General features: G+C 47.9%; 1 protein-coding gene, 19 non-coding genes and 2 pseudogenes across 20 annotated transcripts; 12 read left to right on the plus strand and 10 right to left on the minus strand.

Annotated features, from left to right (window-relative positions):
• The first annotated feature begins 2,230 nt into the window (after positions 1-2,230).
• LOC116951392 (heme oxygenase 2-like) lies at positions 2,231-13,078 on the plus strand. Its single transcript, XM_032969931.2, has 6 exons — positions 2,231-2,459; positions 4,971-5,085; positions 5,638-5,831; positions 6,281-6,578; positions 7,121-7,208; positions 8,190-13,078. The coding sequence occupies exons 1-6, from the start codon at positions 2,389-2,391 to the stop codon at positions 8,315-8,317; spliced, it is 894 nt and encodes a 297-aa protein (XP_032825822.1). The 5' UTR covers positions 2,231-2,388; the 3' UTR covers positions 8,318-13,078.
• A 718-nt stretch (positions 13,079-13,796) lies between these two features.
• On the minus strand, positions 13,797-13,915 carry LOC116951757 (5S ribosomal RNA). The gene has a single exon (XR_004404326.1). It is a non-coding gene; the product is annotated as a 5S ribosomal RNA (ribosomal RNA).
• A 700-nt stretch (positions 13,916-14,615) lies between these two features.
• Positions 14,616-14,724, plus strand: LOC116951710 (5S ribosomal RNA; annotated as a pseudogene).
• A 1,447-nt stretch (positions 14,725-16,171) lies between these two features.
• LOC116951758 (5S ribosomal RNA) lies at positions 16,172-16,290 on the minus strand. The gene has a single exon (XR_004404327.1). It is a non-coding gene; the product is annotated as a 5S ribosomal RNA (ribosomal RNA).
• A 675-nt stretch (positions 16,291-16,965) lies between these two features.
• Positions 16,966-17,084, plus strand: LOC116951706 (5S ribosomal RNA). Its single transcript, XR_004404279.1, has one exon. It is a non-coding gene; the product is annotated as a 5S ribosomal RNA (ribosomal RNA).
• Positions 17,085-18,529: 1,445 nt separating this feature from the next.
• LOC116951759 (5S ribosomal RNA) lies at positions 18,530-18,648 on the minus strand. The gene has a single exon (XR_004404328.1). It is a non-coding gene; the product is annotated as a 5S ribosomal RNA (ribosomal RNA).
• A 667-nt stretch (positions 18,649-19,315) lies between these two features.
• LOC116951739 (5S ribosomal RNA) lies at positions 19,316-19,424 on the plus strand (annotated as a pseudogene).
• A 1,444-nt stretch (positions 19,425-20,868) lies between these two features.
• Positions 20,869-20,987, minus strand: LOC116951760 (5S ribosomal RNA). Its single transcript, XR_004404329.1, has one exon. It is a non-coding gene; the product is annotated as a 5S ribosomal RNA (ribosomal RNA).
• A 677-nt stretch (positions 20,988-21,664) lies between these two features.
• LOC116951750 (5S ribosomal RNA) lies at positions 21,665-21,783 on the plus strand. Its single transcript, XR_004404319.2, has one exon. It is a non-coding gene; the product is annotated as a 5S ribosomal RNA (ribosomal RNA).
• A 1,446-nt stretch (positions 21,784-23,229) lies between these two features.
• LOC116951762 (5S ribosomal RNA) lies at positions 23,230-23,348 on the minus strand. Its single transcript, XR_004404331.1, has one exon. It is a non-coding gene; the product is annotated as a 5S ribosomal RNA (ribosomal RNA).
• Positions 23,349-24,025: 677 nt separating this feature from the next.
• Positions 24,026-24,144, plus strand: LOC116951771 (5S ribosomal RNA). The gene has a single exon (XR_004404340.1). It is a non-coding gene; the product is annotated as a 5S ribosomal RNA (ribosomal RNA).
• A 1,448-nt stretch (positions 24,145-25,592) lies between these two features.
• LOC116951763 (5S ribosomal RNA) lies at positions 25,593-25,711 on the minus strand. The gene has a single exon (XR_004404332.1). It is a non-coding gene; the product is annotated as a 5S ribosomal RNA (ribosomal RNA).
• Positions 25,712-26,375: 664 nt separating this feature from the next.
• LOC116951761 (5S ribosomal RNA) lies at positions 26,376-26,494 on the plus strand. The gene has a single exon (XR_004404330.2). It is a non-coding gene; the product is annotated as a 5S ribosomal RNA (ribosomal RNA).
• Positions 26,495-27,939: 1,445 nt separating this feature from the next.
• On the minus strand, positions 27,940-28,058 carry LOC116951764 (5S ribosomal RNA). The gene has a single exon (XR_004404333.1). It is a non-coding gene; the product is annotated as a 5S ribosomal RNA (ribosomal RNA).
• Positions 28,059-28,735: 677 nt separating this feature from the next.
• LOC116951772 (5S ribosomal RNA) lies at positions 28,736-28,854 on the plus strand. Its single transcript, XR_004404341.1, has one exon. It is a non-coding gene; the product is annotated as a 5S ribosomal RNA (ribosomal RNA).
• A 1,444-nt stretch (positions 28,855-30,298) lies between these two features.
• Positions 30,299-30,417, minus strand: LOC116951765 (5S ribosomal RNA). Its single transcript, XR_004404334.1, has one exon. It is a non-coding gene; the product is annotated as a 5S ribosomal RNA (ribosomal RNA).
• Positions 30,418-31,094: 677 nt separating this feature from the next.
• On the plus strand, positions 31,095-31,213 carry LOC116951712 (5S ribosomal RNA). Its single transcript, XR_004404285.2, has one exon. It is a non-coding gene; the product is annotated as a 5S ribosomal RNA (ribosomal RNA).
• Positions 31,214-32,661: 1,448 nt separating this feature from the next.
• On the minus strand, positions 32,662-32,780 carry LOC116951766 (5S ribosomal RNA). Its single transcript, XR_004404335.1, has one exon. It is a non-coding gene; the product is annotated as a 5S ribosomal RNA (ribosomal RNA).
• A 673-nt stretch (positions 32,781-33,453) lies between these two features.
• Positions 33,454-33,572, plus strand: LOC116951723 (5S ribosomal RNA). Its single transcript, XR_004404293.1, has one exon. It is a non-coding gene; the product is annotated as a 5S ribosomal RNA (ribosomal RNA).
• Positions 33,573-35,020: 1,448 nt separating this feature from the next.
• On the minus strand, positions 35,021-35,139 carry LOC116951767 (5S ribosomal RNA). The gene has a single exon (XR_004404336.2). It is a non-coding gene; the product is annotated as a 5S ribosomal RNA (ribosomal RNA).
• Positions 35,140-35,809: 670 nt separating this feature from the next.
• LOC116951726 (5S ribosomal RNA) lies at positions 35,810-35,928 on the plus strand. Its single transcript, XR_004404295.1, has one exon. It is a non-coding gene; the product is annotated as a 5S ribosomal RNA (ribosomal RNA).
• Positions 35,929-66,461: 30,533 nt separating this feature from the next.
• On the plus strand, positions 66,462-66,581 carry LOC116951717 (5S ribosomal RNA). Its single transcript, XR_004404290.1, has one exon. It is a non-coding gene; the product is annotated as a 5S ribosomal RNA (ribosomal RNA).
• The last annotated feature ends 3,158 nt before the right edge of the window (positions 66,582-69,739 follow it).

The raw sequence follows: 69,739 nt of genomic DNA on the forward strand, positions 1-69,739 counted from the left end.
TCGTGACAGACATTCACCATCATCGCGTCGGCGACGCGTTGTAGAAAGAGGGCCTCATCCTGTGCAAAGGTTATGCCGGTGTCCCCACGAGAGTTCCTTGGACGGGCGCCGGTCGAACTCCACTCTTGACCTGGATGGATGATGGCGCAGTGGAGTGGCGTCCATGATATTCTTGCAAATGTGGCCAAACAGCGAGACAGATGCGTCTCGAGCCGGAGGATGATGTCATCGTCGATGGCAACAAGTATATTGTGCGCTCCCGTAATGCTGCGCATGGGGAAGGAATGCGTGATTCGTGCGGATTGCGACACGCCGTTTAAAATGCGGTTGGGGAAAAGTAAGAAATGCAGACATAGTTAAAGGCTCTGCTTAAAATGTACAGCGTTTGACGGTCTGTTATTGTTCAATACAGCATATACATATCAATCGACTCCAGATCCCGCTGGGCGGCTGCACAATGAACGTAACAATCAATAATTTACACTTCTAAAACGCCTTTCATCCGGAGGTCACAAGGCGCTGTGTACGGATGCCACCATATAAAAAAAAATTAAGTGGCCGTTAAATTTTGATTTAAAGCTTTCGTGACTGCAGTAATTCATATTCTTAGCTCTTTCGTGACTTTACCGAAAGAGCTAAGAATATAAGTGGCCGTTAACGAGGTAGCAATGTAAAAAGTGGCATCAACAACGTCGCATATCCTACCGCCGCCACATTTCCGCCCTGGCCAACAACGACATTGATCACACTCAACTGAAGTTTATGCGTGCACGGTGCAAACCGTAACTTTATATAGATGCTAACATAATCTTTGCTCACATTTGCTCACATCGCCGAACTTTTCACATATCCGCCTACAACAGCGGGGCCTGCCGAGTCGACTATGTGGTCATTAGTCCTCGATTTAAGACCGAAACACACAATGCTGGCTATCGCCTGATGAATCTGGTTGTAATCACCAACGATACGTCGTACGCGAATTTGCAAATGTCGTGGGTTTACCCTCCAACACACCGGTGTGCTGAAGTAGTAACTAATAGGCACGTTCTCTTTACGTGACAAGCCATTTTAATTGGCTATGCCGGGTGGTGGCGGGTTTAACGACACATTCACATTTACGCGATCTAACCCGCCGAAACAACCCTTTTTTTATTATGATATACGTTGGCCTTCGTTGTGCTTTTCCTCGTAGCAGAGAAAACGCGGCCACTGTGAATCGCGGTTCTTTGTTCAGCTGAGTCAGAGTGAGGACGAGCGGGTGGGGGGGGGGGATGGGCGGTCTAGGCTGCTGCCGACTTGACTCGGCACAAATGTGCGAGGGGGGGGTGGTAGGGTGAGGAATGTAGGGGGGGGGGGTTGGAGGTTGGGTGGTGGGGGTCATACAACAAACACGCCATTCCCTTTTTGTGCAGCGTCAGAGAACGACGTGACACAGCGAGGGGGATGGGGGGGCAGAGGCAAAACGATGGAAGAAGAACGGGGAGGGGGTGGCGGTGGTGAGTTCGGCGTCGTCACGTGCCGCTCACGAGACTCACTGGCTGCCCTGCTACAAACTATGACTCCGCACAAAATAGAATAAATAATTAAAATCGCTTCCCCCATTTGTCGTCGTGCGTGTTGAGCGAACGCGCGGATGCGGTTCGAGCCGCCTCCCCACCGCGACTGGGGCTGCGGTGGTTGGGGTACCGGGCCGGTTACGCGCGCACGTGCGCGTGGGTGCGCGCGCGTGCGTGCGTGCGCGTGGGTGGGTGCGCGCGTGTACGTCGGAGATTTTATTGCATCTCTTCTCTGACTGGAGGGGGGGGGGGTGATTGAGCAGGAGAGAAATATGGGAGGGAGGGGCGAGGGAGTGTGGGGACTTCAGGGGAAGGAGTGCGAGGGTAATGGGAGTGAGTAAGTGGAGCGAAGGATGGAGTGAAGGAGTGAGCGAGAGATGGGAACGAGTGAAGGGATTCAGGGGAGGGAGGGAGTGTGACAGCGAGTAAAGGGAGCGGAGCGAGGAAGAGTAGAGAGTGGAGGGCGAGGGAGTGGAGGGAGTCGAGGAGGGAGGGTGAAAGTGCGAGGGAGGGAAGGAGCGAGAGAGGGGAGGGAGCAGAGGGAGGGGGATGACGAAGGGGGTGAGAGGGGAAGAAGGGAGGGGGTGGATGAGGGGAGGGGGTAGGGAGAAAAAAACCACGCCGTGGTAGTGGGGCGTGGACGGGAGGGAAGGGGGGGTGGCAGGGTATATATATACTCGTCAAGACTCCAGTCCTGTTGTTGAGGCCGAGTCTGGTGTAAGAGCAGCTGAGACCGCACGCTACAACTCTCACGCCGTCTCTCCGTGACCCCGCGACTACTACAACTACATCATCATCATCACTTACACAATCCAGCAACAGCATCGTCATCATGCCTGCCAACGATAGCCAAGACGTGTCCGTGCAGCACGCTGCCCAGCACGGGAAGACGCTCGGACTCGGGTGAGGATACTCCCTCCCTCTCCTCTCTTTCCTCTCTCTCTCTCCTCTCTCTTTTTTTTGTGCAAAACAAATTATGGCATTTTAATCCCACGTAAGTTGGCAATCATCAAAAAAAAGTTAACTTTTAAACGAACGTTCACCCTTTCCTCTCTCTCTCGCGTTAGCAGCGCGTGGGTGTGGAGCGGTGGCGCAACGGTGAGCGCACTGCTCCTCGTGACCAGGCCATCTGTCGATCTCTTTGCTGTGAATGAAAGAAAGAAGGGCCATTGCCCGAAACGTCGCGCATTATAAGTTGTTTGTGTTGCAGGGCAGTGCTGTTGAGCAGTGTGTTGAGTTGTTTCCCCTCTGTTATTTGTGCCGGCGATCTGAGTTTGATTTCCGACCACGGCTAACGTCAGTGGCGAGTGATAACAGAACCATTTCAGACCCCCCGCCCTCCCTGCCCCCATTTGTTCCCCACGCACTGACCACACCAGCTTCTATGTATGTATGTTGAACTTCTTTCGCACCGTACGTAGCCAACCGTACTGATCGAAGGTTCCCGGGGGATGGACAACAAACTGAAAACACAAAAGCAGTTCTAAAGAAATGTGTTTTAGTCTAGATTTAAAAGTGCACGGCTTCAGCGACTTCCGAATATCGGAAGGAAAACAAAAAGAGCTGCACTTGCTTGATGAAGAATGGTGAAAAGAAAAAAAGATCCCTCGTCTAGCCTTAACAGAATGTTGGGGGCAAGTGTACGCACAAAATAACCTGCATGGCGTCGGGGAGGGCCTTTTATCCATTCGTGGATCGAGAATGGTTGGAACGTATGTTTTGAAAGTATCAGTGATGAAATACCGATAGTTTTTGTTGTATGCTGGACTGCAGTCATAACACAAGCTGTGATTGTACAATAATACACGTTCATTTATATCTCGCCTGTTACGTAACAGATGTCCCCAAATGCAGTTCCGTATTTAGAGCTTTGGTGGGGAGAGGGGGGGGGCTGAGTGGTTGGGTGGGTGGGGGGACCCTAATGGGAACAGTCCCTGTGCGGCGACACGAGGTGAAAGTTGGGCAGGAATAAGTCTGCCACTAGGGGGCGACGTTGCCATTCATTGTTGGTTTTACAATGACCCCCACTCCCCATTGAGCGTAAACAAAAAAACACGGCGCGCAATTTCATGCTTCAAAAGATGTCTTGGACAATGGCTCTCCCCCACCTGGCCGGCAACGCATGGCATCTCCTCCTTTTAATCATTTGGCTGCTGTAAAACAAAAAAAAATGGACGTGATGAGCCACTTTTATTGAGCTATCGTCTGTGGCCAGGTCGCTTCTGAAAAAAAAAGAGCTACAGTATATAGGCTCCAGTGGGTCTAACCTGGCGAAATAAGCAATAGAAAACATAATTGTAATGTACGCAGCGAAGCAGACGACTAGTTTAACGGTTAATAATAAGCGAAAGTTAATAACGTGTACAACCGTGACACGCTGGACTGTGGAACAGCCGTTTCAGATGGTGCGTTTTGTAAGGTAGCTGGGACCGGGTGAGGTTTGCGTGGAACGTTTGTGTTGTTTGCTGCTAAAAAATAGGCTGCTTAAATCATTATGCGACACGGTGCAACAAAAAAATATAAAACCTCTCTTGGCTTCTGCTTCGAAGGTAAATTGGCCAAACACGTGGCAGTTGATATTCTTGGTTCTTTCGGTAAAGTCACGTTGAAGGGAAACAATAAAATAATAATATATAAAACAATAAAATTATTTACCGAAAGAACCAAGAATATGAATCACTGCAGTCACGAAAGCTTGAATTCAAAACGTGGCGGTTGTTTTTTTTAAATCTGTGCGTGCCCTTTAATGCCACCGTGTTTATTTTTCCGAACCCGTTCCGTTGAATTTTCAGCTACATTGTGTATTTTTTGTAGCTTAAGGAGGAAGCCAGGGAACCCGGAGGAAACTCAAATATATCAGAGGGGGGGGGAGGGGAGAACGTACAACCTCGACGGAGAAAGGCACTCGAGTGCGGGAGTCGAACCCAGACGCCTCTTGCTGCAAGGCACGATCGTTTCCGCTGAGCCACCACGCGAACCTCTCAAGTGGTTAGCGATTCTTCCGAAGTGTCTTTAAGATGTCAACGCTGTAATTAATTCGGATTCGGTCATTTTGCGTTGTGGGTGTTAATTTACATGTAGATGTTGTTGAAATGTGGTCATCTATCAGTTCGATTGGAATGTGTAACAAAAAATAAATGTTGTTCCTGGGTAGTAAGTGGTATTTCCTAATTGCTTATGCCTCCCAAAAGTACAGAAAATGGCTATTATTCCCCACAAACTTTGCTTTTGTGACCAGGACAGTGATATTTTGAAATGTAGCAATGTTCAATGAGAAAACGCGGTGTGCCTTTGTGTCTTTCGTTCACGTAAAGTCCTGGTTAGCTTCTGAGATCTGACGAAGATGGAGGGCACCGTTTGCGGTGCCGTTTCATATGCGGTGCGTAATCATGCCTTGCTTCTGTTGTCTTGCAGCAATGAACTGTCTGACATGCTGAAGGTTGGGACCAAAGACTCCCACACATTGGCCGAGAACACCCACTTCGTGAAGGAGTTCCTGCAGGGCCGGATCCGCCGGGACCTCTTCGAGGTGAGCCGGTGGCGGGGAATTCGATTGCAATGGCAATCATTGTACAATGATTGTTGGAAGGCGAATGCATTTGCTTTGATGTGAGGCCACGTGTGATGGGCGCCACGGTGGCTAGGAGATGCGAACTACCTCGCCTGGCATACAGGAGGTCGTGGGTTCGATCCCGACTCTTATGCCCGCATATTTGAAGTTTGTATGTTCTCCATGTGGTCGCGTGGATTTTTCGCCAGGTCCTCCATGCTTGCCATAAATTTCCACATGATAAGCCACCTTGTTTCAGCTATAATTTGTGGCCAGGCTGCTTCTGAAAAAGAGCTACAAAGCTCAGTGGGCCTTACCTGGTCAAATAAAAAAAAACAATTTTGTTTGACCTTTGGGCGACAACAGCACCTCGCAGCACAGTTATGTTTGTTTAATCCTAGGGGGGGCGGGGTGGAGGATTGGGGGGGGGGGGCAGGGGAGAAAAACCCCCTGATGATGACAGCTGTCCCTGCGCAATAAACCAAAGGGCTGGCCGTGTCTTTGCCTTCGCGCGCCCGTGTTGCCGAGCAGCACATGACGGTGGCGCTGTACCACGTGTACACGGCGCTGGAGGAGGAGATGGAGAGGAACAAGGGCCACGTCGCGTTCGCTCCGCTCCACTTCCCGCTCGAGCTCAGCCGCAAGGCTGCGCTCGAGAAGGACCTGCACTTCTTCTACGGCCCGCAGTGGCAGAAGAAGGCCGCCCGCTCCGACGCCGTCGACAGGTGCGTGTTCACCTTGGCCGCCCCGGGGGCCTGCCGCTTCTCGAAAATGCAACAGGCGCGCGGCGCGTGTCTATTTGGCCTGCTCACACGGTCATACGTACGTTTTATGGATGTACGTTGAACTTCTTTCGCACCGTACTTAGCCAACCGCGCTGATCGGAGCTGCGGGGGGGGGGAGGGGGGTGGGGGGTAAGGACAATAAACTTAAACACAAAAAGGGGTGCTTGAGAAATTATTTTTAAAATCTAGATTTCAAAGTGCCATAGCTGCAGCGGCTTCCGAATAACCGTTTAAGTGAAACTGTTATTTCAATGTCAGCTGGAATAGTCACAGATGTTACATTCGAAGCGGCGCGAAAGAAGTTCAACATACGTACAGGCAGCGATGCCGCCTCGCCCGACGCCGCGCGTGAGTGACGCCTCCCGTCGGCCGGTCCCACCTGTCCGCAGGTACGTGGAGCGCATCCGGTGGATCGGGGAGCACGAGCCGGAGCTGCTGGTGGCCCACGCCTACACGCGCTACATGGGCGACCTCTCGGGCGGCCAGGTCCTCAAGAAGGTGGCGCAGCGTGCCCTGCACCTGCCCGCCAGCGGCGAGGGCCTCGAGTTCTACACCTTCGACAACGTCACCAACGCCGGCAAGTTCAAGCAGCTGTACCGCTCGCGCATGAACAGCCTGGAGCTGGACGCCAAGACCATGGGGCGCGTCGTGGAGGAGGCCAACAGAGCTTTCCGGATGAACATGGAGGTGAGCAGCATTCACTTTGTGGACGAAATCGGTGACGGAAATGTCTTAATGTTGATGTCGGCGATGACTGTGAGCGAATGGGAAAAAAATAAAATGATCGTCAAGCGTGTGACGGTGATGACGACGATCCCCCCCCCCACCAAAGACCAAAGCGTGACCGACTCTTGACGAGCGAACGAGTTTGAATGAAGGTGCAGACGAAGGTGAATAATGTGGAAATGCCATATGAGGGTGGCTGAAAATGGTATTTTATTTCGCTCGTCACCTTTGTCAAAACAAAGATGACAAGCGAAATAAAGAGAAAAATAACTTCAGGCCCACATCCGCCCATTCTCATCATAGGATCAGCCGCCTTTCAGGGTGTACTGAGAGGAAAGTGAGCCTCTGGGACCCAAGCTCCAGTATTATTTTCATTATTTTGACGGAAGCGTCATCATGATGGAGCATGGGGCACCACTTTGAATTGAACGATGATTTTTTTCTTCAAATAAATCTTCGATATACAGTATATCATGGAACCCCAAATGCTGTCTCTTCTTAAGGTGTTTAAAGAGCTCGATGCCATCAGAGAGCTGACGCCAGATGAGAAGAAGAGTGGCCCCTCCAATGCAGCTCCACCACTTCTGAATGGTAAGTAACACGTGATGATCCAGTGACAATGAAAAACACATTCCTGCAAAGGGAGCTGGTAGGAACGTTGGGTTGCTCGGTCAATGGCCAGGGTCAACGGTGGCACCACGTGGTGTATTCCGCAAATATGCCCGACTGTGAGGGCGGGCACAAGCCGGCGTGAGTAGGTTAAACGTTGAGTTTTATAAGGGCACCACGGGGTGACCAGCCTCTCCTCACCCAGCCCCACCCTCCCCACCCAGCCCCTCCTCACCCTCCCCTCCCCACCTTCCCCACCCAGCCCCTCCCCACCCAGCCCCTCTCCACCCAGCTCCACCCCTCCCATTTCTGGATGCACGACGGACGGACACAATGATCCCCTGTGGGCTGGTGTAACCAGGAGGTTCCTACCAGCATATGCGGACATATTGAGACATATATATTTACAAAGCTACTCTTGTCCACAGCCATATGTTTATAACACAAGGTGAAGTTTCCCAACGGGATTTCACTTGGTTAACAAAGGCTGTTGTCGCTTGATGAATTCACTTGAGTATCATGGTGCCGAGTATGGTGCCTTGTTCGTGTGTGTATGTTTTGTGTTTGCGTGGGGAGCAGCGGCGCAGTGGTTAGCGCGCTGCGCTACGAATCCGGCGACCCAAGTTCGATTCCCGCTCACGCCCACCAACATCAGCTGCTATTATTTAAACTGGTCCTGACTCTACCCTAGGTCGACTCGGCCTCAAACGGCGCGGCGTGTAAACTATCGGCACCGGGGTTTTGGTGCTGGCCACACCACTCCCCTCGTGTGGCGTGCCGACTTTGTATGTTGACCTTGATTCCACCGCACGTAGCCAACCACGCTGAATCGGAGGTGACTTTAATGCGTGCGCGACAACTTAAAGTGGCTGCTCGTTCACGGAACTTGCCCCAGCAGAGTATATAATAGGGATCTTTGTTTTCGTTGTGCCGTCGATCCTCTGTGTGTGTGTGTGTGTCCAGGCATGTGCTCCTTCCACAAGGAGGCCACCCAGGCCCCCGGCGTGTCGCTGCTGTCTCGCGGGAACGTAGTGGCTGCGATCGCGTGCGCTGTCGCGGTCGCCGTCGTGTGCATCCAGTTTCTGATGTGAGACCCACACGACGCTCGCAATGAGGATGGCTGCCTGGTGGTACGGGGGAGGGGGGGTGGGGGGGGGCGGTGTGGGGAGGGGTGGGGACTGAATCGACGGCGCAGGGAAACACGGTCATGAAAATTTGATAGCAAGAAATTTGGAAGATCATTTACGGCCGCTTTGTCATGTCCGCTGCTGGATAAAGGCTTTCCCGAGCTGTGTGGGGGGATGTTTGACCATACTTCACCGCATTGATCAGTGTGGGTTGAGTGAGTGAAGGATTTGCCGGAGAGGCGTGAGGTGCTGAGCGGCGGCGAAAACGGTTCAGATATCACTCGCATCACTCGCCAAACTGATGTAAGCAGTGGCCTGGAATCGAACTCAGGTACCGGGGGTTGATATCACTGATAAGAGTTATGGTTTCCCATCGTAAAACTTGAGAAATAAAATCAGCATATTAACTTCTAAGTATTTAGTATGTCACAAAAAGCATTGTGCAATATGCCACATTTTGTAATGGCAATTAATCCGTACATTTCAGAAGAGGTGCGGAAAATACCTCCGGCTTCTGTGTTTCTTCTTTAGACTCCGTGACGGAGACTTTGATAGGATTTTAAGCACCTTTGAATAATAAGTAAAACAAATTTAAGACATTTTTTTAATCGCATCACGTTACTTTATGTGCTGAATAAAAAATACTGACCAACCTTTCTTAATACCTCAATCATACTATTTTTGATCTCAGAATACAAGCAGTCGAATTTTTGGTGAAAATTGTGAAAATTGCCTACATATCCCTTTAACTTAAGATTTTAAAGTATCAATATTTACTCTAAAATGCAACGCCATACTGAAAAACAGAAAGTGTTTTAAATTATTTGCAGTGACTGTCAACACTGGTTTGTAATTTTTTTATTATAAGCCATAGGTGTTTTATAATAGAGACAAATAATAGTCTGGCATCTTACTTGACTATACTAGACCCGGTCCATACTGGACATCTGTGAAAAAGAGCTTCATAGCTCATCAGATTCCTCCAGTCGAAATGCAAACCGACATAGAGCAGTGAGGCCCCAACCTGTGATCTGTGAACAACTGCTCATGCCCACCATGGTCTGGCAGTAGGTAGCGGAAACCTTTGCGGATACGATGTTTTTTTGACGAAACATTCACCATGGAAAACATTCTTTCCAGGGTTGACTCTTGTCTTCGGGTCTGGAAAACGTTTGGGAATGACTTGTCATAGAGAAAGACGCAAGTGTAAGTTACTGACAACTGCGATGTGACATTTGATATTATTCGAGTCTCCGTGAGTCGGCGGACGAGATGAACACTGTTTGGGCCCTACCTGTATTAATGTGCACGCGACAGGAAATGGTCAATCGATTAATCGTGCCGGATTATTTCGTTCAAGCATCCCGAACACAACGTATACATGGCAGTAGCCTTTGACATAAACTCTCATGGACTCCCTTCCACTTTAGTTACTCGAGGTGCCCAAAGAATAGCAACAACCAGACACCATCGTTCAAGCAAACCACTACTTGTGCAAATTATTGTTAGCTGTTATATTACTGTACTATTTTACCAATAGGTGCAATGCGTCTGTGTTACAGACATTAAAGGCCGAACTCTTGTGTTGGCAGGAAGCATTCCAGCAAATTTATTGGTTGAAAATAGAGAGTATTTAGAAAATAACATTGCATTGAGTACCTCTGAATCAGGAATAGTTTTTTAAATCCACTGCTGGATGAAAGCCTCCCAACACCACATAGTTTATGGGGTTTCTTTGGCTATCCAGTAAAACCTTGGATTGCGAGTAACTTGGTCTGCGAGTGTTTTGCAAGACGAGCAAAAATTTTAACTAAATATTAACTTGATAAGCGAGCGAGGTCTTGCAATACGAGTAGTATGTATACGCTTTGTCTGCCGAGCGTCACGTGATCACAACTGATATACGAGTGCGTTGATATGCGAGTGCTTTGGATTACAAACACGTTTCTGGAACAAATTATGCTCGCAATCCAAGGTTTTACTGCATTTTACCATGCTGGTCAGTGTGTGCTTGAGAATTGGGGTGGGGCTGGTGAAAATATTTCTGCCAACGCAATCGTAAAGCCCTTTTGTGTTAGATGTGTTGGTTTGTGTTTAATTTATAAAAAAAAAGGTCTAACTGTGATGCCCTATATGTAATTATCATCGAAGCAATAACTAATGTGCACAATTCAGGGTTGAATATTCGATTTGTTTTCATAAACATAAATATAGAATCTGTCTTATCAGTGGGTAACACTTTGAACATTTGAGGCTATTGCACAATTAAATTTGTGTAAACGTATTGACACATGCAAGTGGAATTGACACACATGCTTGGACTGGTTTGTTTATTTTGCATTGCATTTCACTGCTATTTAAGGTAACATTTAAATCGACTAGATTTAATAGGCATGATAGAAATTACATTTTGAACATATGGTTGCATCAGTAAAATGATCCGGTGTAACGTTTCGAATACATGAATAATTTAAGCAATGGTGACCGCACGCATCAATATATGGCGACAATTGACGCCAAGTGGCAACAATTTCGTAGTGAAAACATGGAAGCTCTGCCACAGGAGTGACGTCACGTCTGCTGTCATCACATTTTCAGATCGAAACTGAATTATTTTTCCGGATCGTCCAAATTATACATTCCCAGTAGACCCTATGAGGCGAAGCTACTGTTTAGTTGTGTTTTGTATGTGTTTGCAAATAAGTTTAACTGTGAAATGTGCATTCAACCTTAGGTGGGGACAAACGTAATTATTACCAAGTTGTTACCATTATGAAAAAAAAATTACGGAAAAAAAACCCCCAGCTCATTAAACGCCACCTACTTTTACCTGCCACTTATAAAAACAGTCAACATTGGGATGCTTTGGCGTTGTGTTCCGGGAATTGATTCCGTGGTGAAAATTCCAATAAAGGAAATTTTTATTCTGGGAAGTTCCCCGATCCTCTAATACATTTCCATCCTGGTCTTGCCGGTCTTGCCGGCGAGTCCGCTGAGCAAAGTAAGTTTGCCTTTCACACTCGGAGACAATGGTTTTGAGAAGCACCCGTACCAGCCACACTTCAAATACCACAGACTTCTGAAATCTAAATAGAGGAAACTACCTGCGATGTTTTGTTGTGTGTGTGTTATTGTATGCTTGCTCATGCTAAAGATCATCCTTTTTTTTCTCTCGCCGCTTGTAACTCGAATGTTGTTGTTTTTTTTCTCTCCGGGGTTGAGACTGCGTTGTTGAGCATATTTTTATTACAACTTTCACCATGCACTACTTGTGGGCACCAATTTAATTCTGAACCCTGAAGATGCTCACAGCAGGAGTGCACGCTGAAAGCTTGCGAGAATAAATTCTCGACACGCAGCAGCTGAACCCGGGAAAAACACACTCGCATCGCCTTTTTATACTTGCAAATACCACATGGATTAGATGAGGGTGAAGTAGTGTTTCTTTTTCACGGATTCTGTGAAATGTAGTTTTTATGATTTTTTTTATTAGTTACGTGTCTGTGCATCACTGTTTCTGTTATACATGCACCATAATATACACGTACCGAAATATCCTATGAATACAAATTAAGGTAATTCATTCACAAAATCAGGTATTTTCTTGTTTAATTGCACATCCATATTTTTGATGTGGAAATGGTAGTCCTGCTTTAATTCGAGATGGTTCTTGTTTGTGAGATATAATCGCATTCTATATCCCTCTGTAACTGCACTGATGGATGAATATCTCCCCACAACACGCTGGTGACTGGTAATTTGACAACATTTAACAATGCTTATGAGAGTGGGGTGCTCCAAACAAGTTCAGATATCACTCCATAGAGAAGTTAGCCATGGCTGGAAATCAAACTCAGGTTGCCGTGTTCATAGATTAGGACGCTAACCACTGCGCCACTGCTCCACTTTCTTTCGTCGAATATTAGTCATTGCAGTAGGGTTTATGTTCTTTTGAGACCAGCAGATATGCCAAGGTTTTTCAAGTCACAAATGGTGGCAATAAAGCTCAATAGTTGGCTTTTTGTAACATACGTTATTATTTTTCTGCGTGAATATTTTTTAATGTAAAAGCTCCAAGACGGTTTTAGAAATTATACTGACAAGGGAAATGTTTTTACGATTTTGTCTGCTTTCATGTTGGTATTTCAAATTTATTCCTGCCTTGCAAAATCCAGCCCATTTTTGTATTTTTGGTGCATCTGGTAGCGAACTTGCTCCCACCAAAGATGTAAGTGGTAAGCTGGCAATTCTTAAACCCTTTTTTACCACGAGGGTTTCAAAGCAGGAATAGCGCCGAAGAAAACTAAAATGAAAAAAAAAACATTTATGGAGCGGCATGATTCTTAGAAAATTCTGTATGTGGTCAAGGGGTTTAAAACATCATCAGCCTACTACTGAAATCAGCAGGGTTGGCAAGCATGTGCCTGGACATTGTATTTTTTTCTTGCCATTATATGCCCAGGACCGGCCATTGCATAAAGGTGGATCGGGCACGGTTTCAACATTTGTGTGGTATAGTCCGGGTCTGACTTTGAGCCATTACTGATTCTACCTTCTGATGGGGGTGCCATCATTATTAACTCGTGATGTTGATTCTTCAACAGTTGTGCACTGATCAAACATTGAGCACGTGCTTCGCATCGCTGCATTTCAATACTGTTTAATAACATGCACCGATGTTTGACGTTTATTTTTGTTTGTAATAAAAAAAAGTTTGATTAACAATGTACTTCGGTGCACTTATTGTTTCACCAGTCATGCCAACATGTGTCCTCAACATATTTGACGACAGAAGTGTCTCATTACCGTTAAGGCCCCTCTGAGAGCCACTTGTAGTGAAACTCCTGACATGGCCCTTGACACTTCTCACCTACGGACCTCTTATGTGGTGCCCTGTTACCCATGGGATTTTTTTCGAGACGTGCATTACATCACTCCGGCTCTTTCCATTATCCCACGGGAACGTGAATTAGGGGAAGAACAGCAATTGCATTGCAGTTTAAGCAGAACGGAATACCCGTAAAGCTGGGTAAACTCTCATTGAGCTCAATGGCTACGACCATTTCATCCTGAATGCCTCCGATATGGTCTGAGCTTGTGAAGCAAACTGGTGTCGAGTCCTGGTTAGTCGCGTGGATGGGAGACTGCCTAGGGATACCAGGTGTTGTTAGGATTTTTCGTTTTATGTCGGAAGGGGGAGCTATTTACCGTACGTTTCAGACGCATAGAGTGGAACTTTCATATGTAAGTCTGTAGGGAGCACTGACAACTGGGGTGAACGTGACATTGGTGAATTCCAATTCTGAATCCCAAGTCATCAAGAGTTTGACCCCAAGTTGCAGTGCCCCCTTTTAGACATTGAAATGCCAGTTCGGCTTCGTGCGTGTGAAACGTGGAGTAACTAGCGCCCCCTTGAGACACGAAAACGCAAAAACCTTCAAAAAGCCTACAACACCTGGTATTCCCAGGCGGTCTCCCATCCAAGTACTAACCAGGCTCGACCCTGCTTAGCTTCCGAGATCGGACGAGATCGGGCGTGTTCAGGGTGATATGGTCGTAGGCGAGAGCTGAGGGGAGATTTAGTATACTTATCTCTAACGTAGTTGTGATCAACCTGCTCTTATCTCTAACGTAGTTGTGACCAACCTTTGCACAAAGTGACGACTTTTTGTGTGAAGACACCGCCTGCAATCATCCTTGCATTCACAGTGGAGTTCAACTCAAGACGTCTCGGTGCAAGCCCAAGTGGCCTCAGCTCTGGAGCAACATCTCGGTTCTGAGCAGCTATCGCAGAGTAAAAGTTGTCACCATATTTATATAGAGTACGTGTGTGTTTGTGTATTTAAACCACAACGTGCAGACTTTGTTAATCCGCTGATGGATGAAGACCCCCACACGCCGTGTCTCTACGATCCTGGGGGTTGATTGAGCATACTTCACCACGCTGGTCGACGGTGCGGGTTGGTGGTGAAGTGGTGGGGGTGGAGAGAGGCTGACCTGGTTCGGATATCACTCGACACCACCGATGATGTTAGCCGTGCCCGGGATTCTAACTCAGCTCAGCAGCTTCACTGCACCGTGACGCTTAGAGCCACGGCACCCTAAGGGCTGTGGTCTTGACAGTGGCAGAAGTGAGCTCTGGGGTCGCGACCTGAAGTTGGTGGTGAACACGAATTTTGTGGGTAACATTTACTCGCCGTAAAAATATCAGCGGGAAGAGTTGACGTTGGAGATAAGTTTACTAAATCTCCCCTCAGCTCTCGCCTACGACCATATCACCCTGAATACGCCCGATCTCGGAAGCTAAGCAGGGTCGAGCCTGGTTAGTACTTGGATGGGAGACCGCCTGGGAATACCAGGTGTTGTAGGCTTTTTGTTGCCGGCTTTTGCCTCTTTCCGTCGGCAGGGGGAGCGCTGTCTTCCCCGCGTGTCGCTCACGCACAGCGGGGCTGGCGGGTTCTCGTCTCTAGGGGGCACCGCTACCTCGGCCTCGAGCTGCACCGACGACGCGCCCGGTCATTCCGTGTCGTGCATTGTAGACTTTTGTGCTCCACCAGGACCCACAGCTCACAGAGGGGGCCTTGCATATGAACATCCCGCAGTTCACCAGCGTTCACCCACTCTGGTGATGAGACACCGATTATCAAAACCAGCACCAGAGCTTTTTTTTCCTGTGTTCAACCATTGCCAATGAAACGATTCACTCCCAGGTCGCTTGGCTGCTGGGATGTGTAAAGAAATTATTTTATTTTCTTGGATTCCGCGCTGCTCAATGCATTATTGCCGGTGCTGACAGGTAAGCATTCTCCTGCAATGCATTGTGCCAAAATAATTGAATGATTTTACTTTTAATATAAATTAGTATTATTTAGTAACCATAATTGTTCATTGATTAAAGGATGCGACTCAATCGCAACTAACAGTTCAACTCTTCTTACGCCAATAAAAAAATAACTGGTCATCAATATTCGTAGTTTTTAACAAGACATTCTCATCAGGTCCCGTGGTGTAAATAAGTGCAAGACGCCAACTCTCATTTCCCACTATCCCCTCTTCAGTGGGCAGTGCACAACACCCGCTTGTTCCACCCCACTTCTATGTACAGAGATTCCCGCCCTCACTAACCCCCAGGAACCAGCGTGGACCCGCGGTCAAATAAGTCCAGTTACCCACTGGGCATGTGGAGGCCCTCATCCAGCATTGAATTGACAGAGGGCTGTTGAAGTTAAATCAGGCAGCTCTAAATAAATGTTTTATCCGTGCGCCAGAAATACAAGCCAGCTCGTAAACCCCAACACTGACCAGCGTGGCGATATACGGTTAACAAAAAAACTATATCCGACGTGGTTTTGTCAGGCTTTCATCCAGCAGTGGAAGCACAAAGGCTGTAAAATGAAGTTGTTGTCAGCTTGAGGCCGAGGTAGCGGTGCCCCCTAGAGACGAGAACCCGCGAGCTCCGCTCTGCGTGAGCGACACGCACAGAGTGGAACTTGCATACTGAAGTCTGTGGGGAGCACTGCCAACTCTGGGTGAGCGTGTTATATTAACTTTTTTAACAGCTCTTGGTCAATCCACTGCCGGATGAAGGCCTCCCCACAAGCCACTGTCATGTATATCGTGGTTATGCAATGTCGCATAAAACTGTAAACAAACAAAAATCCTGCTAAATTCCAGTTCTAAATCCCAAGTAATCAAGAGTTTGACCCCTAGTGGCAGTGCCCCTATAGACATTGAAATGCCAGTTCGGCTTCGTGCGTGTGAAACGTGGAGTAACTAGCGCCCCCTTGAGACACGAAAACGCAATAGTCTATAACAAAAAGCCTACAACACCTGGTATTCCCAGGCGGTCTCCCATCCAAGTACTAACCAGGCTCGACCCTGCTTAGCTTCCGAGATCGGACGAGATCGGGCGTGTTCAGGGTGATATGGTCGTAGGCGATAGCTGAGAGGAGATTTAGTAAACTAATCTCTAACGTAGTTGTGACCAACCTTTGGACAAAGTGACTTAACTTCTTGTGTGAAGACACCGCCTGCAATCATCCTTGCATTCACAGTGGAGTTCAACTCAAGACGTCTCGGTGCAAGCCCAAGTGGCCTCAGCTCTGGAGCAACATCTCAGTTCTGAGCAGCTATCGCAGAGTAAAAGTTGTCACCATATTTATATAGAGTACGTGTGTGTGTTTGTGTATTTAAACCACAACGTGCAGACTTTGTTAATCCGCTGATGGATGAAGACCCCCACACGCCGTGTCTCTACGATCCTGGGGGTTGAATGAGCATACTTCACCACGCTGGTCGACGGTGCGGGTTGGTGGTGAAGTGGTGGGGGTGGAGAGAGGCTGACCTGGTTCGGATATCACTCGACACCACCGATGATGTTAGCCGTGCCCGGGATTCTAACTCAGCTCAGCAGCTTCACAGCACCGTGACGCTTAGAGCCACGGCACCCTAAGGGCTGTGGTCTTGACAGTGTTAGAAGTGAGCTCTGGGGTCGCGACCGGAAGTTGGTGGTGAACACGAATTTTGTGGGCAACATTTACTCGCTATAGAAAAATCACCAGCGGGAAGAGTTGACGTTGGAGATAAGTTTACTAAATTTCCTCTCACCCCTCGCCTACGACCATATCACCCTGAATACGCCCGATCTCGTCCGATCTCGGAAGCTAAGCAGGGTCGAGCCTGGTTAGTACTTGGATGGGAGACCGCCTGGGAATACCAGGTGTTGTAGGCTTTTTGTTGCCGGCTTTTGCCTCTTTCCGTCGGCAGGGGGAGCGCTGTCTTCCCCGCGTGTCGCTCACGCACAGCGGGTCTGGCGGGTTCTCGTCTCTAGGGGGCACCGCTACCTCGGCCTCGAGCTGCACCGACGACGCGCCCGGTCATTCCGTGTCGTGCATTGTAGACTTTTGTGCTCCACCAGGACCCACAGCTCACAGAGGGGGCCTTGCATATGAACATCCCGCAGTTCACCAGCGTTCACCCACTCTGGTGATGAGACACCGATTATCAAAACCAGCACCAGAGCTTTTTTTTCCTGTGTTCAACCATTGCCAATGAAACGATTCACTCCCAGGTCGCTTGGCTGCTGGGATGTGTAAAGAAATTATTTTATTTTCTTGGATTCCGCGCTGCTCAATGCATTATTGCCGGTGCTGACAGGAAAGCATTCTCCTGCAATGCATTGTGCCAAGATAATTGAATGATTTTACTTTTAATATAAATTAGTATTATTTAGTAACCATAATTGTTGATTGATTAAAGGATGCGACTCAATCGCAACTAACAGTTCAACTCTTCTTACGCCAATAAAAAAAATAACTGGTCATCAATATTCGTAGTTTTTAACAAGACATTCTCATCAGGTCCCGTGGTGTAAATAAGTGCACGACGCTAACTCTCATTTCCCACTATCCCCTCTTCAGTGGGCAGTGCACAACACCCGCTTGTTCCACCCCACTTCTATGTACAGAGATTCCCGCCCTCACTAACCCCCAGGAACCAGCGTGGACCCGCGGTCAAATAAGTCCAATTACCCACTGGGCATGTGGAGGCCCTCATCCAGCATTGAATTGACAGAGGGCTGTTGAAGTTAAATCAAGCAGCTCTAAATAAATGTTTTATCCGTGCTCCAGAAATAAAAGCCAGCTCGTAAACCCCAACACTGACCAGCGTGGCGATATACGGTTAACAGAAACTATATCCGACGTGGTTTTGTCAGGCTTTCATCCAGCAGTGGAAGCACAAAGGCTGTAAAATGAAGTTGTTGTCAGCTTGAGGCCGAGGTAGCGGTGCCCCCTAGAGACGAGAACCCGCGAGCTCCGCTCTGCGTGAGCGACACGCACAGAGTGGAACTTGCATACTGAAGTCTGTGGGGGGCACTGCCAACTCTGGGTGAGCGTGTTATATTTTTTTTTGACGGCTCTTGATCAATCCACTGCCGGATGAAGGCCTCCCCACACGCCACTGTCATGTATATCGTGGTTATGCAATGTCGCATAAAACTGTAAACAAACAAAAATGCTGCTAAATTCCAGTTCTAAATCCCAAGTCATCAAGAGTTTGACCCCTAGTGGCAGTGCCCCCTATACACATTGAAATGCCAGTTCGGCTTCGTGCGTGTGAAACGTGGAGTAACTAGCGCCCCCTTGAGACACGAAAACGCAATAGTCTATAACAAAAAGCCTACAACACCTGGTATTCCCAGGCGGTCTCCCATCCAAGTACTAACCAGGCTCGACCCTGCTTAGCTTCCGAGATCGGACGAGATCGGGCGTGTTCAGGGTGATATGGTCGTAGGCGATAGCTGAGAGGAGATTTAGTAAACTAATCTCTAACGTAGTTGTGACCAACCTTTGGACAAAGTGACTTAACTTCTTGTGTGAAGACACCGCCTGCAATCATCCTTGCATTCACAGTGGAGTTCAACTCAAGACGTCTCGGTGCAAACCCAAGTGGCCTCAGCTCTGGAGCAACATCTCAGTTCTGAGCAGCTATCGCAGAGTAAAAGTTGTCCCCATATTTATATAGAGTACGTGTGTGTGTATTTAAACCACAACGTGCAGACTTTGTTAATCCGCTGATAGATGAAGACCCCCACACGCCGTGTCTCTACGATCCTGGGGGTTGATTGAGCATACTTCACCACGCTGGTCGGACGGTGCGGGTTGGTGGTGAAGTGGTGGGGGTGTAGAGAGGCTGACCTGGTTCGGATATCACTCGATACCACCGATGATGTTAGCCGTGCCCGGGATTCTAACTCAGCTCAGCAGCTTCACTGCACCGTGACGCTTAGAGCCACGGCACCCGAAGGGCTGTGGTCTTGACAGTGGCAGAAGTGAGCTCTGGGGTCGCGACCTGAAGTTGGTGGTGAACACGAATTTTGTGGGTAACATTTACTCGCCGTAAAAATATCAGCGGGAAGAGTTGACGTTGGAGATAAGTTTAGTAAATCTCCCCTCAGCTCTCGCCTACGACCATATCACCCTGAATACGCCCGATCTCGGAAGCTAAGCAGGGTCGAGCCTGGTTAGTACTTGGATGGGAGACCGCCTGGGCATACCAGGTGTTGTAGGCTTTTTGTTGCCGGCTTTTGCCTCTTTCCGTCGGCAGGAGGAGCGCTGTCTTTCCCGCGTGTCGCTCACGCACAGCGGGGCTGACGGGTTCTCGTCTCTAGGGGGCACCGCTACCTCGGCCTCGAGCTGCACCGACGACGCGCCCGGTCATTCCGTGTCGTGCATTGTAGACTTTTGTGCTCCACCAGGACCCACAGCTCACAGAGGGGGCCTTGCATATGAACATCCCGCAGTTCACCAGCGTTCACCCACTCTGTTGATGAGACACCGATTATCAAAACCAGCACCAGAGTTTTTTTTTCCTGTGTTCAACCATTGCCAATGAAACGATTCACTCCCAGGTCGCTTGGCTGCTGGGATGTGTAAAGAAATTATTTTATTTTATTGGATTCCGCGCTGCTCAATGCATTATCGCCGGTGCTGACAGGAAAGCATTCTCCTGCAATGCATTGTGCCAAGATAATTGAATTATTTTACTTTTAATATAAATTAGTATTATTTAGTAACCATAATTGTTGATTGATTAAAGGATGCGACTCAATCGCAACTAATAGTTCAACTGTTCTTACGCCAATAAAAAAATAACTGGTCATCAATATTCGTAGTTTTTAACAAGACATTCTCATCAGGTCCCGTGGTGTAAATAAGTGCAAGACGCCAACTCTCATTTCCCACTATCCCCTCTTCAGTGGGCAGTGCACAACACCCGCTTGTTCCACCCCACTTCTATGTACAGAGATTCCCGCCCTCACTAACCCCCAGGAACCAGCGTGGACCCGCGGTCAAATAAGTCCAATTACCCACTGGGCATGTGGAGGCCCTCATCCAGCATTGAATTGACAGAGGGCTGTTGAAGTTAAATCAAGCAGCTCTAAATAAATGTTTTATCCGTGCTCCAGAAATAAAAGCCAGCTCGTAAACCCCAACACTGACCAGCGTGGCGATATACGGTTAACAGAAACTATATCCGACGTGGTTTTGTCAGGCTTTCATCCAGCAGTGGAAGCACAAAGGCTGTAAAATGAAGTTGTTGTCAGCTTGAGGCCGAGGTAGCGGTGCCCCCTAGAGACGAGAACCCGCGAGCTCCGCTCTGCGTGAGCGACACGCACAGAGTGGAACTTGCATACTGAAGTCTGTGGGGGGCACTGCCAACTCTGGGTGAGCGTGTTATATTTTTTTTTGACGGCTCTTGATCAATCCACTGCCGGATGAAGGCCTCCCCACACGCCACTGTCATGTATATCGTGGTTATGCAATGTCGCATAAAACTGTAAACAAACAAAAATGCTGCTAAATTCCAGTTCTAAATCCCAAGTCATCAAGAGTTTGACCCCTAGTGGCAGTGCCCCCTATACACATTGAAATGCCAGTTCGGCTTCGTGCGTGTGAAACGTGGAGTAACTAGCGCCCCCTTGAGACACGAAAACGCAATAGTCTATAACAAAAAGCCTACAACACCTGGTATTCCCAGGCGGTCTCCCATCCAAGTACTAACCAGGCTCGACCCTGCTTAGCTTCCGAGATCGGACGAGATCGGGCGTGTTCAGGGTGATATGGTCGTAGGCGATAGCTGAGAGGAGATTTAGTAAACTAATCTCTAACGTAGTTGTGACCAACCTTTGGACAAAGTGACTTAACTTCTTGTGTGAAGACACCGCCTGCAATCATCCTTGCATTCACAGTGGAGTTCAACTCAAGACGTCTCGGTGCAAACCCAAGTGGCCTCAGCTCTGGAGCAACATCTCAGTTCTGAGCAGCTATGGTAGAGTAAAAGTTGTCACCATATTTATATACAGTACGTGTGTGTGTGTTTGTGTATTTAAACCACAACGTGCAGACTTTGTTAATCCGCTGATGGATGAAGACCCCCACACGCCGTGTCTCTACGATCCTGGGGGTTGATTGAGCATACTTCACCACGCTGGTCGACGGTGCGGGTTGGTGGTGAAGTGGTGGGGGTGGAGAGAGGCTGACCTGGTTCGGATATCACTCGACACCACCGATGATGTTAGCCGTGCCCGGGATTCTAACTCAGCTCAGCAGCTTCACTGCACCGTGACGCTTAGAGCCACGGCACCCTAAGGGCTGTGGTCTTGACAGTGTTAGAAGTGAGCTCTGGGGTCGCGACCTGAAGTTGGTGGTGAACACGAATTTTGTGGGTAACATTTACTCGCTATGAAAATGTCATCAGTGGGAAGAGTTGACGTTGGAGATAAGTTTACTAAATTTCCTCTCAACTCTCGTCTACGACCATATCACCCTGAACACGCCCGATCTCGTCCGATCTCGGAAGCTAAGCAGGGTCGAGCCTGGTTAGTACTTGGATGGGAGACCGCCTGGGAATACCAGGTGTTGTAGGCTTTTTGTTGACGGCTTTTGCCTCTTTCCGTCGGCAGGGGGAGCGCTGTCTTCCCCGCGTGTCGCTCACGCACAGCGGGGCTGGCGGGTTCTCGTCTCTAGGGGGCACCGCTACCTCGGCCTCGAGCTGCACCGACGACGCGCCCGGTCATTCCGTGTCGTGCATTGTAGACTTTTGTGCTCCACCAGGACCCACAGCTCACAGAGGGGGCCTTGCATATGAAGATCCCGCAGTTCACCAGCGTTCACCCACTCTGGTGATGAGACACCGATTATCAAAACCAGCACCAGAGTTTTTTTTTTCCCTGTGTTCAACTATTGCCAATGAAACGATTCACTCTCAGGTCGCTTGGCTGCTGGGATGTGTAAAGAAATTATTTTATTTTCTTGGATTCCGCGCTGCTCAATGCATTATTGCCGGTGCTGACAGGAAAGCATTCTCCTGCAATGCATTGTGCCAAGATAATTGAATGATTTTACTTTTAATATAAATTAGTATTATTTAGTAACCATAATTGTTGATTGATTAAAGGATGCGACTCAATCGCAACTAACAGTTCAACTCTTCTTACGCCAATAAAAAAATAACGGGTCATCAATATTCGTATTTTTTTATAAGATATTCTTATCAGGTCCCGTGGTATAAATAAGTGCAAGACGCCAACTCTCATTTCCCACTATCCCCTCTTCAGTGGGCAGTGCACAACACCCGCGTGTTCCACCCCACTTCTATGTACAGAGATTCCCGCCCTCACTAACCCCCAGGAACCAGCGTGGACCCGCGGTCAAATAAGTCCAATTACCCACTGGGCATGTGGAGGCCCTCATCCAGCATTTAATTGACAGAGGGCTGTTGAAGTTAAATCAAGCAGCTCTAAATAAATGTTTTATCCGTGCGCCAGAAATACAAGCCAGCTCGTAAACCCCAACACTGACCAGCGTGGCGATATACGGTTAACAGAAACTATATCCGACGTGGTTTTGTCAGGCTTTCATCCAGCAGTGGAAGCACAAAGGCTGTAAAATGAAGTTGTTGTCAGCTTGAGGCCGAGGTAGCGGTGCCCCCTAGAGACGAGAACCCGCGAGCTCCGCTCTGCGTGAGCGACACGCACAGAGTGGAACTTGCATACTGAAGTCTGTGGGGAGCACTGCCAACTCTGGGTGAGCGTGTTATATTAACTTTTTTTAACAGCTCTTGGTCAATCCACTGCCGGATGAAGGCCTCCCCACAAGCCACTGTCATGTATATCGTGGTTATGCAATGTCGCATAAAACTGTAAACAAACAAAAATCCTGCTAAATTCCAGTTCTAAATCCCAAGTCATCAAGAGTTTTACCCCTAGTGGCAGTGCCCCCTATCGACATTGAAATGCCAGTTCGGCTTCATGCGTGTGAAACGTGGAGCAACTAGCGCCCCCTTGAGACACGAAAACGCAATAGCCTACAAAAAGCCTACAACACCTGGTATTCCCAGGCGGTCTCCCATCCAAGTACTAACCAGGCTCGACCCTGCTTAGCTTCCGAGATCGGACGAGATCGGGCGTGTTCAGGGTGATATGGTCGTAGGCGATAGCTGAGAGGAGATTTAGTAAACTAATCTCTAACGTAGTTGTGACCAACCTTTGGACAAAGTGACTTAACTTCTTGTGTGAAGACACCGCCTGCAATCATCCTTGCATTCACAGTGGAGTTCAACTCAAGACGTCTCGGTGCAAACCCAAGTGGCCTCAGCTCTGGAGCAACATCTCAGTTCTGAGCAGCTATGGCAGAGTAAAAGTTGTCACCATATTTATATACAGTACGTGTGTGTGTGTTTGTGTATTTAAACCACAACGTGCAGACTTTGTTAATCCGCTGATGGATGAAGACCCCCACACGCCGTGTCTCTACGATCCTGGGGGTTGATTGAGCATACTTCACCACGCTGGTCGACGGTGCGGGTTGGTGGTGAAGTGGTGGGGGTGGAGAGAGGCTGACCTGGTTCGGATATCACTCGACACCACCGATGATGTTAGCCGTGCCCGGGATTCTAACTCAGCTCAGCAGCTTCACTGCACCGTGACGCTTAGAGCCACGGCACCCTAAGGGCTGTGGTCTTGACAGTGTTAGAAGTGAGCTCTGGGGTCGCGACCTGAAGTTGGTGGTGAACACGAATTTTGTGGGTAACATTTACTCGCTATAAAAATGTCATCAGTGGGAAGAGTTGACGTTGGAGATAAGTTTACTAAATTTTCCCTCAGCTCTCGTCTACGACCATATCACCCTGAACACGCCCGATCTCGTCCGATCTCGGAAGCTAAGCAGGGTCGAGCCTGGTTAGTACTTGGATGGGAGACCGCCTGGGAATACCAGGTGTTGTAGGCTTTTTGTTGCCGGCTTTTGCCTCTTTCCGTCGGCAGGGGGAGCGCTGTCTTCCCCGCGTGTCGCTCACGCACAGCGGGGCTGGCGGGTTCTCGTCTCTAGGGGGCACCGCTACCTCGGCCTCGAGCTGCACCGACGACGCGCCCGGTCATTCCGTGTCGTGCATTGTAGACTTTTGTGCTCCACCAGGACCCACAGCTCACAGAGGGGGCCTTGCATATGAACATCCCGCAGTTCACCAGCGTTCACCCACTCTGGTGATGAGACACCGATTATCAAAACCAGCACCAGAGTTTTTTTTTCCTGTGTTCAACCATTGCCAATGAAACGATTCACTCCCAGGTCGCTTGGCTGCTGGGATGTGTAAAGAAATTATTTTATTTTCTTGGATTCCGCGCAGCTCAATGCATTATTGCCGGTGCTGACAGGAAAGCATTCTCCTGCAATGCATTGTGCCAAGATAATTGAATGATTTTACTTTTAATATAAATTAGTATTATTTAGTAACCATAATTGTTGATTGATTAAAGGATGCGACTCAATCGCAACTAACAGTTCAACTCTTCTTACGCCAATAAAAAAAGAACGGGTCATCAATATTCGTTTTTTTAAATAAGATATTCTTATCAGGTCCCGTGGTATAAATAAGTGCAAGACGCCAACTCTCGTTTCCCACTATCCCCTCTTCAGTGGGCAGTGCACAACACCCGCTTGTTCCACCCCACTTCTATGTACAGAGATTCCCGCCCTCACTAACCCCCAGGAACCAGCGTGGAACCGCGGTCAAATAAGTCCAATTACCCACTGGGCATGTGGAGGCCCTCATCCAGCATTGAATTGACAGAGGGCTGTTGAAGTTAAATCAAGCAGCTCTAAATAAATGTTTTATCCGTGCGCCAGAAATACAAGCCAGCTCGTAAACCCCAACACTGACCAGCGTGGCGATATACGGTTAACAAAAAAACTATATCCGACGTGGTTTTGTCAGGCTTTCATCCAGCAGTGGAAGCACAAAGGCTGTAAAATGAAGTTGTTGTCAGCTTGAGGCCGAGGTAGCGGTGCCCCCTAGAGACGAGAACCCGCGAGCTCCGCTCTGCGTGAGCGACACGCACAGAGTGGAACTTGCATACTGAAGTCTGTGGGGAGCACTGCCAACTCTGGGTGAGCGTGTTATATTAACTTTTTTTAACAGCTCTTGGTCAATCCACTGCCGGATGAAGGCCTCCCCACAAGCCACTGTCATGTATATCGTGGTTATGCAATGTCGCATAAAACTGTAAACAAACAAAAATGCTGCTAAATTCCAGTTCTAAATCCCAAGTCATCAAGAGTTTTACCCCTAGTGGCAGTGCCCCCTATCGACATTGAAATGCCAGTTCGGCTTCATGCGTGTGAAACGTGGAGTAACTAGCGCCCCCTTGAGACACGAAAACGCAATAGTCTATAACAAAAGCCTACAACACCTGGTATTCCCAGGCGGTCTCCCATCCAAGTACTAACCAGGCTCGACCCTGCTTAGCTTCCGAGATCGGACGAGATCGGGCGTGTTCAGGGTGATATGGTCGTAGGCGAAAGCTAACAGGAGATTTAGTAAACTAATCTCTAACGTAGTTGTGACCACCCTTTGGACAAAGTGACTTAACTTTTTGTGTGAAGACACCGCCTGCAATCATCCTTGCATTCACAGTGGAGTTCAATTCGAGACGTCTCGGTGCAAACCCAAGTGGTCTTACCTCTGGAGCAACATCTCAGTCCTGAGCAGCTATCGCAGAGTAAAAGTTGTCACCATATTTATATAGAGTACGTGTGTGTGTTTGTGTATTTAAACCACAACGTGCAGACTTTGTTAATCCGCTGATAGATGAAGACCCCCACACGCCGTGTCTCTACGATCCTGGGGGTTGATTGAGCATACTTCACCACGCTGGTCGACGGTGCGGGTTGGTGGTGAAGTGGTGGAGAGAGGCTGACCTGGTTCGGATATCACTCGACACCACCGATGATGTTAGCCGTGCCCGGGATTCTAACTCAGCTCAGCAGCTTCACTGCACCGTGACGCTTAGAGCCACGGCACCCGAAGGGCTGTGGTCTTGACAGTGGCAGAAGTGAGCTCTGGGCTCGCGATCTGCAGCTGGCGGTGATCACGAGTTTCATGGGAAACGCTTATTCGCTGTGAAAATTACAAAAAGCTGTTAAGGTTAGAGGTGAATGTACTAAATCTTCACTGAGCTCTCGCCTACGACCATATCACCCTGAATACGCCCGATCTCGTCCAATCTCGGAAGCTAAGCAGGGTCGAGCCTGGTTAGTACTTGGATGGGAGACCGCCTGGGAATACCAGGTGTTGTAGGCTTTTTGTTGCCGGCTTTTGCCTCTTTCCGTCGGCAGGGGGAGCGCTGTCTTCCCCGCGTGTCGCTCACGCACAGCGGGGCTGGCGGGTTCTCGCCTCTAGGGGGCACCGCTACCTCGGCCTCGAGCTGCACCGACGACGCGCCCGGTCATTCCGTGTCGTGCATTGTAGACTTTTGTGCTCCACCAGGACCCACAGCTCACAGAGGGGGCCTTGCATATGAACATCCCGCAGTTCACCAGCGTTCACCCACTCTGGTGATGAGACACCGATTATCAAAACCAGCACCAGAGCTTTTTTTTCCTGTGTTCAACCATTGCCAATGAAACGATTCACTCCCAGGTCGCTTGGCTGCTGGGATGTGTAAAGAAATTATTTTATTTTCTTGGATTCCGCGCTGCTCAATGCATTATTGCCGGTGCTGACAGGAAAGCATTCTCCTGCAATGCATTGTGCCAAGATAATTGAATGATTTTACTTTTAATATAAATTAGTATTATTTAGTAACCATAATTGTTGATTGATTAAAGGATGCGACTCAATCGCAACTAACAGTTCAACTCTTCTTACGCCAATAAAAAAAATAACTGGTCATCAATATTCGTAGTTTTTAACAAGACATTCTCATCAGGTCCCGTGGTGTAAATAAGTGCACGACGCTAACTCTCATTTCCCACTATCCCCTCTTCAGTGGGCAGTGCACAACACCCGCTTGTTCCACCCCACTTCTATGTACAGAGATTCCCGCCCTCACTAACCCCCAGGAACCAGCGTGGACCCGCGGTCAAATAAGTCCAATTACCCACTGGGCATGTGGAGGCCCTCATCCAGCATTGAATTGACAGAGGGCTGTTGAAGTTAAATCAAGCAGCTCTAAATAAATGTTTTATCCGTGCTCCAGAAATAAAAGCCAGCTCGTAAACCCCAACACTGACCAGCGTGGCGATATACGGTTAACAGAAACTATATCCGACGTGGTTTTGTCAGGCTTTCATCCAGCAGTGGAAGCACAAAGGCTGTAAAATGAAGTTGTTGTCAGCTTGAGGCCGAGGTAGCGGTGCCCCCTAGAGACGAGAACCCGCGAGCTCCGCTCTGCGTGAGCGACACGCACAGAGTGGAACTTGCATACTGAAGTCTGTGGGGGGCACTGCCAACTCTGGGTGAGCGTGTTATATTTTTTTTTGACGGCTCTTGATCAATCCACTGCCGGATGAAGGCCTCCCCACACGCCACTGTCATGTATATCGTGGTTATGCAATGTCGCATAAAACTGTAAACAAACAAAAATGCTGCTAAATTCCAGTTCTAAATCCCAAGTCATCAAGAGTTTGACCCCTAGTGGCAGTGCCCCCTATACACATTGAAATGCCAGTTCGGCTTCGTGCGTGTGAAACGTGGAGTAACTAGCGCCCCCTTGAGACACGAAAACGCAATAGTCTATAACAAAAAGCCTACAACACCTGGTATTCCCAGGCGGTCTCCCATCCAAGTACTAACCAGGCTCGACCCTGCTTAGCTTCCGAGATCGGACGAGATCGGGCGTGTTCAGGGTGATATGGTCGTAGGCGATAGCTGAGAGGAGATTTAGTAAACTTATCTCTAACGTAGTTGTGACCAACCTTTGGACAAAGTGACTTAACTTCTTGTGTGAAGACACCGCCTGCAATCATCCTTGCATTCACAGTGGAGTTCAACTCAAGACGTCTCGGTGCAAACCCAAGTGGCCTCAGCTCTGGAGCAACATCTCAGTTCTGAGCAGCTATGGTAGAGTAAAAGTTGTCACCATATTTATATACAGTACGTGTGTGTGTGTTTGTGTATTTAAACCACAACGTGCAGACTTTGTTAATCCGCTGATGGATGAAGACCCCCACACGCCGTGTCTCTACGATCCTGGGGGTTGATTGAGCATACTTCACCACGCTGGTCGACGGTGCGGGTTGGTGGTGAAGTGGTGGGGGTGGAGAGAGGCTGACCTGGTTCGGATATCACTCGACACCACCGATGATGTTAGCCGTGCCCGGGATTCTAACTCAGCTCAGCAGCTTCACAGCACCGTGACGCTTAGAGCCACGGCACCCTAAGGGCTGTGGTCTTGACAGTGTTAGAAGTGAGCTCTGGGGTCGCGACCGGAAGTTGGTGGTGAACACGAATTTTGTGGGCAACATTTACTCGCTATAGAAAAATCACCAGCGGGAAGAGTTGACGTTGGAGATAAGTTTACTAAATTTCCTCTCACCCCTCGCCTACGACCATATCACCCTGAATACGCCCGATCTCGTCCGATCTCGGAAGCTAAGCAGGGTCGAGCCTGGTTAGTACTTGGATGGGAGACCGCCTGGGAATACCAGGTGTTGTAGGCTTTTTGTTGCCGGCTTTTGCCTCTTTCCGTCGGCAGGGGGAGCGCTGTCTTCCCCGCGTGTCGCTCACGCACAGCGGGGCTGGCGGGTTCTCGCCTCTAGGGGGCACCGCTACCTCGGCCTCGAGCTGCACCGACGACGCGCCCGGTCATTCCGTGTCGTGCATTGTAGACTTTTGTGCTCCACCAGGACCCACAGCTCACAGAGGGGGCCTTGCATATGAACATCCCGCAGTTCACCAGCGTTCACCCACTCTGGTGATGAGACACCGATTATCAAAACCAGCACCAGAGCTTTTTTTTCCTGTGTTCAACCATTGCCAATGAAACGATTCACTCCCAGGTCGCTTGGCTGCTGGGATGTGTAAAGAAATTATTTTATTTTCTTGGATTCCGCGCTGCTCAATGCATTATTGCCGGTGCTGACAGGAAAGCATTCTCCTGCAATGCATTGTGCCAAGATAATTGAATGATTTTACTTTTAATATAAATTAGTATTATTTAGTAACCATAATTGTTGATTGATTAAAGGATGCGACTCAATCGCAACTAACAGTTCAACTCTTCTTACGCCAATAAAAAAATAACTGGTCATCAATATTCGTAGTTTTTAACAAGACATTCTCATCAGGTCCCGTGGTGTAAATAAGTGCACGACGCTAACTCTCATTTCCCACTATCCCCTCTTCAGTGGGCAGTGCACAACACCCGCTTGTTCCACCCCACTTCTATGTACAGAGATTCCCGCCCTCACTAACCCCCAGGAACCAGCGTGGACCCGCGGTCAAATAAGTCCAATTACCCACTGGGCATGTGGAGGCCCTCATCCAGCATTGAATTGACAGAGGGCTGTTGAAGTTAAATCAAGCAGCTCTAAATAAATGTTTTATCCGTGCTCCAGAAATAAAAGCCAGCTCGTAAACCCCAACACTGACCAGCGTGGCGATATACGGTTAACAGAAACTATATCCGACGTGGTTTTGTCAGGCTTTCATCCAGCAGTGGAAGCACAAAGGCTGTAAAATGAAGTTGTTGTCAGCTTGAGGCCGAGGTAGCGGTGCCCCCTAGAGACGAGAACCCGCGAGCTCCGCTCTGCGTGAGCGACACGCACAGAGTGGAACTTGCATACTGAAGTCTGTGGGGGGCACTGCCAACTCTGGGTGAGCGTGTTATATTTTTTTTTGACGGCTCTTGATCAATCCACTGCCGGATGAAGGCCTCCCCACACGCCACTGTCATGTATATCGTGGTTATGCAATGTCGCATAAAACTGTAAACAAACAAAAATGCTGCTAAATTCCAGTTCTAAATCCCAAGTCATCAAGAGTTTGACCCCTAGTGGCAGTGCCCCCTATACACATTGAAATGCCAGTTCGGCTTCGTGCGTGTGAAACGTGGAGTAACTAGCGCCCCCTTGAGACACGAAAACGCAATAGTCTATAACAAAAAGCCTACAACACCTGGTATTCCCAGGCGGTCTCCCATCCAAGTACTAACCAGGCTCGACCCTGCTTAGCTTCCGAGATCGGACGAGATCGGGCGTGTTCAGGGTGATATGGTCGTAGGCGATAGCTGAGAGGAGATTTAGTAAACTAATCTCTAACGTAGTTGTGACCAACCTTTGGACAAAGTGACTTAACTTCTTGTGTGAAGACACCGCCTGCAATCATCCTTGCATTCACAGTGGAGTTCAACTCAAGACGTCTCGGTGCAAACCCAAGTGGCCTCAGCTCTGGAGCAACATCTCAGTTCTGAGCAGCTATGGTAGAGTAAAAGTTGTCACCATATTTATATACAGTACGTGTGTGTGTGTTTGTGTATTTAAACCACAACGTGCAGACTTTGTTAATCCGCTGATGGATGAAGACCCCCACACGCCGTGTCTCTACGATCCTGGGGGTTGATTGAGCATACTTCACCACGCTGGTCGACGGTGCGGGTTGGTGGTGAAGTGGTGGGGGTGGAGAGAGGCTGACCTGGTTCGGATATCACTCGACACCACCGATGATGTTAGCCGTGCCCGGGATTCTAACTCAGCTCAGCAGCTTCACAGCACCGTGACGCTTAGAGCCACGGCACCCTAAGGGCTGTGGTCTTGACAGTGTTAGAAGTGAGCTCTGGGGTCGCGACCGGAAGTTGGTGGTGAACACGAATTTTGTGGGCAACATTTACTCGCTATAGAAAAATCACCAGCGGGAAGAGTTGACGTTGGAGATAAGTTTACTAAATTTCCTCTCACCCCTCGCCTACGACCATATCACCCTGAATACGCCCGATCTCGTCCGATCTCGGAAGCTCAGCAGGGTCGAGCCTGGTAAGTACTTGGATGGGAGACCGCCTGGGAATACCAGGTGTTGTAGGCTTTTTGTTGCCGGCTTTTGCCTCTTTCCGTCGGCAGGGGGAGCGCTGTCTTCCCCGCGTGTCGCTCACGCACAGCGGGGCTGGCGGGTTCTCGTCTCTAGGGGGCACCGCTACCTCGGCCTCGAGCTGCACCGACGACGCGCCCGGTCATTCCGTGTCGTGCATTGTAGACTTTTGTGCTCCACCAGGACCCACAGCTCACAGAGGGGGCCTTGCATATGAACATCCCGCAGTTCACCAGCGTTCACCCACTCTGGTGATGAGACACCGATTATCAAAACCAGCACCAGAGCTTTTTTTTCCTGTGTTCAACCATTGCCAATGAAACGATTCACTCCCAGGTCGCTTGGCTGCTGGGATGTGTAAAGAAATTATTTTATTTTCTTGGATTCCGCGCTGCTCAATGCATTATTGCCGGTGCTGACAGGAAAGCATTCTCCTGCAATGCATTGTGCCAAGATAATTGAATGATTTTACTTTTAATATAAATTAGTATTATTTAGTAACCATAATTGTTGATTGATTAAAGGATGCGACTCAATCGCAACTAACAGTTCAACTCTTCTTACGCCAATAAAAAAATAACTGGTCATCAATATTCGTAGTTTTTAACAAGACATTCTCATCAGGTCCCGTGGTGTAAATAAGTGCAAGACGCCAACTCTCATTTCCCACTATCCCCTCTTCAGTGGGCAGTGCACAACACCCGCTTGTTCCACCCCACTTCTATGTACAGAGATTCCCGCCCTCACTAACCCCCAGGAACCAGCGTGGACCCGCGGTCAAATAAGTCCAATTACCCACTGGGCATGTGGAGGCCCTCATCCAGCATTGAATTGACAGAGGGCTGTTGAAGTTAAATCAAGCAGCTCTAAATAAATGTTTTATCCGTGCGCCAGAAATACAAGCCAGCTCGTAAACCCCAACACTGACCAGCGTGGCGATATACGGTTAACAAAAAAACTATATCCGACGTGGTTTTGTCAGGCTTTCATCCAGCAGTGGAAGCACAAAGGCTGTAAAATGAAGTTGTTGTCAGCTTGAGGCCGAGGTAGCGGTGCCCCCTAGAGACGAGAACCCGCGAGCTCCGCTCTGCGTGAGCGACACGCACAGAGTGGAACTTGCATACTGAAGTCTGTGGGGAGCACTGCCAACTCTGGGTGAGCGTGTTATATTAACTTTTATTAACAGCTCTTGGTCAATCCTCCGTGGATGAAGGCCTCCCCACACGCCACTGTCATGTATATCGTGGTTATGCAATGTCGCATAAAACTGTAAACAAACAAAAATCCTGCTAAATTCCAGTCCTAAATCCCAAGTCATAAAGAGTTTGACCCCGAGTGGCAGTGCCCCCTATAGACATTGAAATGCCAGTTCGGCTTCGTGCGTGTGAAACGTGGAGTAACTAGCGCCCCCTTGAGACACGAAAACGCAATAGTCTATAACAAAAAGCCTACAACACCTGGTATTCCCAGGCGGTCTCCCATCCAAGTACTAACCAGGCTCGACCCTGCTTAGCTTCCGAGATCGGACGAGATCGGGCGTGTTCAGGGTGATATGGTCGTAGGCGATAGCTGAGAGGAGATTTAGTAAACTAATCTCTAACGTAGTTGTGACCAACCTTTGGACAAAGTGACTTAACTTCTTGTGTGAAGACACCGCCTGCAATCATCCTTGCATTCACAGTGGAGTTCAACTCAAGACGTCTCGGTGCAAACCCAAGTGGCCTCAGCTCTGGAGCAACATCTCAGTTCTGAGCAGCTATGGTAGAGTAAAAGTTGTCACCATATTTATATACAGTACGTGTGTGTTTGTGTATTTAAACCACAACGTGCAGACTTTGTTAATCCGCTGATGGATGAAGACCCCCACACGCCGTGTCTCTACGATCCTGGGGGTTGAATGAGCATACTTCACCACGCTGGTCGACGGTGCGGGTTGGTGGTGAAGTGGTGGGGGTGGAGAGAGGCTGACCTGGTTCGGATATCACTCGACACCACCGATGATGTTAGCCGTGCCCGGGATTCTAACTCAGCTCAGCAGCTTCACAGCACCGTGACGCTTAGAGCCACGGCACCCTAAGGGCTGTGGTCTTGACAGTGTTAGAAGTGAGCTCTGGGGTCGCGACCGGAAGTTGGTGGTGAACACGAATTTTGTGGGCAACATTTACTCGCTATAGAAATATCACCAGCGGGAAGAGTTGACGTTGGAGATAAGTTTACTAAATTTCCTCTCACCCCTCGCCTACGACCATATCACCCTGAATACGCCCGATCTCGTCCGATCTCGGAAGCTAAGCAGGGTCGAGCCTGGTTAGTACTTGGATGGGAGACCGCCTGGGAATACCAGGTGTTGTAGGCTCTTTGTTGCCGGCTTTTGCCTCTTTCCGTCGGCAGGGGGAGCGCTGTCTTCCCCGCGTGTCGCTCACGCACAGCGGGGCTGGCGGGTTCTCGTCTCTAGGGGGCACTGCTACCTCGGCCTCGAGCTGCACCGACGACGCGCCCGGTCATTCCGTGTCGTGCATTGTAGACTTTTGTGCTCCACCAGGACCCACAGCTCACAGAGGGGGCCTTGCATATGAACATCCCGCAGTTCACCAGCGTTCACCCACTCTGTTGATGAGACACCGATTATCAAAACCAGCACCAGAGGTTTTTTTTCCTGTGTTCAACCATTGCCAATGAAACGATTCACTCCCAGGTCGCTTGGCTGCTGGGATGTGTAAAGAAATTATTTTATTTTCTTGGATTCCGCGCTGCTCAATGCATTATTGCCGGTGCTGACAGGAAAGCATTCTCCTGCAATGCATTGTGCCAAGATAATTGAATGATTTTACTTTTAATATAAATTAGTATTATTTAGTAACCATAATTGTTGATTGATTAAAGGATGCGACTCAATCGCAACTAATAGTTCAACTGTTCTTACGCCAATAAAAAAATAACTGGTCATCAATATTCGTAGTTTTTAACAAGACATTCTCATCAGGTCCCGTGGTGTAAATAAGTGCAAGACGCCAACTCTCATTTCCCACTATCCCCTCTTCAGTGGGCAGTGCACAACACCCGCTTGTTCCACCCCACTTCTATGTACAGAGATTCCCGCCCTCACTAACCCCCAGGAACCAGCGTGGACCCGCGGTCAAATAAGTCCAATTACCCACTGGGCATGTGGAGGCCCTCATCCAGCATTGAATTGACAGAGGGCTGTTGAAGTTAAATCAAGCAGCTCTAAATAAATGTTTTATCCGTGCGCCAGAAATACAAGCCAGCTCGTAAACCCCAACACTGACCAGCGTGGCGATATACGGTTAACAAAAAAACTATATCCGACGTGGTTTTGTCAGGCTTTCATCCAGCAGTGGAAGCACAAAGGCTGTAAAATGAAGTTGTTGTCAGCTTGAGGCCGAGGTAGCGGTGCCCCCTAGAGACGAGAACCCGCGAGCTCCGCTCTGCGTGAGCGACACGCACAGAGTGGAACTTGCATACTGAAGTCTGTGGGGAGCACTGCCAACTCTGGGTGAGCGTGTTATATTAACTTTTATTAACAGCTCTTGGTCAATCCTCCGTGGATGAAGGCCTCCCCACACGCCACTGTCATGTATATCGTGGTTATGCAATGTCGCATAAAACTGTAAACAAACAAAAATCCTGCTAAATTCCAGTCCTAAATCCCAAGTCATAAAGAGTTTGACCCCGAGTGGCAGTGCCCCCTATAGACATTGAAATGCCAGTTCGGCTTCGTGCGTGTGAAACGTGGAGTAACTAGCGCCCCCTTGAGACACGAAAACGCAATAGTCTATAACAAAAAGCCTACAACACCTGGTATTCCCAGGCGGTCTCCCATCCAAGTACTAACCAGGCTCGACCCTGCTTAGCTTCCGAGATCGGACGAGATCGGGCGTGTTCAGGGTAATATGGTCGTAGGCGAGAGCTAACAGGAGATTTAGTAAACTTATCTCTAACGTAGTTGTGACCAACCTTTGGACAAAGTGACTTAACTTCTTGTGTGAAGACACCGCCTGCAATCATCCTTGCATTCACAGTGGAGTTCAACGCGAGACGTCTCGGTGCAAACCCAAGTGGTCTTACCTCTGGAGCAACATCTCAGTTCTGAGCAGCTATCGCAGAGTAAAAGTTGTCACCATATTTATATACAGTACGTGTGTGTGTTTGTGTATTTAAACCACAACGTGCAGACTTTGTTAATCCGCTGATGGATGAAGACCCCCACACGCCGTGTCTCTACGATCCTGGGGGTTGATTGAGCATACTTCACCACGCTGGTCGACGGTGCGGGTTGGTGGTGAAGTGGTGGGGGTGGAGAGAGGCTGACCTGGTTCGGATATCACTCGACACCACCGATGATGTTAGCCGTGCCCGGGATTCTAACTCAGCTCAGCAGCTTCACTGCACCGTGACGCTTAGAGCCACGGCACCCGAAGGGCTGTGGTCTTGACAGTGGCAGAAGTGAGCTCTGGGCTCGCGATCTGCAGCTGGCGGTGATCACGAGTTTCATGGGAAACGCTTATTCGCTGTGAAAATTACAAAAAGCTGTTAAGGTTAGAGATGAATGTACTAAATCTTCACTGAGCTCTCGCCTACGACCATATCACCCTGAATACGCCCGATCTCGTCCGATCTCGGAAGCTAAGCAGGGTCGAGCCTGGTTAGTACTTGGATGGGAGACCGCCTGGGAATACCAGGTGTTGTAGGCTTTTTGTTGCCGGCTTTTGCCTCTTTCCGTCGGCAGGGGGAGCGCTGTCTTCCCCGCGTGTCGCTCACGCACAGCGGGGCTGGCGGGTTCTCGCCTCTAGGGGGCACCGCTACCTCGGCCTCGAGCTGCACCGACGACGCGCCCGGTCATTCCGTGTCGTGCATTGTAGACTTTTGTGCTCCACCAGGACCCACAGCTCACATAGGGGGCCTTGCATATGAACATTCCGCAGTTCACCAGCGTTCACCCACTCTGTTGATGAGACACCGATTATCAAAACCAGCACCAGAGTTTTTTTTTTTTCCTGTGTTCAACTATTGCCAATGAAACGATTCACTCCCAGGTCGCTTGGCTGCTGGGATGTGTAAAGAAATTATTTTATTTTCTTGGATTTCGCGCTGCTCAATGCATTATCGCCGGTGCTGACAGGAAAGCATTCTCCTGCAATGCATTGTGCCAAGATAATTGAATGATTTTACTTTTAATATAAATTAGTATTATTTAGTAACCATAATTGTTGATTGATTAAAGGATGCGACTCAATCACAACTAACAGTTCAACTCTTCCTACGCCAATAAAAAAATAACTGGTCATCAATATTCGTAGTTTTTAACAAGACATTCTCATCAGGTCCCGTGGTGTAAATAAGTGCAAGACGCCAACTCTCATTTCCCACTATCCCCTCTTCAGTGGGCAGTGCACAACACCCGCTTGTTCCACCCCACTTCTATGTACAGAGATTCCCGCCCTCACTAACCCCCAGGAACCAGCGTGGACCCGCGGTCAAATAAGTCCAATAACCCACTGGGCATGTGGAGGCCCTCATCCAGCATTGAATTGACAGAGGGCTGTTGAAGTTAAATCAAGCAGCTCTAAATAAATGTTTTATCCGTGCGCCAGAAATACAAGCCAGGTCCTAAACCCCAACACTGACCAGCGTGGCGATATACGGTTAACAAAAAAACTATATCCGACGTGGTTTTGTCAGGCTTTCATCCAGCAGTGGAAGCACAAAGACTGTAAAATGAAGTTGTTGTCAGCTTGAGGCCGAGGTAGCGGTGCCCCCTAGAGACGAGAACCCGCGAGCTCCGCTCTGCGTGAGCGACACGCACAGAGTGGAACTTGCATACTGAAGTCTGTGGGGAGCACTGCCAACTCTGGGTGAGCGTGTTATATTAACTTTTTTTAACAGCTCTTGGTCAATCCTCCGTGGATGAAACAAAAATCCTGCTAAATTCCAGTTCTAAATCCCAAGTCATCAAGTGTTTGACCCCGAGTGGCAGTGCCCCCTATAGACATTGAAATGCCAGTTCGGCTTCGTGCGTGTAAAACGTGGAGTAACTAGCGCCCCCTTGAGACACGAAAACGCAATAGTCTATAACAAAGAGGAGATAGCTAAAAGGAGATTTAGTACACTTATCGCAAACGTCAACTCTTCCAGCTGATCATTTCCACAGCGAGTAAATGTTACCCACAAAAATTCGTGTTCACCACCAACTTCAGATCGCGAGCCCAGAGCTCACTTCTGCCACTGTCAAGACCACATCCCTTAGGGTGCCGTGGCTCTAAGCGTCACGGTGCAGTGAAGCTGCTGAGCTGAGTTAGAATCCCGAGCAAGGCTAACATCGGTGGTGTCGAGTGATATCCGGACCAGGTCAGCCTCTCTCCACCCCCACCACTTCACCACCAACCCGCACCGTCGACCAGCGTGGTGAAGCATGGTCAATCAACCCCCAGGACAGACACGGTCTGTGGGGGTCTTCATCCATCAGTGGATTAACAAAGTCTGTACGTTGTGGTTTATATACATCCACACAAATACTGTATATAAATATGGTGACAACTCTTCATCTGAGATAGATGCTCAACTGAGAGTCTGCTCCACAGCTCGAATCACTTGGTTCTGCACCGAGACGTCTCGAGTTGAACTCCGCCGTGAATGCGAGGACGGTCTGCAGGCGGTGTCTTCACACAGCGGGGAAGTTGAATGATTTCATTCGAAGATGAGTGACAGTAAGTTAGAGACAAGTTCACTTAACCCCCCATCGGAGTTTCGTCTACAACCATATCACCCTAGAGAGTCTCATCTCGGCAAGCTAAGCAGTATCGAGCCTGGTTACCACGTGGATGGGAGACTGCCTGGGAATATTAGGTGCTATAGGCTTCTTGCATCTGAAGTGGGCGCTTATTTACGCCACGTTTCGAACTCAAACAGCAGAACTGGCTTTTTAATCTCCATAGGGGGCACTGCCTACTCAGGATAAACCTGTTCACTTTTTCAAAGCCCATTGTTAATCCACTGTTGGATGATTTTCCTCGCCCCCAAAACAGTTCCCAGCAAATAAATTGTTTTATCAGACGTCACTACGTGGGTCAATGCAGGTGGGTGGAAGGGAGGCCACATCCACGGCCAGGAATCAAACTCTGGTGACACTGGGTCAGTAGCTCTGTGCGTGGTGCTCGGACGCTCCCTTGGCGACGTGGTCAGCGCACTGCCCCTGCAGCAGCATCGTCTCGGTGGGATCTGTGCGAGGTTTAAAATGAAGCACCTGGACTGGAGAGGGCCCTGTATCGTCACCTGGACTTCAGTAGCAGCGTGTTTTGTGTTGGGTTTCTATTTCTTGCATGATCAGCAGCGGAAACTTTGGTCAATCCGCTGCTGGATGAAGGCCTCCCAACGCCACTGCAATGCATACCGTGGCTATCGTAAGCCAACAAAATATGGTTAATTTATTTTCTGAATCCCAGGTATTGCGACCACATTACCCTGAATATTCCCGATCTCGTTCAATTTCGGAAGCTAAGCAGGCTTATTATCTGGGTTGTGACCATCTGGGAATACCAGGTGTTGTAGGCTTTTGTAGGTTTTTGCGGTTTCGTGTCTCAAGGGGGCGCTATTTACCGCACGTTTCACACGAGGCATAACAGTGGCTTGGGGATGCTTTCATCCAGCAGTGGATTGACCAAGATGGCTGCTGATTATGGAATAAACAACAACCGCGATTCGCCACTAAGTGGCGGTGACGTCACCACGACGCTTGTGCCAGGCTATGTGCACGTTGAGGCCACGTGAAGTGTCGAACGCACGCTGATACGAGGTCACGGGACAGACCCAAGTGCCACGGGTCGACTGACTGAGATGACTGAGATGACTGGCTGATCAACCACCTGTTTCCCCTACTGTGCCAACTTGCTGTGCTTGAGCCACCCGGCGCTCCGCTCGTTGTTGTGAGCTTCGCTCCTCCGCCTTCCATTGTTGTTGGAGGGCGACTGCCTCCAACTGCCCAGTAGCGTCCTTCACGAGCCTCCTCCACAGAGGACGATCTTGACACCGCTGGTACCAGTCATCGGCAAGTCCACTCAGCTCCACATTCTCCTGTACCACATCACTCCATCTCTTCTCTAGCCCATGCCGTGCCCGTTTAGCCCCCTCGATCCGTCCAAAAAAAAGCTCTTTAGGCATGCGGTGGTTGGGTATGCGGGCTACATGACCCAGCCAGCGCAGCCTTGCCTGCTGGAGGAGCTCACCGATGGGACTTTGTCCAGATCTTTCAAGGATTTGTTAGCTCCTCACACAATCCAGCCTGGTTAAACACAGGATGGATTGTAGGCAGGCCAGCCTAAATGTTTCTATCCGGCGAAAATGTTACATTACAGGGGTCCACATTTCGCAAGCGTAGAGAAGGGAGGGAATGACTTTTTCCGAGAAGACCTGAATCTTCGTGTGGAGCGACAGACCAGGTAGCTTCCACACAGCATTACGCAACCGATGAAAAGATAATCCCGCTAGACTGATTCGGAGTGAGACCTCTGCTGTCAGACCGGAGCAGGTCATGAGCACACTGCCCAGGTATGGGAAACTCTCCACTCTCTCCACAACTGCCCCATCACCAATTGGGAGTTGTGGGGGTGGAGTGTCCGATGGTACAAAATACCCAGGCAGGTGCTTAGTTTTGGTGAGGCTGATGATAAGTCCCCACCTCTTAGTGACAAGCTCCAGGTTCAGCAGCAGCGCCTCCAACCCTTCCTCTGAGTGAGCAGCAATTACCAGATCATCGGCAATAGGGAGCCATCCCTTGACCGCACATCCCATTCTACATGTACCAGAAGGAAATTCCTCTGGTACAGCTATTGAAGGCTTCACGAACTACGTGGTTAAAATAGATGTTAAATAATGTGGGAGCCAGAGAACATCCCTGTCGCACCCAAAGGTATATAGGAAATGACTCCGATTCCCGGCCACGTAGTGTTATTTGGGCCCGCTCACCATCATGAAGGTCCTTAATGATCGTGAGCAGAGGGTTAGGGACTCCGAAACCATGAAGACCAACCCAGGCCTACTGATGGTTTCATAGGCCTTGACCAGGTCAATGAACCAGAGATGTAGGTCTTGTTGGAATTCCCTACACCTCTGCTGTAGCAGACGGACAGGAAATATGGCATCTCTGCAGGGCCGCCCTTTCCTGAAAACCCATTGGGGCTCCACAAGCCTCTTCTCAGCATGCCTAGCAAGGCGATGTTGAATAATCCTTGCCAGGACCTTTCCTGGCACACTGAGGAGTTAGATGCCCCTGTAGTTGTTACAGTCTGTGTGGTCCCCCTTCTTAAAGAGGGGGACCACCAGGGCATCCTTCCAATCCTGCGGAACCCATCCAGTGGTCCAGACTGTTGTTATTATGTCATGTAGGGCAGTCTGTGCACAAACGCCACCCTCCCTCAGCAATTCGCTTGGGAGATCATCTCTGCCTGGTGCCTTTCCTGGTCTCAGACTATGGATCACCTTCAGTATTTTCTGAACAGATGGAATCTCAGCCAGCCACTCAGAGGGGGTGACTTCTTCTTCCAATAATGGAGGCACCACAGCCTCTGCAGGGTCATCCCCACTTTGTCCCACGTTGTTTTCCAGGCTGAGGAATTTCCCCTCCCCCAGGACCGCACAGAAATGCTCAGCAAATCTACAAACCTGTTCCTGGGGGTCGGAGATTGGATCACCATTCTTTCCCCTAATGATGGTAATAGGTATGGTGCTACAGATTACTTTTTTAATGGAGTTAAATAGCGATTTGTGATCGCGGGCCATTGAGGCAGATTCCATCTCCTCAGAAACCCGCGACCACCACCTATCCTTGCAGCGCCTCACGGCTCTCTGAACCTCTGAGCGAAGGCTGCGGTATGCCTCCTCATTCTCTGACGTGGGATGCTGTAGCCGATGAGAGTGGGTCTGTCGCTTTTTCTCAGCCAACCTGAACACCTCCTGTGTCAGCCAGGGTCTCTGCGGAGGTCTGGACCGTGTACCCAAAGCAGCCATTGCAGCTGCATGAGCCACAATCCTAAATAGCGCCCATTTCCCCTCGACATCTGGAGTGGGGGATGATGCCAACCCCAGCTGCAAGCGGTGATGAAATTCACACTTGCAACTTTCATCAGCTAGCTGAGACCATGCCACTATGGGTTTGAATGGGGTCCTGGGTTTACACCCACCACCGGAGTGGAAGAATGGCAGGTGCATCTTACAGATGACAAGTCGATGATCAGTGGGCAGATCAGCTCCACGGTAGGTCCTGGTGTCAAGGACATGGGCCCGCATCCGCTGTTCCGTCACTATGTAGTCCGGCAGATGTTCTCGCTTAGAACCGGCATGCATCCATGATGTTGTGTGGATGTGCTGATGCCAGATCAACGTGTTGGTAATTACAAGCCCATGGACTGCACAAAAAGCGAGCAGCCTCCTGCCGTTATTGAGCTGATCTGGCCCATGTCTTCCAATCACTCCAGACCAGGTGCCAGCATCATGACCAACTCGGGCATTGAAGTCACCCATCAAGATGATTCTATGCTGAGGGGCCACTTTAGCTCGCATCTGTGACAGGAGGTCATAGAAGGCATCTGACTCATCGGCTTTGTCTGCATCCCTCCACGTATGTTCGTCTTCAGTGGGGGCATACGTAACCACGACCACCACTCCTCGCCTCTGGCTGATGGGAAGGCGAGCCCAAAGTAGAATGGGGCTTACAGCTTCACACACCTCACTGCCACGCTTCCACGCCCCTTTAATTCTTTTGTTCAGAAGAAGAGCCACTCCCTGTTGTTTCGCAGTCCCCTGCCCCAAGTGGAGGACTGTCCACCCCTCATGATGGCAGGAGCCAGAGCCGGTCCACCGGACCTCCTGAATACCACAGAGATCTAGGTGGTCCCGGTCCAGCTCCTGACAGAGGAGTGGCAGCCTCTCCTCTGCAGTGAGCGTTCGAGCATTCCACGTGGCCACCCGTAGTGGTTTGTTGTTGTTTCTGGAGGAGCCCCGAGGGTAAGAATTCAGTCTCCTGGCTCCACCAAATTGGGTTTGGCCAGGAGACGTCATAGACGCCTGTCCCCCCGGGGCCTCTGGCACAAGCTTATTAATTACATTTTTCAGTTGTGGTTTGGTGGTAATTAATTGAAGGTGGAGGGGTAACCAGCCCCTCGCACCCGTCCAGAGCCCCCAATTGGCCGCTATGGTGGTTACAAACGCCACGAGAGGAAAGGGCAATTTAAATTGGCCCTCCCCCCACGGCACTGCCCACCACAGCGTTTCCATCCAACACCAACGAAAATCATCAATTTGCCGGACTAACAAAAGGCCCTATATCAAAAGCACACTTTTCAAGTCCAGACCGACACAGCACAGTTTAGGAGACGAGGCAATGCCATCTCCAGTTCAGGTATAATTCAACTTAGTTCCGGTACAGCAGCCTCTCAACTCTATATGCTTTCATCCAATTAAAGACAGGGTTGTGATCACATTTGTGTACTATATACAGTGAGGGAAAAAAGTATTTGATCCCCTGCTGATTTGGTCTCCGGACTACCACGGTTGATCCGTAAATAATGGCATTGTTCATACCTTTTGTTTCAGACGTGAATTCATATTTTACTTATGTTTAATGCAAAAATTAAGTTAGGTTAATTGCCCTCATTGAACGACCCTAAACCTAATATCTAAATGCCAACCGTAAAAAATAAACTTGTAGCTGTGTTAAAAAAGAGGAAGGTTAATGTTACTCATTTTCAGAGATAAGTGAATGCGTTTTGTCATCAGGGGTGGAGGGGCCGGGTGGTACGTGGAAATATTGGTCGCGAAAGCCTACGTGTCAAACTGGACTGCAATCGGATTTTCCTTCGATGTTGGCAAAAAAAATTGCAAAACAGTGGGGCAAGTTGACACGCGCACACACCCAGACAAACCTTACACACAGCACGCCTATCATTAATATGCAAACAATTAACACGAAAACCTGAAATGCCCACATGAAGCTAGAACATCGAGGGTTCATAAAACGCCCAGTTCGGTTGGCTACGTACGGTGCGATAGAAGTTCAGTAGGAGCGGATCAGAAACTGAATTTAGTTTTCAAAACTATGCACCTCTTACATTAAAAAAAAGTATTAATGTTAGATTCGTATTTTGCGATTGAATTGCATTTACTTTTTGTTGCTTTGAAAGATAATTGGCGTTGGAGACCTCTTAGTCGTCGGTCTTATCATGTAGACTGTAGCACGCCATGTACGTGTGTATCGTACTTGTAGACTAGGACACGGTTTTTGTTTGTACTGCATTGTAGACTATATTGTATGTACTTTATTGTAGACGTGGACACAGCACGATTGTAATATATGTTGCACACTCGAAATGAAGGACGTGTGCAAGTGCTCCAGCCGCGTTGGGCAAGGTTTTCCTGTACACAGCTCAAGGCAACCTGCTGGAAATTATAGTGAGCACACGAGTAGCACTCATGGTTGAAAACCCCCTGCACTGCGGAAGCCCAGGCTTTAGATTTGTTCAGGTGGCGTCTGCGATAGGGTGAGTGAGTGGCGAGGTATTCAACCCCATCGTGCCATGCAGTGCTTGTGTTGCGCCATAACAAGGCGCTGTACGTCGCTTTACCTGTCACCACGGTCACGGGGTAAAACCCCCCTCGCGGTTGGCCCATGACCGGAGGTTGACAGCACAGACCCCCACCAATTTAAGACCCTTTAGGATTTAAGGCCCTCTAAGACCTTCCAGAAGGTTCTGGAGGGGGGTTCATTAGGGGAGGAGTAAGCCCCGACCTGGGGATAAAAAGGCCGACCCTCTGAAGGGGTCCGGCAGTGTTCACCAACTCAAGCCTCAAGACATCCAAGACCTGAAGACTGGACCAGCACCCGGGGACCCTCAACCTAGGCTCTTGTCAGGGCCGGGTTGTAGCGGACCAGTGGTGGGACCCTACCCTGGCAGAGTCGGGTCGGTCTAGCCTCCCTTAGCGGCCGTGGCAAGGGACCTGGGTGTAGAGTAGCCCGGGGTGTAAGGACAATCATAACCTATCACGTAAAATTGTGGAAATGTATTATCATCGATAGTTCCTTTTCTCACAAAACTAGGGAACTGAGGATCACCTGGTACCATGGAGACACAATTAACAGTAAGTTTCACCTTACGAAGAGCCTTAAAACCCAACACATAATCCACTAACATACTTAAACATGTTTTTCCAGGGATAATGGCCTAAATAAATTCCCCAAATAAATTCCTGCTGATTGAATCAAACCATCGCCTGTGTGCAGAGTCGATGTTTCACAAGGTCACTTGACGCGAGGATCTTCAACCACGTGATGTTGCACAGAGTCCCCCCCTCCACATACACATCCCTCTCACCTGTGGGGCAACTCGTGGTGGCACCTCTGCTGGAGACGTTAGTACAAGAGATGAGGTTTGTTGCGGCCGGAGTTCCAGGCTTCCCAGGGGTCCAGGAGGACCAGTCTTGCCTGGTTGCCCTCTCAGGCCGTTGTTTCCAGGGGGACTAGCTGGTCCAGGAGGTCCAGCGCTCCCAGCTGGGCCAGGTGAGCCAGCTGGGCCCAGTGGTCCAGCAGGGCCGATACTGCCCGGGTTGCCTGGCACACCTACAATCAGGACACACCGCCATTGTCTGGGTTTAAGTGACCATAGTTTTCAAAGGCAACGGGCCATGATAAAAATAGCAGGAGGCGGTGCGCCCTTGGGAAAGATTTCCATTTTAATGTCCACTTTGCAGTAGATAGCGCACCTTGGATTAAAAATATCCTTGGCGGTTGAAGAAATAAAGTCAGTGTTTGTACAAACTTGGCAGGCACACGAACTGCAAGGATATGCTAGCAAATTGCAATTATAGATTATTTCACAGTTGGGTTCCAATGAGCCTATTCAGTTAAAATAAATAGCGTTTGTTGGCAAACGTTTCGAGCACGTGGTCTCACTAGAACCAATAACCCGCGATGAATTACCTTGCGGTCCGGCACATCCATCCTTTCCAGGAAGGCCTCGTGGGCCTCGATTTCCAAAACAAATGCTGCAAGCACACACAGGTGGAGAAGTGAGAGGGCAATTACGGTATTCCCTTTGTCAATGTAATGGACACCATTAGTCTTCAACAAGGGGTGCCCACGGTGGTGAGATGTTAACTACCTCGCCTGGTATACATGGAGGTCGTGGTGTCGATCCCGACCCTGACACCTGCTTATATATGTAGTGTTTGACTTTACGCGGACATCTTCTGTCTTTCTTCAAACACCGCTTTATTTACATCATTCAACACGTCTTCCACACTCCACAGTATCCTGGTCACCACGGCTCGCTCGCCGTGCTCCGCCCGTCTCACTCACCACCTTTGTCTCCCCACTATCACTTCACTTCTCCGCACACAGCGTCTTCGCACACAGCGAGTCCCCGTTCAGCAGCTCCGCACACAGCGTCTTCAGCTCCGCTCTTGCTACGCTCTCTCCACTGCTGGCTATTCTCCTCAGCTCCTCCGCACACAGCGAGTCTCCGTTCAGCAACTCGCACACAGCGTCTTCGCTCCGCTATCGCTACGCTCTCTCCACTGCTAACTACTTCGTCTTGCTTCAGCTCCGCTAACGCTTTTCCAACTCCGTTTTGCACTCGGTCTCCAACTCTGTTCCGAACTCTGTTTCTACTCTGTTTCCAAACTCTGTTTCTAGACTCTGCTTCTACTACGTTCCTAACTCTGCGTCTTCATCGTCCAGCTCCCAACTCCAACCAACCCCTGTCTCTCTGTCTCCCCTAATTTATCCCCATTCTCATTATCGCTAATTAATTGGCCCGCTGCCTCCGCACGCTTTGCGTCCTCAAACACCTGTCCTCCTCCAGACATCCCGACGCCTCCTCGCCCTTGACAACAGCCACAGCCAATCACCGCCGTTGCTGATCCTCTGTCTTAATTGGCCCAACCGTTACCTCATCATTTCAGCCTTTGCACCTGGCTGTCCTAAGACGACCCACACTGTTTACGCCTTCTCCATAGGCTAACCCCAGATAAACCCACACTGTCCGTGTGATCATGCAATCGCGCAGTTTCCACAACACACCTTCATACTCCACTACATATGTTTGGAGATTGCATGTATCTCTCTGTGGTTGCGTGGGTTTCTCTCCGGTTCCTCATTTAGAAATATCCGTTTATCTGAGTATTCAGCTGCTATACATTTCCACATGATAAGCCATTTCCACATGATAAGCCATTTCCACATGATAAGCCATTTCCACATGATAAGTAATTTCATTGTGCCAGGTCACTTCTGAAAGAGAGCTATATAGCTCAGTGGGCCTTACCTGGTATTTTATCATAATTGGGAACATTCAGGATACATTTGAATTTTGTAGAATAAAATTGGTGAGATTTGTATTTTTATTTTTAAGGATGTTTGCTGTGATTGAAAAAAAAGTCGGAAACCTTAAAACTGCAGAATGTTTGCTATCAATGTACTCATGTGCTGTATTTAACATTTAACCTTTATATAAGTAACACGTTTTCCATCTACAATGTGTAACATACGTTAAAAGTAACGTTTTTTTTATATTTTACACAATAAAATAAAATACAGCAATAGCAGTTGTACAATTACTCTTCAACAACATATTTTTCCTCTCTTGTAAGTGAGATTTGTTTACATTAACTTGATTACAGCTCAATACAATTAATATTGAAAAGGTAATTACAGTTGAACCATAAGTTACAACCCAAACTTTAGTTTACATCTAAGTTATCGTCCTGTCATTGAAAACATTAGCAGAGTTGAATTGAATCGAAAACAGTGTTTTGTGGGGGCGAACGTCCCCCGCCATCACCGAATTGTCGGGGCCATTACTCTCCGACTCCCCCGTAACACTCATCCCACTACCTGCCGGCGGCTCTGTGGGGTCCGGGCTACCGACCCCCAATTCTTCGCCCCCTTGCGCTCCCGACTTTGCGGCTGCCCGCGTCGGCATGTTTCAATTGGTGCAGTGGTCTGCTTTAACGCTTGCGGCGCGCGTTGCTGTTCAGAGGCGGCGTGCAGCGGTGAGCGCGCTCGCCAGTAAAAACCCCGTCCCGCCCGTAAACAAACAGGCGCGGCGCGTGTCTCCCTCCCACCCACGCTCCACGTGCTCCGGTAATAACAAACACGCCTCTACCCTCTGCCCAGCCCCGTACACCAATCGCACGCGAGGGGATTGGGGCCGAGGGATGGGCGGGCGGGACGTTTGCCGTGCGCGCGCCGCTGATTGGGGAGGGTCGCTCAGCTCTGACTTAAAGAGCCTGTTCACACAGTCGCGCGAATACGCGCGCGCTCCATGCTTAGCTCGCTGCTTCGCGATGAGACAATCGTGCGGGCGCACGACCGCAACACAGCCGCACAGGTACACGATCGCTAAGCACTATTGTAAGTGATATCACAGGTACGCGAGCGCTGGACACCACCGAAAATCGCCATGTATGCCCGCACGCGCCGCACAGTACTGTACACAATCGCACAGGTGCGCGATCGCAATGCAGTCACACAGGTATGCGAGCGCTACACACTATTGTAAACAATCGTGCGGGTACGTAAACACCAAACACTTCGTTTCGTGGTGAACAGCTGCGCATACACATAGACACACAGCACACTCTACCCTCTGCTTCACGCTCCCAAAAGACCTCACAACACAGTTTTATCCCCCACTAGCGAATTTTATTTACCTGAGCAACCCATTTAAACTACGCGTAAGTGTGTGCGTCAGTGGCTGCCAGCCTATCCCGGGGATTCTAGGCTGAACCTACTCTGCCCATCGCTCCGCTCTCTACTCTCGATTAACTCACTCCGGACTCACTTCTTTCACACACGCTTACTTCCCCTCCGCTGCGCTGAACGTTGTAGAAGGAGGAGATGGTAGGTCGGCCTCGTCGAGAGTGGAGCCTGGCTGCGTTGGGGTTCGTCACACGGACGTCCCGAACGGCTGACTCTGTTGCTCCGTAGACCGCGAAGATTTTGAAGAAGACTGTCGCTTGCTACCCTAAGCCTCCGTATTTTATACACCCTAAAGGCATTTTGTTGCTCTGGCACCTGCCCACCCATGCTCCTTCATATTCAGATCTGTAATATTACTTATGACAAAGGCGTACTGTGGTTCCCATGCTCCGTACCGCCCTGTCCATTCAGAGGCTGCTTCCGCCCCGTGCCGCCCTGTCTATGCAGAGGCCTGAATGCTCCTATCCTGTTGTTATTTAGACCTGGAAGCTCACCTATAGTCAAGGGCATTCAGTTCCTAATTCCATCTATAACCACAGGCATCTCGCGGTTCACACGCCCCGTGCCGTGTGTGTGCGGTTTCGCGCTTGGTGGCGCAACGGCCTCCGCCGTGACCACGCAACTTTAATGTCAGGTCACAGTGCCGCGGTGCATGTCAGCCTCTGGGGTAGATCGCCCAATTTCCCGGCCGCGGGAAACCATGAAGCTTGATCCCATTAGGGGCTTCTGGATAAAAACCCGTCGGCCAGGTGACCTTCCCTCCCGGCCCTACGTGGGGTGTGTGTGTGTGTATATACATGTGGGGGGGGGTGGGGGGGGTGGGGGGAGGGGCACGCCGCGTCGGCGTCGTCACTCCCTGGTGGCGGTGTCACGGTGGTGAATACGGCCCCCAACGGAGCTGCTCCGCCGTGGTGGTACCACAGTTTCTCTTATCGGAGTCTCATTACCTGCAGCTATTGGGTAGGAGCTCTTCCAGTTCACTCTGTTAACAAAATAAAAACAAACATTACACATTGTGAAGTTATGTGGGTAGTCAAGCAGTGTATTAATAGTTGATTTGATTCAGTGGAAATTGAAGCATTCATCCAAGGTCTACACAAACCGAGTTCTTAATAATCAGTATATCAAAGTACAGCATACATCAGGTCAGAGTTAGTTATACATTAGTTAAAATTCTATACACCTTAAATGCCATCATTGTCACGCAATACACTTGAAAATAGGTTAAATACTGCATTGAATATTAAGTATTACGTCACTGTACATAATTATGCTCAACTCCTGAAAATGTGTTATTCATTCACATGTGTAGTGGAGGACGAAGGTGCGTTGTGGAAACAGCATGATTACATGATCACACAGACAGTACGGATTATCTTGGGTCAGCCTGTAGCGAAGGCGAATACAGTGCAGGTTGGGGCAATTAAGCTTGGAGAGCCGTGGACGGCTGTGATTGGTTGGTGCTGTTGCCGGGGCTGGAGAGGCGTCTAAAGGTCTGGAGGAGAAACAGGTGGCGGTCATGCGGAGTGCCGTTGGGACGCGGGTTAATTAATTGGGGGAGTAATGAGAGCGGGTATGAGAGCGGGAGTCGGAGTCAACAGAGGGGGTTGAATGGTGGAGAGCTTGGAGAGAGGTTGAAGAGCGGAGAGCTTGGAGGTGGGTTGAAGTTGGAGAGCTTGGGGGAGTTGGAGTTTGGAGAGCTTGGAGTCAACAGGGGGAATTGAAGTGTGGAGAGTTTGAGAAACAGAGCTTGGAAGACAGAGTTTGAGAGACAGAGTTTTGAAGACAGAGTTTGAGAGACAGAGTTGGAGTTAAGAGTTGAAGGGTGGAGTTGCTGAGTGCAAAGACGCTGTGTGTGAAGTCTCTGTGTGCGAAGTCGCTGTGTGCGAAGACGCTGTGTGCGAAGTCGCTGTGTGCGAAGACGCTGTGTGCAAAGACGCTGTGTGCGGAGTTGCTGAGTGTGGAGTCGCTGAGTGCGGAGTAAGCGAAGCAATCGTGGGGAGTGGAGAGACAAAGGTGGCGAGCGAGTCGAGTGAAGCACGGTGAGCGAGCCGTGGCGACCAGGATACTGTGGAATGTGGAGGACATGCTGAGAGTTCTAAATAAAGCGGTGTTCGCAGAAAGACAGAAGTTGTCCGAGTAAAATCGAACACTACATTTGGTGTCAGAGTGACTACGAACCACGCCGAGATGTCGAAGAAGGCGGCCAAGAAGAAGAACGTGCCAACGGACTCGTCTGACGACGGCAACGAGGTGAACGTGATTGCCGCATCGGGGCAAGTGGGTGCCGCTCCCCCGGCGGGCGGAACGAGCCTTGCCGACGGGGCTAAGCCAGCCCGCTGCCGTTCCCGCGCCGCCGGGAAACGCCGCCAAAGGAGCCGCACCTCCCGTGGCGCTGCAGAACGCACGTCACTCTGCTGCTTCGCCGCCATCGAGAGGGAGAGCGCCAGAGCTGGGGGAGAAAGAATGCCACCGCCGCTAATGCGAGTGCCGGGGCGAGGAAAATTGTGCGCTTCGTGCGTGCGCGACCGCCATCGTGGAGGACGTTCGGGACGGGGTTCCCGCCGAAATGCCGTCCCGCCATTCTCAACGCCTGTGGAGGAAGATGTTCAGCCGTCTTGGTGGCATCCTGTCGCAAGAGGATGCCGTGCTTCGAGTTCCTCACAACCTCTCAGGCGAGTCGTGACACAACGCACCCGGCCCTAAACACACGCCTCACCCATCTTGCGCGTCGGGTTGTTGTTGTTTTTGCGTGTGGGTTTTTGTTGCTCGCTGGGCTGCTGAACGGGGTTCTGGCTGTGTGAATGTAGGATGAACGCAATGTCTGTGCTCGTGTGTGTGGTTACGGCATCGGGAGTGTTATCTGATGGGGCTGTAAATGATTCATTCGTATGTGTCGAGTATCCCGAGGGCCTTTAAATATCCTGTGGGTTGCCGTGTTAATGATTCGCGATTGCTAATATATATGCTGTATGGAGCTTCGCTTGCGATTGGTTATGTGAGACTGTGAGAAACTTTGATCGTTATTGTTGCCAAGGTATAGATTGTATCGGACTGTATATGCTGCGTGTACTGTATTGCCTCATTTGGCGATTCGTGGGATTGTGTATAGTTGTTTTGCTCTCAACTCGATTGGTACAGCTGTGTGCTGTAATGCGAGTATCTGACATAATGGGTACTGATGCGGGATGTGAAGTGTATTGTGGTGACCGTTGGGTATTTGAGATCGTCGCAAATTGTGTGTGCCTGTTCAATATTGGCGATGGTGACATGCTGCCATTGATTTGGTATTGTGCTAGCTGTCAAATCTCTTGGGGCGCAGATCCTGACCAGGATGGCCCAGTACGTGTTGAGTGTCTAACACGGGGATGTGGTCCCGTCATGTTAGGAATGATGGTTTGACCTGATGGCCCGGAGGTTGAGGCCCTCCGTGGTGCGTATGAAGCGATACGATAGAGCTGTAGGCTCGCCCTGGCGGCCCAGAGTTTGAGACACTCCGAGGTGCGTTGAAACAGTGGGCTGGAGATGTATCCCTTAGTTGTCAGGGTGCATGTTGTGCAGTGAGGTAACGATGTGTCTTCTCAACTCGGTTGGGGCAGCTGATTGCGTCAACGTGAGTCTTGGAGAAACACTGGTTTAAAATTCCCCCGCTACAGTCGATTTCGTGCGATGAACGCCGGCGACGAGCAGAGGCGTCGGAGGGTGTGAAATGCGCTGTGTGTTAAAATTCCCAGAGGAATATACTGGGATGGGATTGCGGGGAGAACCGCGGAGATATGCGGGTGCGCAGGGATTGCGGCATTGCCGTCCAAGCATGCGGCCGCCATTGTGTGTGTGCATGGGTATTTGTGTGATTTTGGGTTGATTGTAAAATATGTGTATTTTGGTTCCTTCGGTCGGGCGGAATTGATCATCTCCACTTCCCTGGCTGGGTCACTGTTGTGTCCGACGAGCCGAGGCGAGTGTTCGTCGATTGATGCCTCAACGGGACTGTCTTACCATTCTTCAGTACCCTAGGCAGTGTGGTTTGGTGACCTGTATTTGGGACAAGGAAGCACATTGAGATTGACAAGAACACTGTCAGAGACGGACGCAAGTATACAAATCATAAACAAACGGAATGAGACAGACGAACAGAAAGATGCAGAGACATGGCGAGATACAAATGTGTGGATTTGGGGCTGCATTGTATGCGCCCTCTCACATGTCGACTTGTGCCGGGTGAGTAGTTACGGCGTCCTTTCTCCATAATCCGTGACAGCATAAAGATCAACCAAACTCGGTGCAATTCTTTTTTGCCCCCAGTGGTAAAATGTACGTTTTTAATTGTCATATAAAACACATTCCTGCGGAGGGAGCTGGTAGGAACGTTGGGTTGCTCGGTCAATGGCCAGGGTCAATGGCCAGGGTCAATGTCCAAGGTCAACGGCGGCGTGGTGTATTCCGCGCAATATGCCCGACTGTGACGGCGGGCACAAGCCGACGTGAGTAGGTTGAACGTTGTTTTATAAGGGCACCACGGGGTGACCAGCCCCTCCCCACCCAGCCCCACCCCTCCCACCCCCTACCCAGCCCCCACCCAGCCCCTCCCCACCCTTCCCACCCAGCCCCTCCCCACCCTCCCCTCTCCACCCAGCCGCACCCCTCCCATTTTTGGATGCACTACGGACGGACGTACACAATAATCCCCTGTGGGTTGGTGTAACCAGAGGTTCCTAGCAGTATTAACAGACGGCCTACGGGGGGGGATGCGTGACCTCAGCAGGCACACTCCGTTACTATTCCGCACACGGGTCACATGACAGATGTGACGTCAGCTCACATCCCGTGCAAAATATATCCATTATTGCACCTCCCCGCCCCCCCCCCCAAAAAAAAATACAAGTCTATTTTTTTAATTTTTGCATGATGTACACTCTGGAAAGTACCCACATGGCAAATTAAAAGTTTGTTGCATGTCGGGAAGAACGCTAAACATTAACAGACACATTCACAAATTTCCCTTTTATATATAGAGATGAGTGACAGTAAGTTAGAGATAAGTTCACTACCCCCCCTCCCCTACTTCGGTGTCTCGCCTACGATCATATCACTCTCAGTAGTCCAGCCTCGCAAGCTAAGTAATGTCGAGCCTGGTTACAACTTGGATGGGAGACTGCCTGGGTAATACTAGGAGATATTGGCATTTTGCATCTGAAGTGGGCGCTTATTTACGCCACGTTTTCAACTCAAACAGCGGAACTGGCTTTTTAATCTCCATAGAGGGCACTGCCAACTCAGGATAAACCTGTTCACTTTTTCACAGCCCAATGTCAATCCACTATTTGATGATTTTGACCACCCCCAAAAACAGTTCCGTGCAACTAAATTGTTTTACCAGACGTCACTACGTGGGTCAATGCAGGTGGGTGGAAGTGAGGCCACATCCACGGCCATGGTTTTTTAAAACTATACACTTCTTATAGTTTTAAAAAAAGTACTAATGTTAGATTCGTATTTTGCGACTGGATTGGATTTACTTTTTGTTTCTTTGAAAGATCATTTGGCGTTGGATACCTCTTAGTCATCGGTCTTATCATGTGGACTGGAGCACGCCATGTACGTGTGTATCGTACTTGTAGACTAGAACACGGTTTATGTTTGTACTGCATTGTAGACTATATTGTATGTAAATTCTTGGTTCTTTCGGTAAAGTCACATAGAAGGGAAAAATAAAATAATAAAACAATAAAATTCTCACGACGTTTCTACTGCAACACAAGCAATCATCATCAGGTGTGAAAACCACAAAAATTGTTTCCTTCTACGTGACTTTACCGAAATAATCAAGAATATGAATCCCTGCAGTCATGAAAGCTTTAAATGAAAATATATTGTATGTACTTTATTGTCGATGTGTACACAGCGCGAGTGTCATTTATTGTGGACTGTCGTGTGTAATATATGTGTACTGTATTGTTGACTGTAGTGTATGTTTATGTACTTTACAGGCAACCCTGGCCAAACGCTGGGGTTACGTTCCTGGAAAATGCCACTTTCGGCCAAACCGCGTTCTCCAAACAATAGACCTCATGGGAAAAATAGGGTTGCGTTCCCGGGTCTGAGAATATCACCCCTTCGCTCTTTATCTAACTAATACTACGTGATTTCCGCCCTTGTTATTGTACTAAAGGATATTCTTAGTTTTTTCGGTAAAGTCACGTTGAAGAGAAACAACAAAATAACAAAATATATATAAACAATAAAAAAAAATTCTCACGACGTTTCGACCATAACTCAAACGGTCATCATCAGGTGTGTCGGTTTGCATAAATTTATTTTAAAAAACGGCATATTTATTTATTTATAATAAAAAAAAACGTTGGCGTCACGCGCAGCGATTGGCAGTTTGCCCAGGACTAGTCCATCTATTTTTTTTTTAAAAGAGGAGGGGGGAGACAAAATTTTTTATAATGTATGCTGTCTGAAAGTCACTGCAAGCGTGAACAATCAATCAAGAACTGAAATGATTTATCAAATCTTTCCAATGATTGCTAAGATAGAATCCATCTTCTCGGTTGAAATTGTCTCTGTGCTTGTATATGTGGATAGCCTCATGAACGAATCTCTCATGGAAGCCAGATGGCTTACAAAGAACCTCCGTCTTGGATAAGTCAATGGCATGTGAGCCTACTGAATTAGAACAATGATCTGCTACGGCCGAGGTGTTGGTCCTACCGTGTTTAAGGTCTGCTTTATGTTCACGAATGCGTTCCGAGACATGGCGTTTGGTTTCTCCAATGTAACTACTACCACAGAGGCAACTTAGTTTGTAGACACCAGGGTATTGTATGTCCGGAATCACATCTTTTACAGACGGAACCAGATCACGGATTTTATGTAATGTGTTGAAACGGACCTGGATCTTGTGTTTATTCAAGAATTTTGGAGATCTTTTTTTCGTGATCCCAGCAATGTAGGGTAAAGTGATGGTTTTGAAAGGCTCCTCAAGAGCGTTCTTCTTCATGGTTTGAGTGATAGCTTTGCGGATTGTATAGTCGGAGTAACCATTAGCCCTAAGAGCTTGGTGTACGTGCTTGAGTTCACTGCTTATGTGTTCCTGGTCGGATATGCATTGGGCTCTATGATACAGAGTCTTGATGAGAGAATTCTTCTGTGATGGATGGTGGTGGGAATCCGGTTTCAGATAAGCATCCGTATGGGTAGCTTTCCTGTAGACAGAGTGGCTCATTGAACCATCAGGTCTCTTTTTAATTAGGACATCCAAAAAAGGTATCTTGCCATCTATTTCGACTTCCATGGTAAATCTGATGGCTGGGTGTATGGGATTGATGTGGTCGAAGAATTGGTCTAGAGCAGGCCGGCCATGTGGCCAGATGACAAAAGTGTCATCCACGTACCTCTTCCATAAGGTTGGGCGCAGAGTGGCAGTCTGGATGGCGTCAGTCTCAAATTTCTCCATGAAAATGTTAGCTATAACTGGAGAAAGGGGGAGCCCATTGGGGTGCCCTCAGTTTGTTTGTAGAAAGTTCCATTCCAAGTGAAGTATGTATTGGTTAAACAGTGTCTCACCAGGGGGGGTACCTCAGTGTTTAGTCCTTGATGAACCAAGTCTTCAATGATTGCAATGGTGTCAGGTACAGGAACCTTGGTGAATAAGGAAACTACATCAAAACTGACAAGCAGGTCGTCTGGGGACAGGGAAATACCCTTGATTGTTGATACCAGGTGAGTAGAATTTTGTACCGCAGAGGTGGTCTTTCCAGTGAAAGGACGCAGGATTTCAGACAAAAAACGAGCTAGTTTGTAGGTGGGGGAGCTGATAGTAGAGACTATGGGACGAAGAGGTGTATCAACTTTATGTATTTTTGGTAAGCCGTATAATCTTGGTGGCCTGGCAGCAGAAGGTTTCAACGAAAACTGTTTAGATTGATCAATTAATGCGGTTGAATCAGAAATTATTTTGTTGGTTTGTGTGACGAGGCTGTTGGTGGGATCTCTTTTTATTTTTGTATAACTACCATCGTCGAGTAATTCTTTAATTTTGTTGTTGTATTCTATTTTATCCATGATGACAGTAGCATTGCCTTTGTCAGCTGAGAGAACTACAATATCATTCCTCTTTTTTAATTTATATAATTCAAAACGCTCATCTTTGCTGAGGTTGCTAGCTGGCATCTTAGCGTTTTTGAGGGTTGCAGCGATTTCAGATCTTGCTATGTCTGCAGCGATGTGACCCAGGCCCCTGAGAGCAACGTCTACTTGGGCAATTATATCATTAACTGGTATGTGTTTAGGTGTGACTGCAAAGTTTAGACCTTTAGCTAAAACGGATTTCAGACCATCGGAAATAGAACTGTTACTGCGATTAATTACGACTTTATTAACGTCTAACTTTTTGGTGTGTGGGTCCGGTCTTTTGTTGAAGAGGAGGTTAAATTTGGAAATCAGGTTTTCCTTACATTTGGTCGACATAGTAGCAGCTGAAGAGGCAGTCATATTGTCTACATGTTCCCAATCCGATGTGGACATTATTGCCGTCAATGATAAGTGTGATTTGTAGAGTGTCTTGTCTAACTGATCTAGTTCTGTGCGTATAAGTCTGATTTTTTCTGAGATAAGAGCTAAGCTAGTTTTGAAAAGAATTCGTTTCGCATTAGAAGAAGTTACAGCAGCAGAGGTCAGTGTAAATGCGATTGGTATTACCCCAGAGTCGCGGCATCTCTTCAGGAAGGTGAGAGACTCGATCAGCTGAGCTTTCTTATCCCGGAGTTTGTTGAAGGATCTTAAAGTTATGTGAAAACCCTCTCCGTAGAGGCGATTAAATTTTGATTTAAAGCTTTCGTGACTGCAGTAATTCATATTCTTAGTTTTTTCGGTAAAGTCACGTTGAAGAGAAACAACAAAATAACAAAATATATATAAAACAATAAAAAAAAATTATCACGACGTTTCGACCATAACTCAAACGGTCATCATCAGGTGTGTCGGTTTGCATACATTTATTTTAAAAAACGGCATATTTATTTATTTATAATAAAAAAAAACCGTTGGCGTCACGCGCAGCGATTGGCAGTTTGCCCAGGACTAGTCCATCTATTTTTTTGAAAAGAGGAGGGGGGAGACGAAATTTTTTATAATGTATGCTGTCTGAAAGCCACTGTAAGCGTGAACAATCAATCAAGAACTGAAATGATTTATCAAATCTTTCCAATGATTGCTAAGATAGAATCCATCTTCTCGGTTGAAATTGTCTCTGTGCTTGTATATGTGGATAGCCTCATGAACGAATCTCTCATGGAAGCCAGATGGCTTACAAAGAACCTCCGTCTTGGAAAAGTCAATGGCATGTGAGCCTACTGAATTAGAACAATGATCTGCTACGGCCGAGGTGTTGGTCCTACCGTGTTTAAGGTCTGCTTTATGTTCACGAATGCGGTCCGAGACATGGCGTTTGGTTTCTCCAATGTAACTACTACCACAGAGGCAACTTAGTTTGTAGACACCAGGGTATTGTATGTCCGGAATCACATCTTTTACAGACGGAACCAGATCACGGATTTTATGTAATGTGTTGAAACGGACCTGGATCTTGTGTTTATTCAAGATTTTGGAGATCTTTTTTGTGATCCCAGCAATGTAGGGTAAAGTGATGGTTTTGAAAGGCTCCTCAAGAGGGTTCTTCTTCATGGTTTGAGTGATAGCTTTGCGGATTGTATAGTCGGAGTAACCATTAGCCCTAAGAGCTTGGTGTACGTGCTTGAGTTCACTGCTTATGTGTTCCTGGTCGGATATGCATTGGGCTCTATGATACAGAGTCTTGATGAGAGAATTCTTCTGTGATGGATGGTGGTGGGAATCCGGTTTCAGATAAGCATCCGTATGGGTAGCTTTCCTGTAGACAGAGTGGCTCATTGAACCATCAGGTCTCTTTTTAATTAGGACATCCAAAAAAGGTATCTTGCCATCTATTTCGACTTCCATGGTAAATCTGATGGCTGGGTGTATGGAATTGATGTGGTCGAAGAATTGGTCTAGAGCAGGCCGGCCATGTGGCCAGATGACAAAAGTGTCATCCACGTACCTCTTCCATAAGGTTGGGCGCAGAGTGGCAGTCTGGATGGCGTCAGTCTCAAATTTCTCCATGAAAATGTTAGCTATAACTGGAGAAAGGGGGGAGCCCATTGGGGTGCCCTCAGTTTGTTTGTAGAAAGTTCCATTCCAAGTGAAGTATGTATTGGTTAAACAGTGTCTCACCAGGGGGGGTACCTCAGTGTTTAGTCCTTGATGAACCAAGTCTTCAATGATTGCAATGGTGTCAGGTACAGGAACCTTGGTGAATAAGGAAACTACATCAAAACTGACAAGCAGGTCGTCTGGGGACAGGGAAATACCCTTGATTGTTGATACCAGGTGAGTAGAATTTTGTACCGCAGAGGTGGTCTTTCCAGTGAAAGGACGCAGGATTTCAGACAAAAAACGAGCTAGTTTGTAGGTGGGGGAGCTGATAGTAGAGACTATGGGACGAAGAGGTGTATCAACTTTATGTATTTTTGGTAAGCCGTATAATCTTGGTGGCCTGGCAGCAGAAGGTTTCAACGAAAACTGTTTAGATTGATCAATTAATGCGGTTGAATCAGAAATTATTTTGTTGGTTTGTGTGACGAGGCTGTTGGTGGGATCTCTTTTTATTTTTGTATAACTACCATCGTCGAGTAATTCTTTAATCTTGTTGTTGTATTCTATTTTATCCATGATGACAGTAGCATTGCCTTTGTCAGCTGAGAGAACTACAATATCATTCCTCTTTTTTAATTTATATAATTCAAAACGCTCATCTTTGCTGAGGTTGCTAGCTGGCATCTTAGCGTTTTTGAGGGTTGCAGCGATTTCAGATCTTGCTACGTCTGCAGCGATGTGACCCAGGCCCCTGAGAGCAACGTCTACTTGGGCAATTATATCATTAACTGGTATGTGTTTAGGTGTGACTGCAAAGTTTAGACCTTTAGCTAAAACGGATTTCAGACCATCGGAAATAGAACTGTTACTGCGATTAATTACGACTTTATTAACGTCTAACTTTTTGGTGTGTGGGTCCGGTCTTTTGTTGAAGAGGAGGTTAAATTTGGAAATCAGGTTTTCCTTACATTTGGTCGACATAGTAGCAGCTGAAGAGGCAGTCATATTGTCTACATGTTCCCAATCCGATGTGGACATTATTGCCGTCAATGATAAGTGTGATTTGTAGAGTGTCTTGTCTAACTGATCTAGTTCTGTGCGTATAAGTCTGATTTTTTCTGAGATAAGAGCTAAGCTAGTTTTGAAAAGAATTCGTTTCGCATTAGAAGAAGTTACAGCAGCAGAGGTCAGTGTAAATGCGATTGGTATTACCCCAGAGTCGCGGCATCTCTTCAGGAAGGTGAGAGACTCGATCAGCTGAGCTTTCTTATCCCGGAGTTTGTTGAAGGATCTTAAAGTTATGTGAAAACCCTCCCCGTAGAGGCGATTAAATTTTGATTTAAAGCTTTCGTGACTGCAGTAATTCATATTCTTAGTTTTTTCGGTAAAGTCACGTTGAAGAGAAACAACAAAATATATATAAAACAATAAAAAAAAATTCTCACGACGTTTCGACCATAACTCAAACGGTCATCATCAGGTGTGTCGGTTTGCATAAATTTATTTTTTAAAACGGCATATTTATTTATTTATAATAAAAAAACCGTTGGCGTCACGCGCAGCGATTGGCAGTTTGCCCAGGACTAGTCCATCTATTTTTTTGAAAAGAGGAGGGGGGAGACGAAATTTTTTATAATGTATGCTGTCTGAAAGCCACTGTAAGCGTGAACAATCAATCAAGAACTGAAATGATTTATCAAATCTTTCCAATGATTGCTAAGATAGAATCCATCTTCTCGGTTGAAATTGTCTCTGTGCTTGTATATGTGGATAGCCTCATGAACGAATCTCTCATGGAAGCCAGATGGCTTACAAAGAACCTCCGTCTTGGAAAAGTCAATGGCATGTGAGCCTACTGAATTAGAACAATGATCTGCTACGGCCGAGGTGTTGGTCCTACCGTGTTTAAGGTCTGCTTTATGTTCACGAATGCGGTCCGAGACATGGCGTTTGGTTTCTCCAATGTAACTACTACCACAGAGGCGTTGTCATTTATTGCGCGTGCGTAGTATGCTTTTTTTATATCACCTTAACACAACACCCCACCACGTCTTCTTTACTCTTCCCGCACCGCGACACCCACGCTACTTGAATGTTCACGATTTCACCATAGAGGCGTCCGTAACAACTGAACGTCCTCAACGAGTGGACGGCGAAGATGCGCACTGCGATATGTGAACGCGCTGTTGTGCGCGTTGACTTTGTTTCATTATAACATGAAAAAAAGAAACCACGCGCAAAAATACACGCGGTAAATAATACATCGTTCTCACACTCGGTTCATTCACACCTTCCAACACATGCAGGCACTCTCACGGCACTTTTGGGCGAACCGTGTTGAGTCGAAACACGCGTTCGATAAAGCCGCGTTGGGCAAGGGTTTCCTGTACACAGCTCAAGGCAACCTGCTGGCAATTATAGTGAGCACACGAGTAGCACTCATGGTTGAAAACCCCCTGCACTGCGGAAGCCCAGGCTTTAGATTTGTTCAGGTGGCGTCTGCGATAGGGTTAGTGAGTGGCGAGGTATTCAACCCCATCACGTCGTGCAGTGCTTGTGTTGCGCCATAACAAGGCGCTGTAAGTCGCTTTACCTGCCACCACGGTCACGGGGTAAACCCCCCCCTCTCGGGTGGCCCATGAACGGAGGTTGACACCCCAGACCCCCAAGGGCTGGGGGTGATAGAGACTGCCCACCGATTTTAAGACCTTTTAGGATTTAAGGCCTTTTAAGACCTTCCAGAAGGTTCTGGAGGGGGGGGGGTCATTGGGGGAGGGGTTAGCCCCGACATGGGGATAAAAAGCCGGCCCTCTAAACGGGTCCGGCCTGAAGACGTCCAAGACCTGAAGACTGGACCAGCACCCTGGGACCCTCAACCGAGGCACTTGTCAGATCTGGGTTGTAGCGGACCAGTGGTGGGACCCTACCCTGGCAGAGTCGGGTCGGTCTAGCCTACCTTAGCGGCCGTGGCAAGGGACCTGGGTGTAGGGGAGCCCGGGGTGTGTAGGACACACGAGAAGGGAGGGGGCTGTAGCTCCCTTAGGCTATCGGGTTGAAGGGGCCGTACCCCTTCATGTTACAGTAGCTGGTCGTAGAGTTGTTGAAATAAATGCGTTGCCTCCAGAAGTCGTCTCCGTGTAGTTAGTTAGACACACAACACTTGAATCGTACTGAAGCCAACCAGCTTCAACCCAGCTCCACCCGGTTTGCCACAAGACTCTGCCACAAGACTCTGACACTGCGTCCACATTGTATAGGGTGGTCTCGGTGTCTATTGACCTCCTATGAACTAAAACGTACTGTTTTTGTATACTAATAGGGGTGAAAACAGATTGAATAATCAAAGGAAAAAAATGCTACTTGGAGGTCACAAGGCATCTTGACCACCCTATATACTGATTCAAATAGAATGCTGGGAAATGTTAAGACAGTAAGCATTTTGGAATTGCCAAATGGCAGCTAATTACATATTAATATGAGCCTAAAGTTAATAGTATGGGTAATTATTTTTTCATAGTATGGTTTTCAAATAAAAAGACTTGTACAAATCATCTCAACAGCAACCATTTATTATGCAAATACTGTACCATGTGTCTCAACAGAAATCAACCACACCAAATCACCATATGTGATACAGTAACAAAACCTCGTGTCCCAAATTTCAATGGTGGATCATTAAACATATATATCCAGAGCAAGCCATTTGTTTTGAATGCAGTAAAAACAAACACCTATGAAACCAAGGTAAAAAAAAATCTAGATTAAATCAATTTACACAAGTGAAAACTACAAATTTCATTTGGGATGCTGTTAGCATAAATGACACTGTATAAGGTCAAACATATATAACTGTGATTATTAGTTGTATTATTCTCTGGGCTTTCGCTGGTGGCACACGCTTAAGTGTTTACTGTTGCTCCACGTGGTTAATTTTGTGTTTACCTCCATATCCTTGATTGTGTTCGTGTTATGTTTCTGTTGTGTTCACCTCCATACCCGTGACAGTGTTTCTGTTGTCTCTGTGGTGTTCTCTCTGGTGCGTGTTGATCATGTAATTTGGTTTCTCTACGATTGTTTCCCATCTTCACTGCCGATCCGTGTCAGGCCAGCTTACAGCACCGCGCCGATGTCCAGTCGATCCTATGGCACTGGCAGTGACACGTCATGTGGTTTGGGATGTCCCATGAACCACACCTCATTCCACATGAACACGACACTGCTGTGTAACCTGTGGGGGGACAATGATAGATGCGATCACAGTGCACATTATGGGGTGATGCCATCGGAGATGACGTCATGAACACTGAATTGAAAACTCTCTTCAGAATAACCAGGATATTGCGCATTGAGATTTTGTTTTTCTGAAAAGAGACATGTACACAACAGGAAGTGCTTACAATGACAGTAAAATGTTTTTAAAAACAATCATAACCAATCACGTAAAATTGTGGAAATGTATTATCATCGATAGTTCCATTTCTCACAAAACTAGGGGACTGTGAGGATCACCTGGTACCATGGAGACACAATTGACAGTAAGTTTCACATTACAAAGAGCCTTAAAACCCAACACATAATCCACTAACATACTTTAACATGTTTTTCCACGGAAATTATCCTAAAGCAATTCGCCAAATAAATTCCTGCTGATTGAATCAAACCATCGCCTGTGTGCAGAGTCGACGTGTCACAAGGTCACTTGCCGCGAAGATATTCAACCACGTGATGTTCCACAGAGTCCCCCCCCCACACACACATCCCTCTCACCTCGGGGGCAATGCGTGTTGGCACCTCTGCTGTAGACGTTAGTACAAAAGATGCGGTATGTTGCGGCTGGAGTTCCAGGAGGACCAGTGTTGCCTGGTTCCCTTCTCAGGCCGTTGTTACCAGGGGGACCAGCTGGTCCAGGAGGTCCAGCGCTCCCAGCTGGGCCAGGTGAGCCAGCTGGGCCCAGTGGTCCAGCAGGACCGATACTGCCCGGGTTGCCTGGCACACCTACAATCAGGACACACCGGAATTATCCGGGTGTAAGTGACCATAGTTTTCAAAGGCAACGGGCCATGATAAAAATAGCAGTCGGCGGTGCGCCCTTGGGAAAGATTTCCATTTTAATGTCCACTTTGCAGTAAATAGTGCACCTTGGATTAAAAATATCCTTGCCGGTTGAAGAAATAAAGTCATTGTGTTTGTACAAACCTGGCAGGCACACGAACTGCAAGCATATGCAATCAATTTGCAATAATAGATTATTTCACAGTTGCGTTCCAATGAGCCTATTTAGTTAAAATAAATAGCGTTTGTTGGCAAACGTTTCGAGCACGTGTTCTCACTAGAACCAATAACCCGCGATGAATTACCTTGTGGTCCGGCACATCCATCCTTTCCAGGAGGGCCTCGTGGGCCTCGATTTCCAAAACAAATGCTGCGAGCACACACAGGTGGAGAAGTGAGAGGGCAATTACGGTATTCCCTTTGTCAATGTAATGGACACCATTAGTCTTCAACAAGGGGTGCCCACGGTGGTAAGATCTTAACTACCTCGACCTGGTATACATGGAGATCGTGGGTTCGATCCCGACCCTGACACCTGCTTATATGTTTGGAGATTGCATGTAACTCTCTGTGATCGCGTGGGTTTCTCTCTGGTTCCTCATTTAGAAATATCCGTTCATCCGAGTATTCAGCTGCTATACATTTCCACATGATAAGTCATTTCAATAAGTCATTTCCACGTGATAAGTCAATTCCACGTGATAAGTCATTATTTGGGGCCAGGTCAATTCTGAAAGAGAGCTATATAGCTCAGTTGGGCCTTACCTGGTAAAATAAAAAAAAGGTTTTTTAAGTGGATCTTAAAAATGCTGGATTAACCTTTTTCCCCCTCTCGGTATTTAATTATAATTGTGGACATTCAGGATACATTTGAATTTTGTAGAATAAAATTGGTGAGATTTGTATTTTTATTTTTAAGGATGTTTGCTGTGATTGAAAAAAAAAGTCGGAAACCTTAAAACTGCAGAATGTTTGCTATCAATGTACTCATGTGCTGTATTTATCATTGAACCTTGATATAAGTAACACGTTTTCCATCTACAATGCGTAACATACATTAAAAGTAACGTTTTTTTATATTTTACACAATAAAATAAAATACATCAATGGCAGTTGTACAATTATTCTTCAACAACATATTTTTCGTCTCTTGTGAGAGTTGTTTACATTAACTTGATTACAGCTCAATACAATTAATATTGAAAAGGTAATTACAGTTGAACCATAAGTTACAACCCAAACTTTAGTTTACATCTAAGTTATCGTCCTGTCATTGAAAACATTAGCAGAGTTGAATTGATCGAAAACAGTGTTTCCCTTTTCGGAGTCTCATTACCTGCAGCTGTTGGGCAGGAACTCTTCCGGTTCACTCTGTTCACAAAATAAAAAAAACAAACATTACACATTGTGAAGTTATGTGAATAGTCAAGTAGTGTATTAATAGTTGATTTGATTAAGTGGAAACTGAAGCATTCATCCAAGGTCTACACAAACCGAGTTCTTAATAATCAGTACAGTGGTTTCTCGTTTATCGCGGGGGATACGTTCTAAAAATAACCCGCAATAGACGAAATCCGTGAAGTAATCAGCTTTATTTTTTACAATTATTATACATGTTTTAAGGCCGTAAAACCCCTAACCACACACTTTTATAGACTTTTCTCAGACAGGCATTAACATTCTCACATTTCTCTCTTATTTAAACACTCTCAAAGTTCAAACTTTCGCAGATTTAAAAAAATAAGTACAATATTAGTAAATGAAACCAAAGACCAAAACCTGTTTTCAAGCCCAAACATTTTTGTAAATCTGGCTAGCCGAACGCATTCTGTACTCCCTTAGCTAATCAGGACGCAGAACACATGTGCGGTTCTCCCTTAGCGAATCAGGACGCCGAACACATGTGCGGTTCTCCCTTAGCCAATCAGGACGCCGAACACATGTGCGGTTCTCCCTTAGCCAATCAGGACGCCGAACACAATGCTCGTTCATACTGTACGCAGGAAAAAAAAGCATGCAAAATTACACTAAAAAACATCCGCGAAACAGCGAGGCCGCGAAAGGTGAACCGCGTTATAGTGAGGGACAACTGTATATCAAAGTACAGCATACATCAGGTCAAAGTTAGTTATACATTAGTTAAAATTCTAAACGCCTTAAACGCCATCATTGTCACGCAATACACTTGAAATTAGGTTAAATACTGCATTGAATATTAAGTATTACGTCACTGTACATAATTATGCTCAACTCCTGAAAATGTGTTATTCATTCCCATGTACTGGAAATTAATATTTTCATATGGAGTACATCATACGGCACAGCATTAATCGCGTAATATCTTCAAACAATGTGCATATTTAAAATATTCACCGTGGCCTCTTCGTTGATGGAAACGTCGCTTTCCAAGGGACCGGCATGTGTCGGTCGAAAGATTAAGAGGCAGACTGCAAGACTGCACAATACCTTCTTCATGTTGGCAATGATTTGGGACAGAAACCCCACGATGAATGTAACTCTTCAGTCTGGATGTAGGTATTTAAAGGGACAGCATTGGCAAACAAACAATCATTGGTAAAATCCCAATCGTTTGATTGCTCAACAGCATTTACAAACAATGTGCATGCCACTCCCTTAGAAGGAGGAAATTTGCGGTTTATCTCGAGGCTAAGTATATTGCGTAACAAAATTTGACCACGCCGTGGAGAGAAATTGAGTGACTACAACAATTAAAATATATTCAATGTTTCTACAAAATCTTTGAAGACATGCACACCAGCATGTTCAGCTACGCGTGTAGAAAAGGGTCCCCATTGTCAGGTGAAACCAAGTCATTCTTTTGTATGACAATTAAAAACGTACATTTTACCACTGGGGGCAAAAAAGAATTGCACCGAGTTTGGACGATCTTTGTGCTGTCAAGGATTATGGAGAAAGGATGCCGCAAATATGCCCGACTGTGAGGACGGGCACAAGCCGGCGTGAGTAGGTGAAACGTTGAGTTTTATAAGGGCACCACGGGGTGACCAGCCCCTCTCCACCCAGCCCCACCCTTCCCACCCCCCACCCAGCCCCACGCTCGCCACCCTCCCCACGCAGCACCACCCTCCCCACCCTCCCCACCCAGCCCCTCCCCACCCTCCCCTCCCCACCCAGCTCCACCCTCCCCACATTTACTCGCTGTAAAAATGTCATCAGCCGGAAGAGTTGGCGTTGGAGATAAGTTTACGAAATCTCCACTCAGCTCTTGCCAACGACCATATCACCCTGATATACGCCCGATCTCATCCGATCTCGGAAGCTAAGCAGAGTTGAGCCTGGTTAGTACTTCGATGGGAGACCGCCTGGGAATACCAGGTGTTGCAGGCCTTTTTGTTCTCGTCTTTTGCCTTTTCGTGTCTCAAGGGGACGCTATTTACTCCACGTTTCACGCGCACGAAGCCGAACTGGCATTTCAATGTCTATAGGGGGCACTGCCTATTCAGGGTGAACCTGTTAACCTTTTCACAGTGCTTTTGTCAATCCAATGCCTGAGGGATGCCTCCTGAGACTATCAGTCCACGGGACTGTCTTACCATTCTTCAGTACCCTAGGCAGTGTGGTTTGGTGACCTGTATTTGGGACAAGGAAGCACATTGAGATTGACAAGAACACTGTCAGAGACGGACGCAAGTATACAAATCATAAACAAACGGAATGAGACAGACGAACAGAATGATGCAGAGACATGGCGAGATACAAATGTGTGGATTTGAGGCTGCATTGTATGCGCCCTCTCACATGTCGACTAGTGCCGGGTGAGTGGTTACGGCGTCCATTCTCCATAATCCATGACAGCACAAAGATCGTCCAAACTCGGTGCAATTCTTTTTTGCCCCCAGTCGTAAAATGTACGTTTTTAATTGTCATACAAAACACATTCCTGCGGAGGGAGCTGGTAGGAACATTGGGTTGCTCGGTCAATGGCCAGGGTCAATGGCCAGGGTCAATGGCCAGGGTCAACGGCGGTGTGGTGTATTCCGCACAATATGCCCGGCTGTGAGGGCGGGCACAAGCCGACGTGAGTAGGTTAAACGTTGAGTTTTATAAGGGCACCACGGGGTGACCAGCCCCTCCCCACCCATCCCCACCCCTCCCACCCCCCACCCAGCCCCCACCCAGCCCCTCCCCACCCTCCCCACCCAGCCCCTCCCCACCCTCCCCACCCAGGCCCTCCCCACCCTCCCCTCTCCACCCAGCCGCACCCCTCCCATTTTTGGATGCACGACGGACGGACGTACACAATAATCCCCTGTGGGCTGGTGTAATCAGAGGTACCTAGCAGTATTAACAGACGGCCTATGCAGAGGGTGGGGGGGGGGGATGCGTGACGTCAGCAGGCACACTCCGTTACTATTCCGCACACGGGTCACATGATAGATGTGACGTCACAGCTCACATGCCTTGCAAAATATATCCATTATTGCACCCCCCGCCCCCCCCCCAAAAATACAAAAGTCTATTTTTATATTTTTTGCATGATGTACTGTCTGAAAGTACCCACATGGCAAATTTCAAGTTTGTTGCATGTCGGGAAGAACGCTAAACATTATAAACAGACACATTCACAAATTTCCCTTTTATATATATAGAGATGAGTGACAGGAATCATCTTCTTTGGTTCTTTCGGTAAAGTCACGTAGAATGAGAATAAAATAATAAATTGATAAAATAAAATAACACAATAATATTCTCACAACGTTTCGGCCACAACACAAGCGGCCTTCATCAGGTGAAGGGGACGAGACTGTCTGGAGGACAGCGCTGGAGTGAAAAAGCCACGCTGAGATCACGACCTTTAAGCTGTGTTTCTTCTCACACAGCTTAAAGGTCGTGATCTCAGCGTGGCTTTTTCACTCCAGCGCTGTCCTCCAGACAGTCTCGTCCCCTTCACCTGATGAAGGCCGCTTGTGTTGTGGCCGAAACGTCGTGAGAATATTATTGTGTTATTTTATTTTATCAATTTATTATTGTATTCTCATTCTACGTGACTTTACCGAAAGAACCAAAGAAGATGAATCCTTGCAGTCACGAAAGCTTTAAATCGAAAGAGTGACAGGAAGTTAGAGATAAGTTCACTACCCACCCTCCCCTACTTCGGTGTTTCGCCTACGATCATATCACTCTCAGTAGTCCAACCTCGCAAGCAAGCGATGTCGAGCCTGGTTACAACTTGGATGGGAGACGGCCTGGGTAATACTAGGTGATATTGGCTTTTTGCATCTGAAGTGGGCGCTTATTTACGCCACGTTTTCAACTCAAACAGCGGAACTGGCTTTTTATTCTCCATAGGGGGCACTGCCAACTCAGGATAAACCTGTTCACTTTTTCACAGCCCAATGTCAATCGACTGTTTGATGATTTTGACCACCCCCAAAAACAGTTCCGTGCAACTAAATTGTTTTACCAGACGTCACTACGTGGGTCAATGGAGGTGGGTGGAAGGGAGGCCACATCCACGGTCATAGTTTTTTTTAAACTATACACTTCTTATAGTTTATTAAAGGGTACTAATGTTAGATTCGTATTTTGCGACTGGATTGGATTTACTTTTTGTTTCTTTGAAAGATCATTTGGCGTTGGAGACCTCTTAGTCATCGGTCTTATCATGTGGACTGGAGCACGCCATGTACGTGTGTATCGTACTTGTAGACTAGGATACGGTTTATGTTTGTACTGCATTGTATACTATATTGTATGTAAATTCTTCGTTCTTTCGGTAAAGTCACATAGAAGGGAAAAAATAAAATAATAAAACAATAAAATTCTCACGTTTCGACTGCAACACAAGCAATCATCATCAGGTGTGAAAACCACAACAATTGTTTCCTTCTACGTGACTTTACCGAAAGAATCAAGAATATGAATCCCTGCAGTCATGAAAGCTTCAAATGAAAATATATTGTATGTACTTTATTGTCCATGTGTACACAGCGCGAGTGTCATTTATTGTGGACTGTCGTGTGTAATATATGTGTACTGTATTGTTGACTGTAGTGTATACGTATGTGTGTTGTGTCGTAGACTAGTGTGTCGTGTGTGTACTTGTAGTCTTGAGTGTGTACTGTATTGTAGACTGTAGTGGGTAGTTGTGTGCGCTTTACGGAAGACTAGTGTGTGTGTACTGTATTGTAGACTGTAGTGTGTGTTTATGTACTTTGCAGGCAACCCTGGCCAAACGCTGGGGTTACGTTCCTGGAAAATGCCACTTTCAGCCAAACCGCGTTCTCCAAACAATAGACCTCATGGGAAAAATAGGGTTGCGTTCCCGGGTCTGAGAATATCACCCCTTCGCTCTTTATCTAACTAATTCTACGTGATTTCCGCCCTTGTTATTGTACTAAAGGATGTCGAGGCGTTGTCATTTATTGCGCGTGCGTAGTATGCTTTTTTATATCAACTTAACATAACACCCCACCACGTCTTCTTTACTCTTCCCATCACCGCGACACCCACGCTACTTGAATGTTCACGATTTCACCATAGAG

This window comes from Petromyzon marinus, chromosome 43, assembly GCF_048934315.1.
Source record: "Petromyzon marinus isolate PM22_M1 ecotype Great Lakes invasive population chromosome 43, UKy_Petmar_22M1.pri1.0, whole genome shotgun sequence".
Classification (NCBI taxonomy): Eukaryota; Metazoa; Chordata; class Hyperoartia; order Petromyzontiformes; family Petromyzontidae; genus Petromyzon; species Petromyzon marinus.

Bases quoted from the DNA above. Each gene is read 5' to 3' on its own strand.
- LOC116951392 (XM_032969931.2), top strand. From the start codon at position 2,389: ATGCCTGCCAACGATAGCCAAGACGTGTCCGTGCAGCACGCTGCCCAG. The intron at 2,460-4,970 runs GTGAGGATACTC...GTTGTCTTGCAG, and splicing joins GGGAAGACGCTCGGACTCGG to CAATGAACTGTCTGACATGC. The intron at 7,209-8,189 runs GTAAGTAACACG...GTGTGTGTCCAG, and splicing joins AGCTCCACCACTTCTGAATG to GCATGTGCTCCTTCCACAAG.